Source organism: Euprymna scolopes, chromosome 33 (genome assembly GCF_053919585.1).
Source record: "Euprymna scolopes isolate OS-2025 chromosome 33, ASM5391958v1, whole genome shotgun sequence".
NCBI lineage: Eukaryota > Metazoa > Mollusca > Cephalopoda > Sepiida > Sepiolidae > Euprymna > Euprymna scolopes.
This window is the reverse complement of record NC_136514.1, coordinates 17,736,366-17,808,454: the sequence shown is the minus strand read 5'-3', so window position 1 is coordinate 17,808,454 and position 72,089 is coordinate 17,736,366. Positions and strand designations below refer to the sequence as shown.

At 34.1% G+C, this 72,089-nt stretch overlaps 1 protein-coding gene and 1 pseudogene across 1 annotated transcript; both read right to left on the bottom strand.

Annotated features, from left to right (window-relative positions):
• Positions 1–33,767: 33,767 nt before the first annotated feature.
• Positions 33,768–37,450, bottom strand: LOC145258004 (FMRFamide receptor-like). Its single transcript, XM_080115731.1, has one exon. The coding sequence runs from the start codon at positions 37,432–37,434 to the stop codon at positions 36,307–36,309; it is 1,128 nt and encodes a 375-aa protein (XP_079971857.1). The 5' UTR covers positions 37,435–37,450; the 3' UTR covers positions 33,768–36,306.
• A 5,772-nt stretch (positions 37,451–43,222) lies between these two features.
• Positions 43,223–43,339, bottom strand: LOC145258372 (5S ribosomal RNA; annotated as a pseudogene).
• Between the last annotated feature and the right edge of the window lie 28,750 nt (positions 43,340–72,089).

Sequence of the window (72,089 nt, the reverse complement as noted above, 5' to 3'; positions counted from 1 at the left end):
AACATTCTGTAGCCCCCATTTCAAGGCTAAGTTGATGCCCTTCATAACCGCATCCAGTTCCGCCACATTTATGTGAGCCACGTCCTCCTTCTTCCGCAACCAAGCAGCATCTTCTGCAGTAACACCACCTATATCCAAGGTGATCCCCACTGCTATACAGCTTGCATCACACCACACAACACCTTCTGCACTGTTGGGTACATGCCAAACACCTCTCACTGGATCCTCCCTCTTCACCTTTTCAATAATCTCTCTCATAATGTCCACAGTCTCTTTATCAACTCCATCCTCCCACTTCGCTCCACTAGCTAGCCTTTTGATATAACTACATGCAGTCCGTAGCCATCCTGCAATAGGGTAATGGCCCACCAGTCTTCCGCATATTGAGAAGAGTTCTCGCCTGCTCAAATTTTCTGACACCTCCGGGATCTCATTTCCCCTCCGGAACACTAACCGTCCTTTCTAGTCCTTTCTTAGTTGGAGCCCTAACACAGCTCCTCCCTCCAATGATTCCGGGCGTTTTGCAATTAGCCCAAAGCTGTTGAGGTTATTTACTACGTCCTCCGCAGTTGCTACCGTCTCATCCACCAAAATATCATCAATCTAGGAACTGGTGGTACTTCTGACTGCGTCCTCCTTGCTTAGCACCGTTTTGAGGATCGCTGCCATAATTTTTGGTGCAGAATTCAGGCCAAAACCCAACCTAGTCAGGCAGTACGTTCGGCCCTTGTACCTGACCAGCTGGTATTTCCAGAATTCCTGTGAAACGCGGATCTGTAGGTATGCAGATTTTAAATCCACAATCGTCGCAGCCTTCTGAATCTGCCTCCACTCTCGCATGGTCTCTCCGCACACGTCCATCACATCGCCTCCCGTGTGACACGCAACGTGTACGTTCAGCTCCCTGAAGTCCTATACTGGCCGAACTTTGTTTTGTGGGCTGAACAACCGCCATTAACGGCAGCACACCTTCCACCTTCTCCGTCCATGGTCTTAAAATCCCCTCTGAGATCCATCGGTCTACCTCCTTCTCGAATTCAACTCTTGTGCCACCTCACAACGTATGCTCGTAGCATTCTACTCTGTTGTTCAGTATGGGAGGTTCTCCCTTCCATGCCCACTTGACTGTCCATTTCTCACCATCAAAGTGTGCAGAGAAATCTTGGTCCTCTATCGTGCAACTTTTGTCTGACCCGGCCGTTCCCGTGACACCTTTTTCGAATTGCACACCTGCAGCCCCTTGATGTCCTCCAAATCTCACGGAGTTCCTATATACCGTAACGCCCCCTAGTCGAGTAATTGCGTCCATCCCTAGCACCACATCGACACCCGTGACAATTTTGTTAATAACAATCGCCTGGATTGTTAGTGACATCCCACGTACCATCAACCGAACAATACTTGTGCCATTGCACTTCACCTCTCTGCCGTCAACTGCCGTAATGCTGCTGGTTCCATTGCATGTGTCAACCATGTCTTTGGTGACAATTGTTGACGTACAGCCCGTGTCGACAAGGGTTTTTGCACTTCGTCCATTTAGGGTCACCTCTACTTGTGGTGACATACCCTGAAGCGCCTTTATCGAATAAGTGGGGTAGCCACCGGCGCAGTGGCTTCCCCCTGTTCGTTTCTGGGGACAGAATCTGCTGATGTGGCCGACTTCCTCACAGCGGTAACACGTGACTTCTGGTTTTGGCTCCCTGGATTCCCGCACCATATGGGGGCCTTGGCATCGGTAGCATCTGCCAGAGAACCTGGGTCTCTGCCACAGTCCTCTCTGCTTTTCGTCCTTCACAATTTCTTGCTGCAGTTTGCTTCGTTGAGCGACAGCTACGATTCCCTGCTCACTCTCTTTTTTCCTGGCCAGCACCCTAGCCAGTGTAATCAACTCCGCCACCTCCATAGTATTTACACCGGGTAGTTGCTGCAAAGCTATAGAAATATGGTCCGGGAAGCCATTGATAAAGGCCATCTTAACCATATGTCGACGGCCTCCTCCATTGAATCCTGCTAGTCCCGTCAACCTCCTGATATTGTTGGCGTAAACATCGACAGGCTCTCCGGTCCACACCATACGGCTTAGTTTGCCCTATGCCACAAACGGTCCTTCGATAAATGCTTCCCTCAACTTTTCCTCGATGGCGTCAACAGACAGTCGATCCTCCTCCCGCATCTCCAGATATAGGGCCAGAGCATCACCATCAAGATACAGCGGTATCAAGCTGGCTACATCCGCGATGTCCTGCAACTGAGCGACAAGTTTAACCTTAGTCAGCCAGGTTATAACATCTCCCTCTCCAGAGAACGTCTTAAGCATTTCACTGCTGATCCTCTTTGCTTCCATAGTTCCCGCCGAAATAGCTTGTAGTGAAGTAGAAGAAAAAAAAGAAATTAAAAAAATATATATAAGACACAGCTGTTCCTTCCAAAAGGTTGAGCTCTTCAACGTCCAAAAATAATTCACCGTCACAAAAAGAATTCACCGTCACTTCTTCCAACCGCCGTTTCACACTCTGCACTCTTCACCCTGCTTTAAAAAAAAAAAAGTACCATTTACATGCTGCCCATTTCTACACTTATGCAAATTGACTATCAAACAGAGCCATCTAGTTTTCCATTTCTCCAAACAGCCAATTCGCAAAGGGGGACAACTCAAACCACACAGAGCCATCTAGTTTTCTATTTCTCCAAACAGCCAATTTGCAAAGGGGGACAACTCAAACCACAAACTGAAAATAATCAGTAGTGTTCTTCTGAAGTATGAGTGATAACAATTCTCGTCAAATTTCCACCACGGTTTGTCTCTTTTGATAATTTTTGAAAAAACTTTTTTCATGATCGCAACAGCCGTTTACCATTTATTTCTTTCACAAACGATAACTGGATTCCTCTAGAACTTGACGTCCAACACTTTTACATCCTTTCCAGTGGAGGTCTTGTATGTGTTCTCTCTCCTCAGTCTTTTTTTTATGTTTTGTAGTTCCATAAGTTTTCTGTGGAGAAGAGCATTTATTTGCATTGGTGGAGATTTGCTTTTTACAAGCGTTTACATGCGAAACTATAAATATAGTAAAATCTACGTCGTAGAATGCAATTTATGCTTCGGGCCAAGTTGTCAGTGATGTTGCATCTGAGATCAGTTGAAGTTTAATGTCCTCAAACATGAAATTCTGATAGATCCGCTGACAAACTAAAAGTATCTTTCGAAATCCGAGCGGAAACAAATAAAATGGCGGATAAAAATTTGCTTATATATCTGATTGTAGTAAATGGCTTAAAGCAGGAGCACTATAAGTAAAATATATAGCAAATATTTGTTTGCTTAATGCATCGAGTCACTTCGCTCTGAGGAGAAATTTTTGTATTTTATCTAATGTACACATTCTCCACCTATTTTCCGAACTTATATATATATATATATATATATATATATATATGTGTGTGTGTATATATATATGTATATATATATGTATGTATATATATGTATATATATATATATATATATATATATATATATATATATATATAACTATGTAAAATATCACAGGGTGCTTAGGAAATTGTTGGCATAACATCGCGATTGTGTTCTATACGTGTTAATAATTGAACATGCCCTTATAAGTGGTGTAAACTCGACTGAAAACATGAAAATAAATAAGTACAACACAAAAGTAAAATAGAATATACGTATATATATATATATATATATATATATATATATATATATATATATATATATATATATATATATAGTAATTTATAAAATATATATATGGCGATTAAGCTACACTGAATATTCTGCGTTTCATCCACTATAGGATTGTCAGGCTTATGCGCGACTTTTGTGGTTGCTTCTTTTTATATATGTTGAGGATGTCTAGTTAGCCAATCAGCTTTCTAGTATCCACCGCGCCCCCTCCTATCAGCCAATGGGCATGCATTTTTTCGAACAAAGGATCTATTTTAGAACTAGCTTAGTGGTTTAAGTTAGATCTTTTCATTCCTTTTTTTATATATATAAATATACCTATGTGTACACACATACATACACATATATATACATATATATACATATATGTGTGATCGTTTATGTATATTTATATTTATTTAATTTATTCATTTGTTTGTTTTCTATTGTTATTGTTAGTTTTAAAGCTATTTTGTATTGCTATCCTAGAGTAAGTTTTATTTTGTGAACACAGTTGTTTGCTATTTCTCGTCTACAGTTTAATAGATTTTGAGGTTCTTTAAAGTACAGGATAGCAAATTTTTCATGGAGGCATAGTTTACATGGGTCGTCTAAATGTCTGCACGTGGTAGCTTGTCTCATTATTTTCCATTCGACTACAGGCGAATGTCCGCTTTCTTTGAGTTCCCAGTATTTATTCGCTAGTGTTGTTTTTATACGGTGTTTTTTATTTTTGAATGTACTTTTCTGGTCATAGTATCGGGTTTTGAAATCTAAGGAAGTCATACCTATGTAATATGTCTTGTTATTCGGGTTTTCTTTCGCAAATTTCTTTCGCAAATAACAATAACAATAGAAAACAAACAAATAAATAAATTAAATAAACATAAATATACATAAACGATCACACATATATGTATATATATATATATATGCATATATATGTGCATGTATGTGTGTACACATAGGTATATTTATATATATATATAAAGGAATGAAAAGATCTACCTTAAACCACTAACCTAGTTCTAAAACAGATCCTTTGTTCGATAAAATGCATGCCCATTGGCTGATAGGAGGGGGCGCGGTGGATACTAGAAAGCTGATTGGCTAACTAGAAATCCTCAACATATATAAAAACAAGAAGCAACCACAAAATTCGCGCATAAGCCTGACGAATCCTATAGTGGATGAAACGCAGAATAGTCAGTGTAGCTTAATCGTCATATATATTTTATAAATTACTAACTAGCTCTACCTACGTATTGAGCACTTTTGAAGTAAATACTAAAAGTTTACGCATAAATCTATACTTTCGTATATTAAATTTATGTGAGTAAATGAAGTAGTTATATATATATATATATATATATATATTGAGAGCAAGAAAGTACATACAATATTTAAATCGCCCATTTTTATTCAAATTAATCACTTGTCTGCTCTAATTAGGAACTCATCGCGGCGCACAGTGAGGAAGATTCATATGCCTCCTCACACTGACTTAATTCACAATCCATTGTGGTTTACATTGCACTGTAGAGAACGTACTGTTGATTTTATAGACTTATTTTTTATACCTAACTAGATTGGGTGCCCGGCGTTGTACGGGTGTTTGGAGGTGTGTGTTCAGCAAAAAGAAAAAAAAAAGAAAGAAAGTGGTAGTAGGCAGATAAACTCGAACTGGTACCGCGAAAGAGGAAAAGAACGTGAAAAAAAAAGACATGGCGTCTTTGCCGTTGCGTCTATCGCCAAACTAGAAGTGACGAAGGTTTAAATTAAGGCTATTCAATCGGAAAGAGGGGATGACTTTAAAAAATATCGGCGTAGAAAAGTGTCCAGTTAAGGATGAACAATTAATGTTTATAGCCAAATTTTCGATATTTGTCGTCCGAAGAGTCGAGCTGCAAAACGATACCGCTCCTGTGAAAATTCGTCGCCTCTGTTGAAAGTTTTAAGTAGACATACAAACAAACAAACACACACATATAATAATACATACATACATACATACATACATTTAAACAGACAGGTGATTTATATTATAGATGGCCTGAATTAAAGTTTAAAATGCACAAGTCAAGTGTCATACTTCAATTGTGCCCTAAACGGAAACATTTATTTCTAACGCGCCCCTGTTATATCAAAGATTCTACTGCTTATTTGTATACGCCTGACCTTATTGGCTGTGCGATGTAAATGGCTTGAATTTAAGTTTAAAATAAAAAAAGTCAAATACCATGGTTCAATTGTGCTTTACACAGAAATATTAATTTCGAACGGGACCTTGTCATATCAAAAAACCTGATGTTAATTTTAAATATCGAGCCTTCCAGCTTTTGTGGTAATAAAACTTCTCAAATGCACTTGTGATGTTAGGCTATATAAGGTGTTAACTTTGATCAAAATCGCTAATTCCTTTTTTCAGTTTTTTACAGTTCCTACACTGACATCAAACTGTCCACTTATTGTCTCTATAGACATACTTCGATGAAATTCTTTATTTGGCCAATCAACTCTGGTTTTCTGACTTTCTTACTCTTCCCACACCCCTCATCATCTTTAACAGACACCCTGCGTTCATTGAATCTATTATTCCGCTCAGAAACTGATGCTCAATTAATGCAAGATTGCCCAAAAGCAGTCTGAAGCATTACATACATTTCTTTGGCATTTTTCCAAGTTTAAAACAATGTTATTGTATATCGTTCTTTTAAAGGACCTCGCGTCCAGATTGCATTTTTGAAATTCACCAACTGTGGCAATCAGGCTTTAGTAGGATGTATTCTGATTCCTGCTATAATTGTGTCCTTGAACCTGAAATCATAAAAATTGTAAGTTATCTCAAGATTTATAACAACAACATATTGAATTTCCAAGAGTCTACGTGTAACGCCTCCTCGAGAAGGTGGTTAAGGACTCTTATTTCTCTGGATTCTCGGCACGTGTCGTCTAGACTCCTCGGAGGTTGTTACATAAATCTGGTATGCTGAAAGCGAATATCGAAGCGGGAGGCAGGAAGATAAACAAACAATTGTAGTCTATCTACAAAAGCTTAATTTTCACAAAATTATGTAAAAAATGTTTTTACAATTCTCATTCAGATTTTGTAAGTTCTTTTCAAAGTCTCAACTCCTTCACAGTCTCAACTCCTTTAAAGTCTCAACCCCTTCACAGACAACGACCGACGGATGAATGAGGTGGGGAGGGGTCACGTCTCTTCTCAGATTCAACAAGCAATCTGCTTTGAAACTCTCCACTCACTCTGAGACTCAACTCTGGCTAATTTTCGCACGACAGTCGTATATATAGTAAGGTATGTGCTGGGGGTGGAAATTCTCCCCAGCCAATAAGATTCCGCCACGAAATCTCCACGAAATCGAAAGCTTTTAGGGTTTTGCGTGGGTACAATTCCCACGCTGAAATCTAAAGTACTCATTCTCCCGGCCAGGTGTCAATTCTGACATCCGACCCTGAGTTCATTTAAGGCCAGACAAGGTTCTAAGTGAAATTTCCTCTTGTCAACTTTTAGCCGTAAAAATATATTTCTCTGGTTTTCAAACAATATCTATTTTGACATGAAATAAAAAATATATATTTATCTTCTCTATCTTAAATCCTTGGGTTATCTGGCGTCACCCGGGAATACAAAGCTACCTTAGTGTAGTTCTAACGCTCCTTAATGGGGGATTACGTTACATACGACAATTTAAAATGTCTGTTCAAAACAGTCTGAAAACTTATTTAATAACCTCGTTATACCTACATATGGTGCAACAAATTGTCATAAATACTTTCAAAGCTTACTACCTAGTTCTACTTACGTATCAGTAGAGATAGAAATAATAAAATTTAATGCATAAATATATGCGAACGTACACTGTTATTGTGTGTATTGTGATTAAATATTAAATCGTTTACTATTCTGTACTTTCAGAAAGAGATCGTTAACGAATCTGTACGTTGCATTACAATTTTGGGGTTTACGATGTCCCACTGCTATCCAAATGCACGACTCCAAATTCACCACTTTCTGAAAAACAAAAAAACAAAAAAAAAAAAAAAAAAAAACAAGAACAAAAAACACAAAAAACAAAACAAACAAAAAACAAACAAACAGGCTTTTTATTCAAACATCTCATTTTAATATAAAGCAACGAGAGAACGCGTTAATACACGAGATCCACCAGCATATGATTAGACACAGAAACCATTTTTGTTTCATTATTCTGTGAATGGACTCTACATGCTGCAAAAAATCAGAGGTTTGTACAGAATTTTAACTTATTATTTGCTCATGCTCGGCGATTAGGTGTTTTATCACGCATAGGTAAACACTATCACTATAGCAAGCACAAAGATAAAATAAACCTTGGTCTGATGATGTCATAACCACGAAAAGGAACCTTATAAAATGGCATCAAATTGATATAAAAGGCATAAGACTCAGAAGAAACATCTGGACGTCATGGTCAGCAAAAGTGTCATATACTAGCTAACATATTTCCATAATCATATTAGACCATCGAAGTTAAGCGACGTTTAGCCTGATCAGTACGCGGTGGGTGACCAATTTTGGAATACCAGATAGGTGACTAATATAGGACTACCACGTGCTGTACGTAGAAAGACGTCGGCACGTCCCTGCAACAGTTGCAAAAACCTAACGTCTTCATCTCCCCTAAGGGAGTATACATGCGACTGGAGACATGTTGTGAATTTAATACTACCATGAAGCTTCCTCCTTCAGAAGCCGGTTAAACCTGCATTAGGGGTAGTGTCAAAATTTAATTTAATTTCATCAAATATGGAGAACACGATTGGTATCTTACGAATATTAGCCCTTCTTATTACAAGTAACAAAAGAAAACAGGCCAACAAATATGATCAGCGCAAACAAAAAGTACGCATTGACCACAAAGGATATTAGACTAATATTAATAACAAGCAAGGCACGTTAACCGGCGTTGCCCCATGGATACATACCTCCCGCGTAAAAATTAAACTATGTTTGTTGTTGGTGCCCACTTCCCATGGCAAGAACGTTTTTCAGAATACGCTCCCCCCCATGGTAAGAACTGCTGTCGGAATAGAAATCTATCAACCTCTGCAAGTGAATTACAGTGCAAAATGCAGGTATTTACATCTTGAAAAGTAATGTCTGAGGCAAATATAAATGACCTTTATTAATTTTAATTATTACGGACTATTATTCTCATCTTTTCATAGTTGTTTCACGACGTTTCGGACAACTATTCCTCTGGCCTTCGTCAGGTGGTAACCGCGACCAGAAAGGAACTCTGAATCTACTGACTACATCCACTGCAATTACTGCCTTCCGTAATTGTTGCCGTCTCACCACGTTTTGGCCAAATAAGCCTCTGGCCGGCTTTGGGTAGGATTGAAACCGCTATATTCAGACAATTCTCACTTGGAATGGTAGAGATTCAACGTCTCTATCAACTGCGCCACGGGCCCCGAAGGGCGATCAATGTTGAATTTTTTGATCCAGCACTCTCCACCACCTTCGATAGCATTTGCAAATAAATTGGCGTTATCGCAATAACCTCTCAACATTGATTTCTCGCTGGCAGAGGCGATTGGTCTGTACTGAAATTTGAGTGGCACTAAGCCTCCCCAAGGTCCCAGTTCTCATATTATTATTGGCTCACATGGAGCTTTCACACAAGTCAACAAACGATCTGATTGGAAACCTGTGGTGTTCTCTGGAAGCTGAGTGACAACAAGTCTCCCCATACGTCTAGCTCTCTCCACCTCCGATAGCATTTGCAAATGAATTTGCATCATCGCAACAACCGCTTACCATTGATTTCTCGCTGGTAGTGGTCATTGGTTTATACTGGCATTTGAGTGGCACTCAGCCTCCCCAAGGTCCCAGTTCTCTTTGCCCTTGTCCAATGTCCAGCCGAGGTCTGGTTGACGCTCGCTCCTCGGTCTTTCAGTCCTTATTGACACTTCTCGGCCCTTTGATATCACTTTTTTATTGGGGGAAACGGTGATGAACAATGGGGGGATGCACGTTGGGGAGTGTAGAACTTGTAGATATGCAGTTTCGGTGTTCTTCATTCACTGTAACGCTTATTCGTTATATTGTCTTGTATTATTCTCCGTATTCAAGGGTTTTCCTTAATATTTCAGTCGTTTTCATTATCGTTAGTCGTACTTTTGCAGTTATTCCTCTGATTCCAATTTCTGAGATTCATTTTTCGTTTGTTTCGGAATTGTTCCTAGTGCTCCTACTATTATCGGTACTATTTTGATTTTCTTCATCATCCAATTCACTTTTGACTCTCTGGCTAGCTCTGTGTATTTGCTTCGTTTCTCCTTTTCTTTCATACTCACCCTGTGGTCAGCTGGGACAGGAAAATCTACGATTTGACAGGATTTTTCTTTCTTGTAAATTATTACGACATCTGGTCTTCTTGCTTGGATTGGTTTGTCCGTCTGTATGTCCATGTCTCATAGGATTTTGTGGTTCTCGTTTCGAGTGCTGTTGCGGGTTTATGCTTGTACCATTTGTCTGTTCGCTCAAAATGCAGTCGTTTGTACAATTACCAGTCTACCACCCTCCCCACTTGGTCATGCCTGTTTTTGTATTCCTTTTGGGCAAGTTTGCTGCATTCACTTACTATATGGTTTATCGTTTCGTCTCTTTGTCCACAGAGTCTGCATTTGCTGTTTTCTTGTGTTTTAGCGATCCTTGCTTTGATATGGTTGGTTCTTATCGAGTTACCTTGTGCTGCAGTTATTAGAGATTCAGTTTCTCGGTTTATGTGTCTTTTTCGCATCCTTGTCCAGGTGTTTTCGTTATTCTCATCTTTTGTCATTCTTATGAATCTTCCGTGGAGTTGTTTCTCTTCCCATTTCTCTTTTCTCGTTTTGTTATTTGTCTCTCTGTTTTCTGCTTTGTTGTTTCTTTCTGTGTCTCTCGCTGCCATGATTATCATTTCAGTGTTTTGCATTATGTATTTTTCTAGTTCTTTTTTCGTGTCCTTCACACAGTCAGTCTTCTATACAGATCAGTCCTCTCCCGCCGTCTTTCCTTTTTACGTAGAGTCTGTCAATATCGTCCTTTGGGTGTAGTGCATTATGCATGGTCATTATTTTCCTGGTTTTCTGGTCGAGAATATCTTACTAGTGATACTGCCCACGTATTTATACCTTTTATTAGGTTTCTGCTATATAATTTCGTTTCCAGGATTTTTCTTATTCTCCTGAGGTATTCCTTTCTAATTTTGTCTTTCATTTCTGTTGCTCTAATGGTGTCCGCTTCCAGAATTCCCAAGTATTTATAGTCGTCTTGTTCCCTTAGTGTCCTCATTTCTGTTTGGTTGGGTAGTTCCATGCCTTCTGTCGTTTCCAGTTTTCCCTTTCTTATAACTAGTTGTGCGAACTTTTCCATTCCAAATTCTATTTGGGTATATGGCTGAAGATCCTGGTAGTGTTAATTAGTGTCTCTAGCTCCTTTTCGGTCCTTGCAAAAAGTTTCAGATCGTCCATGTACATCAGGTGGTTCATTTTTTCCTCTGTATTGGAGAACTTGTATCCGGCTTGGTACTTTCTCAGAATACTGTTTAAGCGCATCATGGCTATGATGAACAGTAGTGGTGATAATGAGTCTCCTTGAAAGATGTCTCTTTGTATGTTAATTTCTGTTATGTGTTGTCCATCAGCTGTCAATCCCAGTCTCCATGTTTTCATTACATTTTCTATTACGTTGGTAATCCTGCTTGGTATTTTATACATTTTTAGGCATTCTATTATCTATGCTTGGGGGATACTGTCGTACGCTTTTTTTGTAGTCGATCCATGCCATGGCTAAATTCTTTCTCCTATTATTATTATTATTATTATTATTATTATTATTATTAGTGTGTTTGTTGTTGTTGTTTTTGTATATTTTATTATTTTATTTTACTATTCTTTTATTAGGATTTTGGTTATTAATAGTGATGGAAAAATAGAAAACTAATTTCGTGTCTGACTTTAATTAGATATTTTATTTGATCTAACTCTTGAATATAATAAATAGTAACCCCTGTAAACTAACATTTATTGTCTTAAAAATTATTATTTGTTATATTTTATTCTTACTCGTCTGTCATTCATGACTGGGTAAAAGCCTTAAGAAATTCACATTGGAAAATTGTACGTAACACAAATGATTCCGTTCGAAAACATTCGTTGATTTCTCTGATTTTGATACAAAGACAAAAATTATTAGGAAAATCATTATCGAAAAAAAAATTATAATCAAGCAAAAGAGAGCTTGGCGCTTCTACACTATTTGGACGAGATTCGTAGTTGATACGTGGAGTTTTCAGATAAAAACACTGGTTTCAACTGATTTTTTTTGTCAATTCTAACAAGTTACAAAGGTAGCTTCCAAATTATGTAGTCGGAATTACCTGAATATTACTGAATTATTACAAAAAAAAAAAAAAAATTAATCATGGTAGCAAGTGAAAAATTTCGCCATCTTGTTTAAATCGAAAGGGAAAATTATCTCCCCGTTGAACACTCCTGTATCTTACGATCGTTTTCATCAAATTCTAGTATTTGTTTTCTTTAATAAATAATTTTCTACCCGATCGATCTTAGTAATTTTTTGATGTAATCATCTTAAAATGCAAGGAATACGTAGATATTGTTTGCAGGTTAAATTCAGTATTACGATCTCCGCAATTTCGTCCGAATAGTGTATGTTTAACAAAGTTTAAATGACAAAATGTTGCCTAAATCCACGCACACGCACCCCCGCTCTCTCTCCTCTCTCTCTCTCTCTCTCTCTCTCTCTCTCTCTCTCTCTCTATATATATATATATATATATATATATATATATATATATATATATATATAACTACTTCATTTACTCACATAAAATTAATATATGGAAGTATAACTTTGTGCGTAAACTTCAAGTATTTACTTCAAAAGTGCTCAATACGTAGGTAGAGCTAGTAAATATTCCGCCTTTCATCCACTCTAGGACTCTTCAGGCTTATGCTCATATATATTTTATAACTTACTATCTATCTATCTATCTATCTATATATATATATATATATATATATAGAGAGAGAGAGAGAGAGAGAAAGAAAGAAAGAGAGAGAGAGAGACTAGCGTACGAGGAGGGGGCTTCCGGCTTCTTTGCCTGTTCGCAAAATACGCTTAAATATAATATTTTAGTTTGTCCAGGTTTCATATATATCATTATAGAGTCATGATTCTTAAAGAAAAAAAAAGTATTTGGGTGCAATCGAAAAGCTCGTGACGTTACCACTATACCAACTTGACACGCATATGGACGGATTAAAAATAAAAATTTTAAATAAACTAAGATGAATATACAAAATATCTTTAGATTTTTCAAGTTTGACCAATTTTTGACCCGATTAAAACTATTTTATCCAGCTATTTTTACCCATAAAAGAACGATTCGTAAAAAAATCAATCATTTGAGGCCCCTAACGCCGTTCTGCGCCATTTAGTTAGATAGAGTTTGAAAATATGAAGTCAGACAGACATATAGCCATTTATATATTACATTTTATTATAATAATTTTTCAAAACTTTGCTGCTAATCGACGTATAGAAAAATCCAAATTGGCATAGTTTTTACAACTAATGAAATAAACTGTCTCATTAGTGAGTGTGTATTCATTTTTTTATCTACAAGATATATGTAATGCGTAAATGGAACTTTTTAATCAAGTTGCCTGTGTATCTTGTCATCTATCTATATATATATATAAAAGTGAACGTGTCTGTGTGTGTGCGTACATTTCCCTACGCAATAACTCTGTCAATTTTTAGTCTACAGACTGGAAATTTGATATACAGGGTACTGAGATTTGGGAAAATCGATGTGATCGGTTTTTGGCCAGATATTTGGCGATTAAGGGGTCAAAGTTCAACAATTTGACCTTTGAGAACTCTACCAAACTTCTCCCACAATGTTGGGTCTACGCACTTGAAATTTTAGATATAGGTTCCTTCGACATGGATCTAACTTAATAACTTTATTTGAGCCTAAAATGATAAATTTTAAGGGGTCATAATAGGGGTCAAAGTTAAAAATTTGACCTCTGCGGTCTCTTCCAAATTACTCAAACAATGGTCTAAATATTTGAAATTTTACATGAAGCGTATTCAGAGATATGGTAAGATTTTTCATCAGTTTGGGTCGAAAATTTTTAGTTACCAATATATAAATGTATGTCTGTTTGCATGTCTGCCTTAAACTTTCAATAGAGGCGACGGATTTTACCAAGATCAGTATCGTTTTAAAGTTCGACCTTTCAGATGACAAATATCGAAAAATTGGCTAAAAACATTAATATCTTCCCCTTCAACTAGGCACTTTTCTACAGGGGGGGTCACTTTTTTCGCTGATATTTTTTAAAGTTATCCTCTCCTTTAGATTGTCTAGCCTTAATTTTAAAGAATGCCGCTTCCTGTTTGGCGGTGGTCGTAACAGCATAAACGTTATGTTTTACCCTGTTCTTTTTCTCCATTGTGGTACGGATTCGAGCCTGCCTTCCTACTACCACTTTTTTTTTGCTCAACATACACATCCAAACACCCGGACAACGCCGGGCTGAAATTCTCGTATATCTATAAAAGTGAACGTGTCTGTGTGTGTGTCCGTGTGTCTGTGTGTCTGTGTACATTTCCCTTCGCAATAATTCTGTCAATTTTCAGTCTACAGACTCGGTACTGAGATTTGGGAAAATCGATGTGATTGGGTTTCGGCCAGAAATTTCTCTGTTAAGGGGTCAAATTTCAATGATTTGACCTTTGAGAACTCTACGAAACTCCTCCGACAATTTTCGGTCTAAACACTTGAAATTTTAGATATAGCTTCCTTGAACAGGAATCTAACTTACTAACTTGATTTGAGCCCCACACAATTAATATTAAGGGGTCATAATAGGGGACAAAGTTTTAAAAAATTACCGTTTTTTTTTTGCCCAACATACACCTCCAAACACTCGGGCAACGCCGGGCATCCATTGCTAATATATTTCTAAAGAACAGCTGAATCTAAATATTCTGGGGGAAGTAACTCTATTTGGTACTTTTGCATAATTTGAACGAGATGTATCTCAGCGTCCGATCGGTTTTTCTCGGAACATGACGTAATGCGCTCGGGTAAGATTGTAATCTGACGTAAGACGTTGATCACCCAATCGATGCGCTGAAAACTAGCAGAAGAACTTTTCAAAACAAATTGGAAAAAGAAGAAAAAAAAAATCAAATGCAATAAGCAGAACACTTGTGAAATATCATTTTTGTAAACTGTCTATCCCCCCCCCCTAAAAAATGAATATTTCCTGTTTGGTGAAAGTTTTGATGACGCCTGAACTAACAGTATTATACTGTCGCGCGGAGAGGGGGGATAATTGCCCCCCAAAATAACAAACAAAACACCAAAAATAACTGCATTTCTTGTGGCAATATGTGTATCATCGCAAAGTAAAAATATGTGAAGGATGTCTGCAGGTGGCGCTGCAAACGCATGCAATGCATACAATGGACGTCCATACAGACAGGAACATTTTTCCAAAACTCAAAGCTGCAGCTCGCTAACGTCATCCGTTTTATTTATTTGTAGGCCTATGACATGGCAACCAGAAAAAAATATTATGCGAGAATGTTGAGTCGTGTCATAAAATACTGTTACTGACTAGAAGAACTTAGATATCCCTGGCAGATTTGTAGCCCGGGGCATACTGGTGAAATTGACGTATCAGTATTCAACCGTGTTGTTTTTTTTCCTTTGAAGATTGTAACGCTAAGTATAGCGCAGCCAAACCAGCTGCCAACATTACCCTGCTTTTTGTTGAAACCAACCGAGAGCTCTTTTTAGTATCCTCGTTGTTCCCGTGCAATTGTCTGGATCTCTTTTGCATTTAGTTCATCAGGAATATTAGTTAGGTAGGACTACAGATTTTTCTTCATAAGCCCTGTGGAACCTAGAATAACTGGTATGATTGATATCTAAATATACTGTCGAGAGACTACTAAAGCCACTTTGGGTGTTCAGCGGTTATTACCCATCGGAGAATGGGGGGGGTTTTCAAACAGGAACTCTGAAACCCTTCTTCCTATTATAAAACAATATATTCTGCCGGGGACTACGGACATGTCAGACTGCTGGAAAGCATATAGAAGAGTGGGAGGAGAAGGGTTTAACTATCAAACAATGAATCACAATTTTCACTTCGTCGACCCTGACACCAAGGCGACCATGAATCACGTGGAGCGGATGTGGAAGGAAGCTAAACAGTGTAGTAATGCGGGTCCTGCTGGGAGCTTCTCGACCTTTTTTTATGTGGAGACAAAAAATTGGGCATGACCCTTTGTCTCAATCCTAAACCACATTTTGGAAAGTTACCCGGATGGCGAATTTTCTTGCACATCCGCTGTCTCTTGTCACCCAGTTTGCCATCGTCTGATGCGACTATAGAAAAATTCATGTCAACATAACGGCGCTCCCCACAAAAAAAAAAAACGTTGTCCAATCAACGTACCGAAACAACTACTTTATTAATCCTTTTTTTTTTTTTTTTAAAAAAAGACAGTTTCTTTCTTTGTTAAATTGAAAACTTTTCCTGACAAAAATGTAAAAAAAAGTTCCACCTTACGGAAAAAAACCAACATAATATACCTTTTTCCTGAAAAAATTTTCTTTGAAAAAAAAATAAACAAAAAAAAACAATTTATTAATTATTTATAATTACAATTTACAATTTATTATTAATTTATTTATAATTTATTATTAATTTATTTATTAATTTATTTATAATTACAATTTACAATTTATTATTAATTTATTTATTAACAAACGATTTATTAATCTTTTTTTGGAAATAAAAAGTTTCTTTACTTGTTACAACAAAAACAACAACAAAAAAACTTTGCTTATCTGTTTTGTATTTAACTTTTTCCTTGCACAAAAAACAAACAAACAAAAAACAAACAAAAAAACAAATACTGTTAAAAAATTATTTATCACAAAAAAAAACTTGTTTCAGTAGGTCGTTATTTCTTGGTTTAATTTTGTTTTGTTTATTTATTCAGTTAAAATTATTATGTCTACATGTTTTTTGAGTAGCGTTTATTACGTTTTTATACCGTCATGTTCCGAGCAAAGCCGATCAGACGCTGAGTTACGTTTGGTTCAAATCATGCGCAAGTATTTTACCAAAGATGGAAGTGGTCACTGTGTCTTAGATTTTGTTTATAATTTAATCGATAACTAACGTGTGTTAATCTTGAAAAGTAGATATTTATTATTTTCGTCTTATTCTCGTAAGCGAGATGATAAATAAAGGTATCATTCATTTTTTTCTGCCAATTATCTGTTTAGTAAACTATGATTGTAGTTATATATCATATGTACTTAAGGAACAGTAAGTTATTTACAAAAATAACAATTTATTTGTTTATTGTACGTACCTCATATTTTATTAGTTTGTTTATTGTAGCTTTAGTTTCGTAATTAATGTTTTAAAATTCTTCGATTAACTTATAAATCTAATAAAATTTTAAGCTTATATTTTGTTGTAAACATTATAGGAAAATTATCTTCCGTTTTTTTTTTCATTTAGTTTTTACATTTAATCTACAATCTAAATGCGAAATCTTGGAAATATGTCTCCGATATTTTTAAAATCCAATGTGGCAACGTAATACATTTTCAAATGTGTGTTTGAACTCAATTATTTTTGGAAGTTGTGCATCACTAAACACTATAATAAGTGCTTTTATATTACTTTAAACTAATCTGGCTACCCGGCGCTGCCCGGCGTTTTCCGGGTGTTTGGAGGTGTGTGTTGAGCAAAAAAAAAAAAAGAGGGGATGACCTTAAAAAATATCGGCGGAAAAAGCGATCTCTTCCGGTAGAAAAGTGCCCGGTTGAGGGTGAAGAAATTAATGTTTTTAGACAATCTTTCGATATTTGTCGTCGGAAAGGCCGAGTTTCAAAACGATACCGATTTCATGAAAATCCGTCGCCTCTGTCGAAAGTTTTAGGGAGACATACATACATACATACATACATATATTTAAACAGACAGGTGAAATTTATATTATAGACTAGCCTGAGTGCCCGGCGTTGTCCGGGTGTTTGGAGGTCTGTGTTGAGCAAAAAAGTGGTATTAGGCAGGCAGGCTCGATCTCGTACTACTATGGAGGAAAAGAACCTAAAAAAACCCTGACATCTTTGCTGTTGCGTCTATCGCCAAACCGGAAGTGGCGAAAGTTAAAATTAAGGCTTGTCAATCGAAAAGACAGCATTACGTTAAAAAATATAGGCGAAAAAAGCGACCACTCCCTGTAGAAAGATACCCAGCTGCTTTTAGCCAATTTTTCGATATTTGTCGTCCGAAGGGTCCAGCTTCCAAATGGTACCGATTTCGTGAAAATCCGTTGCTTCTGTAGAATACTTTAGGCATACATACATACATATTTACATTTAAACAGACAGGCGAAATTTATGTTATAGATGTTTTTGTAGACGTTACACATCTTCACCAACGTTTGTCTTTTTCTTGTATTCTTTTTAATTCTGTATATTATATTGAAAATAGAGTTCTTGTATAATTTTTAATTTTCATTTCAAATGATATATTTTCAAATAAGTTTCCGTGATAATACCTTTATTTTATATATCATTTAAACGCCATTTTTCGCTCCGTCTAATCGTTTTAATTACAATCGTTTTAAAACAATTATGCTTTCTTTTCAAAGCGTTGAATACAAGATGGAAAAAAGTAAATCCGCACAATTTTCTTATTTCTATTCAAGCTAGGCCGAAAAGCTGCTGAAACAGCTCGCGATATCAACGAAGCATTTGACCCAGGAATCACTAGTGAACGCACAACACAATGGTAGTTTAAGAAATTTTGTGATAGTTACAAAAGTTTTGAAGATGATGAGTGTAGTGGTCGGTCAGCGGATGGTGACAACGATCAATTAAGAGCCGAAGTCGAAACCAATCCACGCACCACTATCCAAGAACTTGCTTCTGAATAAGACGTTTACACGACGATTTCCTACGATATAACGAGATTAGAAAGACAAAAAAAAAAAAAAAATGATAAATTGATGCATCATTAACTGAACGACAATCAAAAGAAACACCGTTATGAAATGTCATCTTCCATTCTTTTACGCAACAAGAACGACCCGTATTTCGACCAGGTTCTGACTTGCGATAAAAAGTTAGTTCTGTACGACAACCGGCGACGCTCAGCTCAGTGGCTAGACGCTGACGAAGGCCCACGACACTTCCCGAGACCAGAGTTGCACCAAAAGAAGTTCATGCTACGAAACTCTGCTTCATCCACTATACTCTCCAGATACTTACCGACTACCACTTTTTCAAGCATATCGACAACTGTCTGCGTTTTTGAGCCGCGGTAGATTCATCTGAATTAAATAATTAAAAAGCGCAAGAAGTTTTTTTGTCAACCAGAAAGAAAGAAAAAAACAACACTTTTTGAAAAACATGCATTTATATCTGAGGTGTTGTTTAATGGTTTTTCAAATTCCAAATATCTATGAGCGTGAAGTAGCTACAGTTTTAGTTTCGGTATGATAACAAATGATTATATATATATATATATATATATATATATATATATATATATATATATAATTTGTTATGGGACGAATACAATATTTTTCTCGATTCCGATATATTTACTGATTCCGTTCTAAATTACCGATTTCGATACAGTTACCGATTTCGATTCCGATTCTTTATAAATCTCTTAGTATATAACTGTAAAAGCACATGTTAAAGAGGCATGAATTTTCTTTTCTCAAACCTAAAACACATTTGTGAGATGGGGTTATCTAAAGATTTTTGTATTACTGGAATGTTAAATCAATAAACAATATTATTTTATCACTACCAGGGGTGGAAAAAAAAAGTTAAAACAAAATCAAACAAAAAAGATAATTAAAGAAATCGTTTTTGGCCTCGGAAAATAGGCACACAGTTTTCCGATTTCGATACTGATTCCGATACCCCCCAAAGTTCCATTTTTCCGATTCCCGATTCCGACTGATCGTCCCAACACAATATTTATATATATATATATATATGTGTATGTGTATATATATATGTGTGTGTGTATATATATATATATGTGTGTGTGTATATATATGTGTGTGTATATATATATATATATATGCGTGTATATATATATATATATATGTGTATATATATATGTATATATATGTATATATATATATATATATACATATATATATATATATACGGATACTTATATAAATAGGAAACAAACAAAAAACAAACAGGGGTTCTTGCAATACAAATTTTATTCATTCGACCACAGACAATGACGTCGATATATATATATATATATGTATGTATTTTTTTTTCAATATTTCTCTTTATTAAATACAAAACACAAAACCAATATGGTATTAACAGTGACCCACACTAATATAAATTCAGCAGTGTGGAAAGTTCTTTTTGTTAGTCCGTCCCGGAAATGAGACACCAGATTCTAACAACCGTACGCACATGCGATTTTGGATTTTCCTTACCTTGAAAACAAATGTCTGAATAACTAAATAATAAATACATGTAAAATTAAACTTTTGAGAAAAAATAACAAGTATAATAATATCGTAATTAGCAATGAAGTCAGGCCATTAACTTGAGAAACTCATTTAAATAGCAATAAAATAAACAAATATATCAGAAACAAATTCAAGCAGATTTTTTTTTTTGTGTAAATCTGCAGCGCGGCATAGGTTCACCTCCAGGAAAATAGATCGGGCATGCGCGAGAGGTGACAGTTTTTTTACGAGCGAACCAGACAGGGCAAGGGAGGTAACCCCTATTGTCTTCATGAATGGGTAATTGTGACAATCACAGACAAACATTTTCGCTAGGTGCCATTTTGATTAATATTTAGCTGTGTACATTTTGCTATGTTTAGCTGAGTTAGAATTGGTTTTAGACAAGCTTTACATAAATGGAAGCTTATATCTCGTATTGTCAGCTAACACAGTGCCTCATTGAACCGTTTTACATACTTTTTGTTTTTGGTTCGAAAAATATGTGGCGACAATACTTTGTCTTAACAATCAAGCATTTTCCTGGGCCCAACTCGCCACTCATTTCCAACGTTGCAAATTGCAATAAACAATAATATATTATTCAAGTTTGGCTGAGAAGGTTGAGCCACCCAATAATGTTCAATAACCAAAAGCACAAATTTTGTTTCAGCATCGATTTTTAAACGTTTGATTACCGGTTTTATCGGTTACTAGAAGGTCGCTCAGCGTTGCCCGGTCGTAAAATACGCATAAATATTATATTTTAATTCATACAGAAACTGAGACATGTGCATGCGAGTATCATGTTTTTTCTTTTAAACAGTTCAGTTCTTGTAAGTAAAAACAAAACAAAAAAAAAATACTCGAGCTGAGATCGAAACCAAAACCTAAAGACACGGAGTCAAGTACGATACTCATTAGGCCAGCTTGACACGTCTATAAAAAGTGTTTTCAAACATACCCTTTATTAACATTAGGAATCTGTCATTTAAAGGATTCATGCATGCGCATTCGTGAAACAGTTTACAAAAAAATAAAAATCCGACGACCGCCACGTACTAATTTTTCCATTTTTACCCCTTAGTAGCTCTTAAAAACCGATTAAAAAGCTTTACACATATCTGAATATCCTATATACCAAATTCCAAGTCAGTAGATCAAAAGTTCGTTGAGTATATAGGCTGAGAATTGTCCTCACACGCACACACATTCTCACTTTTATAGATATATAAATGATAAATTAAAGATTTTATGGAGAAAGATCCAATATTTCAACACATATTTTTTAAATGGTACAATAGTCTTTGTGTAATAACATCTCTGCACAATATATTTGCATTAAAATATTCGATTGTTATTTATTTTATATACGGCATAATAACGGTGACACACCAGTTTTTTCCAGATCATCGAAGTTAAGCAACAATGAGCCTCGCCAGTACCAGAGAGGTAACTATTTGGGGGTACTAGACGCTGTATGTGCTCTCCCCTAGCATTGTTTCCAGTTGTCCTGATTTTATTATATACTTGCACCTGGAATTAAAACAGTGCCGAATCAGGAGATATGTGGTTTGAGATTGCGCAACTCTTGCCACAAGTTCGTAATTTTCTCAATAACTATGCATTGGAATATTTTTACATTTTGCACAAACATTAAACATCATATGAGTTAAAAAGTACCAGAATAGATTTTCCGGGAACACTCCGGTTGCCTCCCTAGGGGTGCTTTTCGAGTTAAAATGGCTAAAATTGACACTTTTTGCTTATTAAAAAAATTTATGCCTTGGATTTTTACAAAACTTTCTGAAAAGTTGTAACTAACTGATTTCTATATAATTTTGTTTGTCTATACTTTGCAATAACTCCTGGGTGTGCCCCAGGGGCTCTTTTCGAGCTAATAAAAACACTCCATTTTTGGAACTATTTTACCATATTTGTCCAAAATATTCTGTGTATGTCTATTTAGCAGTTTTGCATGGTGCTGAATGTTAAGGCTTGGGGACATGGGGGGTACAAATGATGGACTTAGTCATTTCGTTTTTGCATGACGCAGAACTCAAATCAACATTAAGGTCTAAAACTGCATCGTTTGTTCATTTTCACCAAGATTTGACGTCTCCTAGGGAATTTTGGGGCTAAATGGAGGGGGGGGGGTCTTGAACTTAGTCATTTTTTTATGCCTCCTTCACTGTGCACTCACGGGGGACCATGTATGCTTCACTTGTTCATACTGACACTTATACGCATTGGAGTCATGTGACATGTACAAGCTTGTATCTGGCTGTAGTTCAAAGACAGTATTTCCTTATATTTTGTTTCGAATTTGTTTCTTTGGCCGGTTGCGCGTCAGTTAACTTATCTTGTTATAAGTACTCGTCAGTTATAATTTGCTTGATGGAGTCAGCCAATAGGTCACATTTACAGGTTTGTAAAAGATCAAGTATCAGGAAACGTAGTTTATTTTGTAAATTAAAAGTAACTTCGCTAACTGACTATTTTTTTCTCTCTTCTTTTCAAACTCGAGATTTCTTCGAGGTCATTTAACAAAAAATATTTAAATATATCTCCAAAGTTTACAAAACAAAACGTTTCGTAAACTTTTAATAATCATATTCGAGGCTCACTCTCAAAATAAGGATTCTTATGTTTTTTTTTTTAACTTAAAAAACTAAAACGTTGCCGAAATACAAAGATGAGAGTGATACCATTAAAACGAGCGACTTTTTTGTACTCCAGAATTTATATTTTCACATACTCTTTTCTCAATGAACTTTTGCCAGTAATGAACGATGGCTGTATATGGGCAACCGGAGTGCACTTTGTCATAATAGGATCTTTCCGAAAGTAAAGCCTTTTATCTTTTAATTGAAAAATGTTGCAGTGCTACGAAGACGGAAGTATTACCATTAAACTAGCGACCTTTTGTGCTCTAAAATTTTTTTTTTTACATAGTCACCATGATTTTCAATGCAATTTTTCCAGGAATTCAATGACCTATCTCTTCCCTTGACGCATGTCTATGACAGCGGTTTCTTTTCATGGTTTCAACTTATCAATATCTGCAACATAGAGAAGAAGCTTTCAGGTGATAAAGGCATCAGTTCAGTCATTATGACAATGCAATTTGTAATACTCTCTGATCCATTCTGGCGAAATTAAAATAAGAAGCATTACTTTAGGAACGCTTCTCGTATTTATAATTTTCCGAGTGTTACCTTTATCTAGTTTTATTCATATCACAACGTTTTAACCGATATGTTTTTCTCGTACCAATTTTCTTAACGCTTCAGTTTCAAATTTTCTTAACGCTTCAGCTTCAAATTTTCTTAACGCTTCAGCTTCAAATTTTCTTAACGCTTCAGCTTCAAATTTTCTTAACGCTTCAGCTTCAAATTTTCTTAACGCTTCAGCTTCAAATTTTCTTAATGCTTAAACTTCAAATTTTCTTAACGCTTCAGCTTCAAATTTTCTTAAAGCTTCAGCTTCAAATTTTCTTAATGCTTAAACTTCAAATTTTCTTAAAGCTTCAGCTTCAAATTTTCTTAACGCTTCAGCTTCAAATTTTCTTAACGCTTCAGCTTCAAATTTTCTTAACGCTTCACCTTCAAATTTTCTTAACGCTTCACCTTCAAATTTTCTTAACGCTTCAACTTCAAATTTTCTTAACGCTTCAGCTTCAAATTTTATTAACGCTTAAACTTCAAATTTTCTTAACGCTTCAGCTTCAAATTTTCTTAACGCTTCAGCTTCAAATTTTCTTAACGCTTCAGCTTCAAATTTTCTTAACGCTTACACTTCAAATTTAAAATCAAACTTTTATGACACTACTTTTTTTCGCATTCTTTCAATTCCTATTTCAAACAACCTTCCCACCTTTGCTGAAAATTGAACTCTGAATAGCAAGGTAACCCATGTCTTTCTGGAGTAAGCCAGTTTACATTTTTAAGCTTCACTTTCATTAAGAGCTTTCATAAAATGTTTATTGTTACAATTGCCATGTTCGAAGCAGTGACGCAGTGAATGTTGATTCTACGTATCTACTTCGATTGGACAAATAATCAAATCAAATGTTTATTTCAACCAATCACAGTGCAAGAAATGTTTACGCCTGAAATCTTGCTCGTAATAAAAAAAAACCCAAACGCAGAATTTTCTCCATTTATCCATTTCTTCGCTTAGAGGAAAACACATGTGCAAACGTTACAATTCGGTATGGTACCGTTTTGAGGGCTCAAATGTTCTTGGAAATGAGTACATAGCCGACGGAAATTGACAAACTTCTGAACGCCCAGCGAACCACGAAACTCAGCTCACATATCGCACGCGCATACAAATTTCACGCATAGGATCTCACTGCCAAACTCTTGCTGACACACACAAACATCAAACAAAGCACACATGCCTATTTCTTTTATAGATATGTGAATGTACATGACGTAAACATAACAGCTCTTTTTTTTAGTAGATCGTTCTTGTGAATCTCTGGAATTTGTAGTCAATGTGCTTTTCGTCGCTTCAGTTGTCAATAGAAATTGCTTGTTTTGTATGGATACATGGTTTTTACAAAGAAATAACACATTTTAAAGGCCGGAAAGCTACTCGTGGACAAAACAGTCAGTGAGTGCGCGGTGTTCTCTATGACAACAATTTTGTGGTCGTTAATGGCGGAAATTGGGTCGAATTTGATTATTTAAGTGGGCGGCTCAACAAGAACGTATTTAAATTAGATTTGAAGACAACAATGTTGTAGTTATCTGGAAAGCAGACCCGCGGAACAGAATCATTCTTTGATTTAATATTGGCTGTCACTCTCCAGTCCTGCTGTGTAAACGTGAACTGTTTTGTTTAGCTCTTTTTATTTTCTCAATAATTATCATCGTCTTTTATTCTAACTTCATTCCACATCCGACGATGGTCATCCTTAGTTGTATATAAATGATACACTATACCGGACTTAACATAAAAGAAAATGAGGAGACCATTGGAAATTGGCAATAGATAAAAATATTCCTCATCTAATAAATACAGAAACGAATAATTGTCTGGTTGCGCGTGATAACTGTTTCGTTAAGGTCGTTATTTTGGAATTTGAAATAAATACTGACATTTGTGCGTGGTAAAAATGGCGACAGCATATTTAATCATTGTAAGAAGTATGTAATTGTCAGAAATACAAGAAAATCTTATAATTTCTCTACTGATACCTCCATGTTCAGCTTTTTGGTGTCCAATATTTCAATCTTTTGATAGGTCTTGATATTAACACAAATATTCTTTTAAAATGCCAAGAAATCCATTGATATTTTGGACGCCGTATGCTTAAAAATGGAATTGAGGATTTAGGCAGTCTGAATAAAAATAAAATTTTGAAGAACTGTGTTTGTAGATTTTCTTGTAGTTAATGTTAGGTTTTAAATCCAGTCGTCATAAGAACTTCCATGAGAGCATAAGCAACAAAACACAAAAACGGATTTTAAAATTTATATTTTCTTTTATTTAATCTTCCAGAAGCTTTCTGTTGAGGATTCACTTAGAGGACGTATGATCAGTTAGTGACCCATTTAGTGTCTTTGCGTATCATTGGTTGTGCAATAGAGTTCATTGGTCATGTTTCAAAAGCCCACCTCGCCGGTGTATGTGCGCATGTGTATTTGTGGTTGTCGTATCAAAACCGTGTGTGTGGGGTTTCGGTTGGTGGTTTCTACCGCAAAGAAAACCAAAACTTCACTTTCTGCCTCTTCCAGTCTGTTTACCTATTTTATTCCAGGCATTTCGCAATCATTTTTTTTTGTTTTCAGCTAATGATTTTTTTTTGTAAATTTTAACGGCAAGAAGACAATATCTTTGCAGCAACTTAAAGTTATTTACAAAAATATTTAACAAGCCGGCAATTTCAGTGTCTTCATAATACACTTCTCACCTCGTCTTGTTCAAATTCCTTAAACATCCAATCTCTATTTTGCATTTAAAATTACGACTGTAACGTGACAAAATTATATTTTCAAAAGCGATGTGTTAAAATTCTATATTTATTGGGAGGTGGCGGTGGTGAAGTGGTTAACGACACAGACTGACAGCCTGAGTGTTCTAAATTCAAATCCATTTCTTTCTACAAAAATCACTTACACTTAGGATGTTTTTAACCTTCACGTGGTCCCTCCTGTGAAAGAATTCTGCCAATTATAATATAGAAGATACTAATGCCAACAATAGAATCTTCTGATTCACACGATTATGATGATTATAACTATTGCATTGAAAACTTTATCCCTCTTTTTCGACGATAAAGTAAGTAACGTCCGAACCTTAACCTTAAAATTCGAATCACCTGCATTAAATCATTAGATATTTGCTGGGCAACACGAGGAAAACAATATTCAAAGTACTCACAAAAACGAATAAAGGCTACCTTTGCATTTACCGATCCGCGTTTTTCACGAGATTTCTCGGGTGTGATCGGCCGCTGACATTAATAACTGGAAGCGTGCGATCGCGAAACGTTAAACCGATACCAGAAAATTATAATTATAAACAGGAAAAAATAGAAACACGAGAAATAAAATTACAAACATGTATCTAACCCAATCATAAGCTTAATCGTAACCTGCGGGATTGAAATAATTTTTATTTCTTTCAATTTACAAAAAAGTAGCCTTCATAGATTCGTACCAGCTAAAAACAGCTGTTCATTAAAAGTTGAGGAACACTTGACCGACAGTTTCCGGTTATTTCCGTCAGCTGCCGAGCGAACCCGAGTCACTTCCGTGGAAATCGTAATATTGCCATGACTAAACATAACATGCGCAAATACATGCGCATTATTTACATTAAATCGCCTTTTCGTATTCCTTTTGTCTGTTAGTATATTTCTGCATATGTACTTCATATAACATGTACAGCGCTTATGAATAAATACCTTTATTCTAATAAAATAGGGGAACGCAATGTTGTATCTCAATGCATGTTTTACAAATATTTTAATGGAATGATGAACTTGGCGCACTTGTGCTCTGTCCTAAAACCAGCTTAGCAATAAAATTCATCAGTTTTCTTAAAGATTCAGGTAAAATATTTTCCCATGTTTTTTCCACGTAAGGAAACTGGACTTCACACTGTTCATTGTTAAAGTGTTTTTATTCCATACGTCTGACGAAAGTCTGCTCTTGTGAAATTTTTCAAACGGCATAATATTTGAATTTGTCTGAATAGTCTTGAAACAATTATAACGAACGATGAAATACACTAAATGTTGCTATCAATTTATTCCTTGATGTCTAGATTTTGTTAAAACAATATATAAATGGTCAATTATGAAATATAATAATTTTGTAGCTTCAAGTTTAAGTCATCTCATTTGGACTTAAAACTTATTGGTATATGAACGATTACCGAATTTTCAACTATATAAAACCCAGTAAAATTCGGAATACTATATATATATATATATATATATATATATATATGTGTGTGTGTGTGTGTGTGTGTGTGTGTGTGTGTGTGTGTGTGTGTGTGTGTATGTATGTATATACATAAACTAAGGCTGTAAATTAAAAATTCTCAATGAAATTTAGTGTTCGATAGAATACTCAAAATATTTTATTAAGAAATTCTTAATTCGTGAAGTTTCAAAGAATGCTGTACTTCTCTTCAGTGGAGAGAAATTTTATTATCTTTCTTCTCTGAAAAGAAGAATAGGATAGTATTTATTAAGAAAACTTTCTTTGAGTATTCTGTCGAACAATAAATTTTCTTGTAAATTTAAAATTTACAGTATTGATTTCGTTTCGTTATGACAAACTCTACTTCCAATTGTGATTGTATTGAGCAATTTTATTTGGTTGAGAATACTACATAAATGTAAATATTTATGTAAGGTTTAAGTTTTTGTCTGGTAAACTTTTCATTTCTATTGCCTGAATTATATATATATATATATATATATATATATATACATATATGCATATATATAATATATATATAATATATATAGCATGTGCATATATAAATGAATTTATATATTAATAAATGAATTTATATATATATATATATATATATATATATATATATATATATATAGTCATCCACATTCCTGTTTCGCTGTATCACGGCTCATCAATGCGGTTAGACAAGCAACTACCTCAAGCTACGATCTAAACCCGACCGCCCGTACGATAGTCAATGCGTTGAACAATTTAGCCAATTAGCAGCTGCTGTACGGACAGTGAATTATCGATGTTTTGACATCGTTCGAATAACTAACATCGATTTGTTTACACACACACACACACACACACACACACACACACACACACACACACACACACATATATATATATAGTAATTTATAAAATATATATGACGATTAAGCTACACTGAATATTCTGCGTTTCATCCACTATAGGATTCGTCAGGCTTATGCGCGAATTCTATGGTTGCTTCTTGTTTTTATATATGCTGAGGATTTTTAGTTAGCCAATCAGCTTTCTAGTATCCGCCGCGCCCCCTCCTATCGGCCAATGGGTATGCATTTTATCGAACAAAGGATCTGTTTTAGAACTAGGTTAGTGGTTTAAGGTAGACGTTTTCCTCCCTTTTTTTAAAAAAAAATTTTTTTTTAATATATATAAATATACATCTGTGTACACACATACATGCACATATACATACACACACACACACATATATATATATGTGTGCGTGATCGTTTATGTATATTCATGTTTATTTAATTTATTTATTTGTTTGTTTGTTTTCTATTGTTATTGTTAGTTTTAAAGTTATTTTGTATCGCTTTCCTAGAGTAAGTTTTATATTGTGAGTTTATATATATATATATATATATATATATATATATATATATATATATATGTATGTGTGTGTCATTAAATTCAAATTGTATACGACATAATAACGTTTTACACAGCAGCTCCCCTTAGATCACGTTAATCGGCATTGTATCATGTCAGTATTATGATGGGTTCCCATTTAGAAAATACAGGTGCTGTATGTGCTCTCCGCTCTTCTCGGCATTGTTTCTAATCGTCCTAAACTTTTCGTTGCCACAGAGATAAAGCAGTGCCGAATCAGAAACATGTTAGCTGATTGCGCAACTGTTGCTTCACAATTACACGTTCGGTCACGCCCACAAGGGGTATCCATTGTCTTTCGAGTCTAAACGGAGGCGGTCGTTTGTTAAATTAAGAATATCTTTTGTTTTCAAAGTTTTAAATCTTACTTATTTTAAAGCATGCTAATTTGGTATCATTTTGCAATCTATTTTTTCCTAATAAATATTTAGTCAATTTTAGTTAAGTCCTAATAATGTTAGTTAATTGTAGTTAATTTTAATTAATTGTATTTAATTTTACTTAGTTTCTGTCAATTTTCAGACCAATAAATAAAACGCCAAATAAGAACATTTTCGAATTCTCTTTTTTAGCTTTTATTCTTTATTTGCATTTTAAAAAATATACTTTATTTTTTTACCTGTGTGAAAGTGAATTACTGTTAACGTTTATATCATTAAAATAAAATGTTAACTAAATCAACATCTTCTTGTTTGTCTTTCATCTTATTTAATCTTTTTTTTCTACCAACAAAGTATGCCAGATCTTGTTTAACATTGAAAGGAAGTTGTGAATAAACAAGCTTGGATACTTCATTATTCCTTTTTATATAGAAATCTGTTTATTAAAGGCGTAAAGCCACTTGATGTAATGAGCTTACGATGAGCTAAGCTGCTGGGGTAGGAAGCACTATTACAATGACTTAATGAAGATCACTTTGTTGTAATTTATTTATTTGTTGTTATACACAGAAGAGATGTTGCGAGTTTGTCTCTGTTGTATCGTTACTTTCATGGAAAGTGTTTGACTGAGCTTAAGTCTATGGCCCCCCCTCGCCAAACTTTCACAAGAAACACTCGTCTAGCTGAAAACACTATCAATAATCCCCCCTCACTCTTTATCTGTGCCTAAACCTAAACGTAGATTCCATGAACAAAGCTTCTTTCTTAGAACTGCACGCCTGTGGAATTGTCTTCCGTTTTCCTGCTTTCCGGCTGACTACAATATGGTTGTTTTCAAGTCTAACGTAAATAAGTTCTTGATGAGCCGTTCCATATAAGTTATCAAATTAACCGAATTTTCATTACTAATGATTACTATATTGTCCAATTTCTACTGTACACTCTTTAACCCTTATCCTTGAGTGGCCTCTTGGCCTTGATAATGTGATGATTCCTTTGAAAAAAAAAATTTCTTATAAAACGTTTAAAAATAAAAATTTAAAAAATAATAAAAAAAAAACGGGTAAAACTAAGTGACAGACATGATGCATTAATTGGAAGGACATCTTCAGGAATTTCGACGTTATTTGCTCATTCCGTAATATACAAGTCTCATGCCAACGAGGGAAATAAAGTGTTCCGATGTCCAGGAAATGGGAATCATTAAAGAATTATCCGTTGATGCAAGCTTTATAGATGACACACAAAAATCGGATTAATTTCCGTAAATTGTTTCCGAGGACAATATTCCAAGACATATTTCCCAAAGGAGTGACGCTCTAATCTACGAATTACGCGTAACAGCAAATTTGTATCTGGTGATCACCACCCTTAAAAAGTCAAAATCTTATTAATAAGAGATTGTGATCCATGATTGTCTGTCTTAACAGAGGGTGTATGTCTCTCAGTTGATTAAACGCGCGGCCACATACCAACCTGGAGATTTTCATGTCCCTGCGTGGTAGACATAGTGCTAGCAATTAAAAATGGTCGCACTGTCTGTAAGGACCAGTTTCCTTGTTGATATACTCAGTTGATCAGGCGAGAACTAGCGAGAGCATTGCTATTAAGTATTACGATAGCATGCATAAGCCTGATAACTTGTGATATAACAGCTCCCAATTTTAATTGTACGACCTAAATCAGTAAAATCATTTTATTGCGATCAGTGGTATTGATATTTGTAAAAGATATATTTAATTGCAAGGCCAGAGGAAAATCTGCTGGTGTAAAACGTTCCAGACATCCCTTTCAAACACTGGCCATATATGAACAATCCAGTTGTACTCAAATATTAGGGCTGCAAATGAATAAGGTATATATCGTTTATATTGTTCCGAAGTAGATGGATGCTTCGGAAATAGATTCAACAGTATCATTACCACGAAAAATTAAGTGTGTGCCAACCACAAGGAAAAACTGTAGCAGTGTTTTTTTTAATTTATTTATGCTTCTGTATCATTTTATTTACTTGGCATCCTTGACGCATTATCATTACCTTGTGCCTTACAATCAGCAAGCGAAGTGACATGACGTTCTAATGTTTCAGTAACAATTTAACCAATTTTAGATCCTGTTTGTTTGCTTGTTTGTTTGTTTTTTGTTGTATTTTGCTGCTTATTTTTTTCTGCCAACAAATTATTTTCTGCCAACAAATTATTTTCTGCCAACAAAGTATTTTCTGCCAACAAATTATTTTCTGCAAACAAATTATTTTCTGCCAACAAAGTATTTTCTACCAAAAAAGTATTACAACGTTGGAAAAATGTATTTAACAAACAAGATTGAATACATTGTTTATTATTCTTTGTTTTGCAGAAACCTGTCCAGACAAGGCGGGAAGCCACTTGATGTAAGGAGCTAGCAAGAACGAAAGATGATTATCGCAAAGACAAAAGATGCCTATTGACCTTAGTCTTCAAAAGACCAAGGTTGTCTGTAGCAGGAAAACAATCAACTAGAAGAGAGTTCCACACGCCTGAGGTTCTTGAAAAGAAACAAAACTACTGGGATAGGAAGCGTTGCTACAGTAAAATATGAAAATAGAGAATTGACGTTATATCTTATTAAACATTTAAAAATATAATTTTAAATAATAATAAAAAATAGGGGTAACTAAATTACCGACTTGATGCATAAAATTTGAAGGAAATCTTCAGAAATTCCGACGTTATTTTCTCGTCCAGTGATATACAGTTGTCATGCCAAGTATTTAATAAAGTGTTCCGACATTCATGAAATGAGAATCGTTAAAGGATTATCCATTGATGTAAGCTTTACAAATGGCTAATAAAATCGGATTAATTTTCATAAATTGCTTCCGAAGACAATATTCCAAGACATATTTCCCAAATGAGTGACGCTCTAATCTACGAATTAAACGTAACAACAAATTTGCACCTGGTGATCACCACCCCTACATCATCATCATCATCATCATCATCATCATCATCATCATCATCATCATCATCATCATCATCATCATCATCATCATCATCATCATCATCATCATCATCATCATCATCATCATCATCATCATCATCATCATCATCATCATCATCATCATCATCATCATCATCATCATCATCATCATCAAAGATAAATAATAAAAGATAAATAATAATAATAATAAAAGATAAATAATAATAATAATAATAATATAATAATAATAAAAGATAAATAATAATAATAATAATAATAATAATAATATTAAAATAATAATAATAATACCAATAATAATAATAATAATAATAATAATAATAATAATAATAATAATATAATAATAATAATAAAAGATAAATAATAATAATAATAATAATAATAATAATAATAATCATAATCATAATAATAATAATAATAAAAAAGTCACCCATAAAATCATTAATATAATTCAAATCCCTGCTCTGCAATCTAACCTATTTGTTATGCATAAATTCAGTTGTTACCCGACTAACAGGCATGGGAAAAACAGAAAAGGTTAAAAAATATTGGGACACTTACGTTTCTGAATGTTTGTAATCAAAATTAGTTATTTGTATTATTTGGATTTCATTGAACTACTGTTCTTATATTGAGTATCATTTTCACAACGTTTCCGTCGATGTTACCAGGCGTACTCGGGAATATTTCTGTCGAACTTGAAAATTCCTGAATTCGACTGAAATATTGCTAAGTTCGACAAGATACACCTGAAGAAGGTTGGAGGTTACATCAACCGAAATGTTGTGAAAATGATACTGAAAATGAGAACAGTAGTTCCATGAATCCATATATATATAATTATATATATATATATATATATATATATATATATATATGATAAAAATTACAATTAAATTTACCAAAATGATCCAAGATGGTAAAATAAAAGTATATTATAAATATTAAAGAATTAATATTTATACAGTAATCTCAACCAGATGCAAAAGCTCGATAAAACCAAGTAGGAGATAGAGCTTACATACATATATATACATATATATATATATATATATATATATATATATATATATATATATACATACATTTACATATATATACATACATACTACATATATATACATACCTACATACATACATGTATATATATATATATATATATATATATATATATATATATATATATATATATATATATAAACCACCGGAAGTGGTTTTGCCTGATAAATACGAGAAATCGCCTTACCCGTATCCCTATCTATTCATTAGCAGGTCCACCCTTAGCGAGATAGACATAAACCTTGATAGATCATTTTTTAAAATTTCGTAACATCATTCCAGTATCATCGACAAGTAGACAAATAACATTTTTCAATTGTCCTTTGCTTAGACATATCTACAGTGTTAGCTGTTATTAAATGGTGATAGTTGGGCATATATAATTAGAGAAGAAACACGGTAAATCTAGGATAGTTTAGATAGAGCATTTAATCCTAATGTGTTTTTTTTTTTTTTTTTTTTTTTTTACAAAGGCATCACCACATTATCAAGGCCCAGAGGCCACTCAAGGATAAGGGTTAAAGATTGTACAGTAGAAATTGGTCAATATAGTAATCATTAGTAATGAAAATTTGGTAAATTTAATAACTTATATGGAACGGCTCATCAAGAACTTATTTACTTTAGACTTGAACACAACCATATTGTAGTCAGCCGGCAAGCAGGAAAACGGAAGACAATTCCACAGGCGTGCAGTTCTAAGAAAGAATGTTTAATATATAATGTGTTTTTTGTGCTTGCTTGTTTTTTTTTTCATTATTTGTTATCGAGTGGAAAGTATTATGTATTTTTCTGTACGTTGTTTTTTAAAAAATTTTATTTACCTATTTGTTTTCTGGTTTACAGATATTCGCATGTTTTAACTAACAGTGCAATCTTTACATTAATTAACACCGGTTACTATCAAGGCGTTTCCAAACCGGAAGTTGTTTGGATCTGTAAATATGTAAATACGCAAAATAACCAATTCTAAGTAAAAACTCAGCCGGCAACTTCATTAGATCGAATTCTAACAATGTCTGAAATAGATTCAAAGAGTAAACACATCTCATCTCTTTACAAAATGAATCTGTTCAACAAAAATGTATACAATCTCCAAAGGTGATCGCGTATAACTAAATATTTAAAACAAATCGTTCGTATAGAGATTAGTATAGTAAATTTTATCGAACAAATACTGGACAACAATTGTATTTAAACCTTACTTTAAAAGTGCTTGAGATGATTTAAATTTTGGCGAGACTGTTGCGTTATGGTTATACTAATCTAATTAACCTAAAACAAGTCAGAGTGCAACTTGGTCGTAAAGGGCTACTATTTGAGACTAAATATACAAGTATACTATGCAGACAATTGAGCAGCGAGATGTTTGTTCACATTACACTTGAACTTCAGCATGTCGGTACAGTCAAGGAAGCAGGAAACCGGGAGGGAATTCCAAAGTCTAGCAGTTCGACGAAAGAAACCATTTGAGTAGAAGGCTTTCCGACATCTAAGGGTCGCTACAGTGTAGTGTTGGGATTTCGTCTTTTTTTCCAGATTAGTTGGCGTATTCATGTTGAAAAGGTACAAGTGCTTCGAATTCATTAGAACTATTAAAATTCTCGTAAAACAAGACATTACTTAAGTTTAGAATTAGTTCAGAATTATGGAGTATAATTGAGACATGTACAATCCTTGTGAGTTTTTGTAGATCGATTCTAGCAATAAACAAAAATGAATATGTGGAGAAGGGAAGGTATGCAGGCGAAATAGCGTGTATAAAATCTATGAGTATAAAATAGCGATGGAATAAAAAGGAAGCGAAAACAGAAGTTGTGCTCGTATACAGAGGAAATATTCCGCACTTGATCTCAACGAGAAAGAGTTGACACGAAGCCCTTACAGTAGATAACAACGAACAATTTAACGAAAACATTGCGACATAAAATTCAGTAAACAATGGGGATTCTTTTTGTGTCTTTGAGTCTTGAATTGTAAACCAATCTACAAGGAAAAGATGTTTTCGGGAATGTTTTGCGATGTTTTCTGAGGAAGAATGTATAAGTCTTCTTTTTGTCATATGAAACGTGACATCTTTACTGAAGATGTTGGACAATCCCGCACATGAATTAAGTATGTTAGTACGCTTGTATATTTCCTGTCAATAAATGTCGTTGTATAAAAAAATGAATTTGTATACTTTATGTATCGTTTATGAATATTGTAGAAATCTATAATTTTGCTGTTAAGTTCAGTTTTGCTTATATTCTAAGGTTTCCTTTCTGGTTAGGTTAAATACGATTGTTTTAGGTGAAGATATATTAACATTAATACGTCTTTATTAGCCATTTTTAAAACTATAGATATTTATTAATTAACATATATTATATTAACATTAACTCGTCTTTATTATCCATTTTTAAAACTATAGATATTTATTAATTAACATATATTATATTAACATTAATACGTCTTTATTATCCATTTTTAAAACCATAGATATTTATTAAGTAACATATATTAACATTAACTCGTCTTTATTATCCATTTTAAAAATTATAGATATTTATTAATTAACATATATTATATTAACATTAATACGTCTTTATTATCCATTTTTAAAACTATATATATTTATTGGGATTTCAACCAATGAACGTCTTAAAATATGCGATTAGCGCAAACATTTTTCATTTCTTTCCTGTATTTATTTTAAATTTCTTTTTACACCGATGTGCTCTCCATTTCCTGGTTGCCTTTAACATGATACAATTTTGTCGTGCTGTCTCGTATATGGCAGACAAGTGTAGCCGATTCGGGTCGGAATTGATACCGCACAGTCGACCGCTTGAGGCGGCCGCAGAATACTTTACAAAACACGCGTCGAAATTTCTTACCAAAGAGGCAATAAAGTACAAAATTGCAGGCCGAGTTAAAAATGACCATTAGGTTACTGATCGTCGTGAATTTTATATAGGTGGCGTTACATCTCTGCTGATAGCTGTTTAGGGCCGTCCACAGGATGTTGTCTGCGATGGATGGAAGTTGACACACGAGGAAGACAACCACGACTGATATGAGCATTACGGTCATATTGTTTTCCTTGACAGCCGACGAGCTCATCTGGAGCCGAGAAGCCCTCGACGTGCGAATTGCGTTGATCAAGCAGGTGTTCAGATAAGCAAGCAGCGTGAAGGGCAAAAAGAACATGATGAGAAGGTTTAGATATATAAAGTATACCTCTTTGTAAATTTTATTCTCTCCAAGCTCTGTGGCCCGGTAGATTGGCTGAGTCTTGTTACCCTGTTCGTCCCATTCAAGCACCGTTTCGTACTCGAACATGCGAGGGACGTTGTAAATCACAGAGCCGAGAAAAATACAGAAGACGGCCCTTTTCGATCGCGAAGTTGTGCAGATGTTGGCTGCCTGTAACGGACGGCAAACGGCGACGTATCTCTCGACGGTGAAACCGACGGTCGTGTAGATGGTCCCCGTCTGAGCAATTAAAGCAATCGGATACGCGATCGGTTGGATGTAGTTATATACGAAGAAATACATATCCAAAAAATAAGCGTCGACGTCCAGAGTGGGTATGGCGAAGTTGACGATCATTGAAAGGAGGACGATGTTGTCGTAGACAGCGAGGGAAATTAGGTAAATGGCCGTGGAAGATCTCATCCGCGGTTGGCTGAGTACTGTTATAGCGAGAATATTGAGCAAGATGCCAGACACGGCGATTATGTTCGATGTGATCCCCCAAGTGTAGTACTGGAAAGGGCCTAGGTCTGCGCTGAGGTTCATGCATCCTTCAAAGGCGGAAGAGTTCGTCGCGTTGTTGTCTGTGTCGTTCATGGTGAAGCGACAGGAGTGTCCGTTCTTTCTATGGTATACGCATCACCTGTAAAACATGAACAAGAAAAAAAATCAATGAAAAAAAATAAAACTTCAGATTCAAATACTAGTATACATAGACGGTATTAATTATAATTGAATTTAGTTTTACAGGTACGAAAACAAAAGGAAACACACAGTAAGAACATAAAGGAGTTGCGAGATTCTATGCCTCCATCTAGAAACATAAAGGGTAATTCTGTCAAAATGTTAAAATTAACCGTAGGTTATGATCGGAGGTCCAGGCCATGTCAGATTCGGGGCCATCATGGATCTAATATGTGCCAAGTTGCGAGTCTGTACAAATAAACAGAACCGAAGTAATAACTTTTATCCGTAGGATCTACCTTTGACCAATATATATATATATATATATATATATATATATATATATATATATATATATATATATTGTTTTAACAAAAACTAAGACTTCAAAGAATGGGTTGATAGCAACGAATAGAGTAGTATTCTTTAAAATGCTGGTTTTTGTTAAAAAATATATGAATGCTCAATTATGAAATATAATTTTGTAGCTTACAGTTTAAGTCATCACTCTTTGGCTTAAAAATTTATTGGTATATGGACGATTACTGAATTATATAATCCCAGTAAAATTCGGAATACTAAAAATAAGACTATATATATATATATATATATATATATATATATATATATATATATATATATATAGATAGATAGATAGATAGATAGATAAAAAGCATGATTTTTATAGGGCAATATTTTACATTTCACGAGCCAAGGGAGATAATAAAATATTAGCGAATCATTTGTTCTGACTTATATATAGATATTGCTTAGTGGTAGAGCATTCGACTACAGATTTAATTCTCCCCTGTTAGAGCCGCGTGTACCTCACCGTTTCATTTAAATTGTTACGATAAAAGAAGAGGTACCATTTAAAATCGCCGCAAATCATTTCTTCGTCTGCATATTTTAAGACTAAACATTAATCAGAAGTGACTTTTCTCGGCTAGAGAAAATATCAGCTGACGTGATATTGTAAACAAACACAGACGAAATTTGATGAACGACATTATCATTATTATTTTTTTTTTGCATATTAGTCCGCCCGGCAAATTATGCCTCGTAATATTTAATAATCAGTAGAAAATTGATTCTATAACAATACATACGCAATCTGCATAAATTAAAATAGCATGTTTAAGAGTATTGTACCATCGGGCAACGCCGGGCTGTCAGCAAGTAAACTAAAAAGAAACCAATGAATAAGACATATACACACGCGTTATGCTTATAATGAGGCACATGAGTGTATAACGAGAGCTGTGTTTAAAGGGGGGGGAGTTTAATAAGATTTAAAGAGCTGAAGTGAAACCAAACAAATCAAATAGTCCACGAGTCTTTGAGACGGAGATTTTCTGTCTTGAGTTGCTAGACTTCAAATCGGAAAGACGTGTCTAAACTGCTAATCTCAATGAGATCAATCGCGCATAATGTAATTAAATGTAGCAGGGCCCGCAACTCGGACATCTTTCTGTCCTTCCCCCAAACACAAATAATTCGTGTCTCAAATGTTTTCTGCAGAGGTGCTTTTCCGTGTACTCACATTTTATAAAAAACTAAATCTCGGCGTTTGAATGGGTTTATCGGTAGTAAACTAGCATCCAATTTCTGATTGATTCATAATGATGTATGGACGCAAGTAAAAACCTCGGATCAGTCGTCGTGCAATAGAAAGCGCACATTATTCTTACAACAAAATAAAAGCATGTGATAATCACGAAGGTGAAACTCACATTATCATTATTATATATTTTCTGTTAACCTAACAAAAGTCTTCTTGATCAGACAAGTCAGCAAGCGAACATGGACCAATTATTGACTTAGTTTTTTACTAAGTAAAAGAGCTGATACCAGGTCTCATGCTGTGAAACAGTTTTAACCATTTTTTTTTATTAAAAAGGTGTTGTAAACCTTTTGTACTGAGGTATTACTTTAGTCTATAATGATTTCTCTTAAAGGGAGATAATTCTGAAGATAAATACTTATCATCGCAACCAGATAAAATGATAAAACTTCGTTATCTATATCTTTGCTTGATCAAGATTTATTTGCAAATGGGTTTCGTCAAACTACTATGTTTTGCATGGTTTCGATTTATTTTAAATCTTACATCTCGCACTTTAAGTAGAACTTAATCGACCACTAAACATCGTTTATCTTATGCTAGCATTTCAGCCCGGCGTTGCCCGGGTGTTTGAAGGTGTATGTTAAGCAAAAAAATAAACAAACAAACAAACAAAAAAGAAAAGCGATCAACTTTTTTCACTTTGACCCTTATTATGATCCCTTAACATTTATTGGTTCGGGCTCAAATCAAGGTATTAAGTTAGATCTATGTCCAAGGAACCTATATCTAAAATTTCAAGTGTTTAGACCCCAAATTGTCGGAGGAGCTTGGTAGAGTTCTCAAAGGCTGAACTGTGAACCCTTAACAGCCAAATTTCTGCCCAAAAACCGATCACATAGATTTTCCCAAAGTTCAGTACTCTGTATATCAAATTTCGAGTCTGTAGACTAAAAATCGACAGAGCTATTGCGTAGGAAAATGTACACAGACAGACAGACAACACGCAGACAGACACACAGACACGTTCACTTTTATAGATATACTAGCATTACAGCCCGGCGTTGCCCGGGTGTTTGGAGGTGTATGCTGAGCAAAAAAAAAAAGTCAATTTTTTAAACTTTGACCCCTATTTTGACCCCTTAAAGTTTATTGTTTTGGGCTCAAATCAAGTTATTAAGTTAGATCCATGCCCCAAAAACCTATATCTAAAATTTCAAGTGTTTAGTTGTAGAGTTCTCAAAGGTCAAATCGTTGAACTTTGACCACTTAACAGCCAAATTTCTGGCCGAAAACCGATCACTTCGATTTTCCCAAATCTCAGTACCCTGTATAGCAAATTTCGAGTCTGTAGACTATTAATTGAGAGAGTTATTGCGTAGGGAAATGTACACAGACAGACAGACAGGCAGATACGTTCACTTTTAGAGATATATAGATAGATGTAAACGAAAGATGTAAAAACAATTTAGAAACAGTACGTTAACTTTATTCTAATTAAGTAGTTCATGCTAAATCCTTGAGCAGCGTTGTTATAGCAATTTCATATGTTAATTTTTATTTTCACGTAGATTTTGCTGCGTTATATCTAGTCATAAAATATTTGAAAAAGTTCGTGAAAATAATCTCTTAAAAATCGAATGTAGAAATCGAAACAAAAAAGTATAACATAGTGCACATGAGCGTGTGGGAAAATATCAGCAGCAGCAAAGGATGGCTTGCTTGTCAAGAGATTAGCTGCAACAGTAGTAGCCGAAAAATAAAGCCCATACGAAAACATGGAAGTGTACACGAGAAGAAAAAAGGTGAAAAAGCGAAAAATGCACCACGTTGTTGGTTGAGAGAAACAAAGTCGACGTCGAAGAAAATGGACGTGTAAAGTCGAAGACGAGAAATGGCTGGTTACGGCCGGTGTGAGGTTGTTGAAAAGTGTACACTGGGCGAGATGGACGATGGCAAGAGACTTTTAAGTGATGTTTGAGACGGGAAAGTAACCGTAATAAATGTTTTATGTTAAAAAAAAAAACATAAAAGGTGCGACCCGGATTATTTATTTGTGTTTGATTCGTTTGTTGGTTCCTGCAACATTACAAACTGATTTTTCATGTATCTTACACTTAACACACTCTGTTTTATAGATACAGCTAATTCCGCTACTCATCCGTTAATCTCATAGTGTTCTCTGTTCAACCTGCTGATCTCAGTTCCTGAGCGGCAAAACCACCTTCGAACAACTTCTACTTTATAATTATTTTTAAAAATTACATTTTCACCCCAAACAAGGCACATTGCCACTTGGGTGAAGGGGCTACTATCAGGGGCAACAGCTCCTAGGGTACTATGTAGGGAGTTGGGCAGCAAGATGTCGGTTCACGTTACACTTGAACTTCTGCATGTCAGTACAGTTGCGGAAGCAGGGACCTGGAATGGAATTCCAAAGTCAAGCGGTTCTGGGAAAGAAACTACTGGAATAAAAGGATCTTTTACATCTAGGGATCTCTACTGTGTGGGGTGGAATTTAGCTGCCTGTCGGGTTTGTCGAGGGTGTTCACGGCATGGGCACATCAGTGCTTGTAGTTCGTCAGAGAATTCGCCATTAAAATACTTGTAGAGCAGGAAGAGGGACGCACCATTTCGTCGATGGGACAGGGGCTGAAGCTTAGATCACAGTTCAGGACGTATCAGATTTGCCCCTCTCTTTTGAACATTGTCTAGGAGCGAGAGACCAGTAGCCGATGTACCAGCTTAAATATGACAACAATACTCCATACATGGGCGAATGGTGGCCTTGTAGAGGTACAGGATACTTTCGGGTGTTAGTAGTTTTCTAGCACGGTAGAGAGAGCCCACCTTATTCGCAGCGGTCCTGGCAATGCTTTTAATGTAATTGTTCCAACTCATGTTTCCTGTGAACGTTAGACCAATGAGTTTGAAAGATGTACTTTCAGATAAAAAGTAATTGGCCATTGCTATTGGTGGTAGAGAAATAGTGGATTACGACTGCATATATTATCTTACGATCTGAAAACTTTAACATCTGTTGTTTGTCTCAAAGTGACTGATAAGCGGAAATGACCCGTGCTCTCAGCTATTCATAACTAAATATCTTAATTCCGATCGCCTTTCCTTTTTGGTAAATCATTTCCTCACATTGTCCGAAGTCTTAAGTTCTTGAAGGGAGAGCCAATGATATCACATTGTGATTCAAAACTGATCACGGGGCTCCAAATCCACTATTTAAGGTATCTATTTACTTTTCTTAAACAGTTGCAATGTTTTCCATATAGATAACAAACACAACCAAATCGTTATGTACACATGCGATTCGTCTTTAATGCTTCTTATTATGGATCAGAGAGGATTGAAAATTGCATTGTTATGATGACTGAACTTATGCATTCATGACCTGGAAAGTTTCATTTCCGTGGCATATATTGCCGATGAGAGAATCTAAAAAAGCAAACCTGTCTTGGACGTGCGTAAAAAGCAGTTATGCGTCATTGGATTGCTGGCAAAAGTGCATTGAGAATTGTGGTGACTATGTAGAAAAATAAGTTCTGGAGGAACAAAAAGTGGCTGGTTTTGATGATACTACTCTCGTACCGGTAGGTTTTCAACTTTTTTATTTAAAAATTAGGAAGCTTTACTTTTATATAACCCGAGTATGACAAAGCGCGCTACAGACGCCCATACACAACAATCGTTCATCATTGGCAAAAGTGTATTGATAATGGTGGTGACTATGTAGAAAAATAAATTTTGGGCATATAAAGGTCACTCGTTTTTATTGTACCATTTCTGTCTAGGTAGCTCTTCAACTTTTTGAGTTAAAAAATTGGAGGTTTTACTTTTTGAACGAGCCTCAAATTTAAACCGGAAGTTTCACTTCAATTCACTTATTCCGATCATGTATCACAGCCACGCATATTCTATTTGTCTGTACAAAACATATTAAAGAACGGCTTCCTTCAGTCCTGACAGACTATGGATACCCAAAGTAAGGGTGTCTGCGCGTGAAATTTTTGTGGCAAGAGTTGCGCAATCACCAACCACACATTTTCCAATTCGACATTGTTAAATACCAGTGGCAAGTGGAGGTTCGGGACGACTGGAAACAATGCCGAGATAAGCGGAAAGCACATACAGCGCCTAGAATTCCCAAATGGTCACTCATCTGGTACTAGCTAAGCTCAACGTTGCTTAACTTCGGTGATCTGACGGGAACCGGTATGTCAACGTGATTATGCCGTACAAAACACTCTAATATCTGAAAAAAAAAACAAAAATAAAAAACAAAACAAAACACATGCGCCAAACATAATCGCGCGGTTTAATCACAACAAAACGTATGTCGATAGTTATCTTGATATACCAGTTGAATTAATTCGTAATATTGTTTGTATGTGTAGTTTTATCTTTCATTCTTAATAATTAATTTTTCCATTTTTTATAGCACATTGGCTTTACGGGTAGGTTTAGTGTTGCATCGTTTAGTGAACTATTGTATATGACCAAAATCTTTACATTTCAGTTTTGCCCTTTTTGATCCGAGGCATCAAAATGTTACAACGTTATTATAAATAGCTGGCAGAGAGATTTAACATTATTTGTGACTAAATCAGATTTTTCTCTCTGACTTTGAAATTTATGCCTTCGTATATTCCAGTGCTTCCATCGTAAAATATGAATTATTTCAGAAAAAAAAGTTATACTTTTTGATCAGGATATCGGGTAACTAAAAATTAATTTACGCTAAAGTAAAATAAAGAATTAATAAAACTGGGTCCATCAATTGGTGTAAATACTGAACTTTAAGTGCATGAATTGAAATCGATTTAAATCAATAATCGGCTACGAAGTACGCGATAAGTACACGGGGGAAATTAGATTGTGTTTTTATTGATTTTATGTTCAGGCTACTGTTCGATACCTATTTTCGTCGTTGTCAGAGTTTGGATGACTAAACTAGTCCAATCTAAATTTAGTTGTACGACATGAGGGTCTCTGTTACTATAAACACAACCGTATATATCTACATACGTATATAGTGAGAGACGACGCGAGAAATCGAATTCTATATTTGAAGTTGTCAGTTTTCGAAGTCCGTGATTATTTTGGTCTCTTCAATATCAACTAATGCCATCGCCAATGTTAAACACATTTTACATCCTAATACAAATACATACCATTATTTAATCGCCAATATTTTCGTGTTCTTTTATCCAAATCCGTATACGTTTCATACGGAATGCTCGGACATAACAACTTACTGAGCAAACCAAGCATAGAGCTGAATGCAATTTGGACACCTCTGATAGAGAGAGAAAACCTTGAATAACAACATAGGTTTAACATTAACAAAAACCAACTAAGAATTGTCCTAGTGACATATGGTCGAGTGGTCCTAGACTTTGTATAAAAGTTTACAGTTACCCAAGGGTGCTGAGGCCGGGGTCAAAACGTTCGAAACGTTGTGACGATAACAATCAAGATGAGGAAGTCAGTCCGAAAATCTCAATCAATGAAAACACCTCATCTAAAAAATACAGACAATTACTATCAAGCGCCTTGTTCGAAACGAACGTAATTCTTCCATCAAGAGAATTGATGTAGGCAAGTTGAAGGTTAAGGAGATAATGCACTCATTTCAGAAGGCTACTGATGAAAAGCTGTCCTCTATTGTATGTGGGAATGACATTGAGGCATCTTGGAGAGAGTTTAAAACTGCAGGGTATGACTCTGCTAAAGAGTCATTAGGATATGTTCAAAGGAAAAACCAAGATTGGTTTGATGAAAATGATCCAACAATCGTCCCACTGCTCAATAACATGCATCAAACCCATCAAGTATGGATTACTGACAAAAATTCTTCAGTGAAACACAAGGTTTTCAGAATGGCCAAAAGGTTGGCACAATCTCGGCTCCAGAAAATTAAACAAAACTGGTGGGAGCAGAAAGCTGAGGCCTTACAAGATGCGGCGGATATGTGTAATTTTAAATCATTCTATCAAAACCTCAAGGGGAATTTTGGTCCCATTTTAAGGGGGGCATCTCCAATATTTTCGTCGAATGGCATTCTCCTCACTGATAAGAAAGAAATTACTAGGCGCTGGGCTGAACACTTTTCAAATGTTTTAAACAGAGAATCGACAGTGGATCGAGGAGTGATTGATGATATTCCTCAAAGGCCAAACATCGAGGCGCTTTCTGATACTCAATCCATGTCGGAGATTGAATGTACTGTAAAGCAACTTTCAAATGGTAAGACTCCAGGTGATGACGGCATACCTGCAGAAGTATACAAATGTGGAAGCAAACCGTTAATCAGGAAACTAAGTGCCCTGTTTTCATTAATATGGGAACTTGGTATCGTGCCACAACAGTTCAAAGACACGTCAATTATTCACCTGTTTAAGCACAAAGGAAATACGTGTGAATGTGATACCCATAGAGGAATTTCTCTTTTGTCTGTTGCTGGTAAGATTCTAGCTCGTGTAATCCTAAACAGACTCAATGGTTCAATCTGTAAAACTGCGCTCCCAGAAACCCAGTGTGGTTTTAGGGCAGGAAGAGGTACTTCGGCAACTACAGGAGAAAGCGAGGGAGCAATATAAGGACTTTTTTTGTCACATTCGTTGACCTCACAAAGGCATTAGATACCAGACGCCCTGTGGACTGTTTTGAGGAGGCTTGGTACTCCAGACAAGATGTCTCCTTTCACTGGGGAATGGTGGCGACAGTACGATCTGGCTGTGAACAAAGTGAACCATTTGAAGTGTCAAATGGAACTAAGCAAGGATGTGTCCTTGCTCCGATCCTATTTGCTCTTTTCTTTTAGGTGATGCTTGAGACAGCTTTCAGGAACACCTCAGGAGGCATAGATGTTGAATATCGATCAAGTGGAGGATTATTTAACCAGGAACGGTTAAAGGCCAAAACCAAGACTTCTGTGCAGACTGTTCTTGAGCTCCTTTATGCTGATGACTGTGCTCTTGTCACCCATAGTCTTAATGACATGCAGAACATCCTCAATAGCTTTTCTGGTGCATGTAAGGTCTTCAGTCTTACAATTAGCATAAAAAAGACTGAAATTATTCACCAGCCAAAACCAAACGCTACGTCCTATTCACAACCAGTGGTATATGTTGATGGTGAAGCTTTGAAAACTGTATCTTCTTTTACATACCTCGGCTCTGTTGTGTCTGATTATGCTAAATTTGAAAAAGACATCCAATGTAGAATTAATAAAGCTAGTGAGGTATTTGGTAGGTTGCGACAAAGACTCTGGAACAGCCACGATGTGTCTTTAAAAGTAAAGGTGGCAGTCTACAAATCTGTTATCTGCTTACTCTTCTGTATGGTGCCGAAACGTGGACCTTGTACCGCAAGCATATAAATCAGCTTGACTCCTTCCATATGAGATACCTGCGTTTTATTTGCAATGTTGGGTGGGAGGATCGTGTTCCGAATAGTGAATTACTGGAGAGATGTGAAATCACTGGTATTGCATCATTTTTTTATCAGGATACAAATGCGGTGGTCGGATCATCTTGTGAGAATGGATGACTCAAGAGTTCTTAAGCAACATTTTTATGGGCAACTGACAAATCCTTGCCGTCCAATATAGCGTCCTCTGCTTCGTTACAAAGATAAACAAAAGACAACCCGAAACGTTGTGGAATTTCTCTGAGTTCCTGGGAGAGTGCAGCAGGAAATTGTAGAGAATGGAGGAAGAGGTGATTCCTGGGGACCAAAGAATTTGAACATAACTGCCTTTGTCATAGGGGCGCCCTTAGTGCAAATATGGAGGCAAAACACAAGAACCCCCCCTAAAAATGAATATGTATGTTACTGTGGGTTCAGAGCGCGCAGCAAATCAGGGTTATATGTTAACTCGAGAACGACGTCTACAGGATTGCAATTATGCATGTGGTGTCACAGAGCTTAGAAGCTGCTGAAGATTGCATACTGAACCCTCATTCATCGTCTTCGATGAGAGAATCTACCATATATATATATATATATATATATATATATATATATATATACATATATATATATATATAGGCACAGTGGCTTTCTTTTTGGCGTCGAGAGCTTCTAGGTCGCCAGAGGAAGTTTCTTTGACTGAAACAGATGACTATTTGTAGCGACCATATGTAACTGTTTACCCTCAAATAATAATAATAATAATAATAATAATATATATATATATATATATATATATATATATATCATAAATTAAAAAGTTACATTATATGACGTGAAATGGTTCAGTTTCAAATCTATCATTTTAATATATATATATATATGTGTGTGTGTGTGTGTATCTGTGTGTGGATATATATACGTATATATACATGCACATGTAACTATATACAGATATATATATGTATATACATGCCTGTATATATATATATATATATATATATATATATATATATATATATATATATATATATATATATATATACATCTATAATATAAAGCTGAACGTCTGTGTGTGTGTACGTGTGTGTGTGTGTGTGTGTGTCTGGTCACGAATAGGCTCCTATATGGTTGACTATTTAAAAAAAAACTGATTACATATAATGATAGAAGATGTATCGAGGATCAGGAATGGGTATGTTTGATCTGGCAGAACGGTGGTTCATAAAAATTGTGGGATTTGCGTTAGCGCCTGGCCCCCAAAGTGTGGAAATAAAAATGAAAAAAAAAAAACGTTCACAATGCTTTTGATAAAGATGTACATGACAATACTTTGATAAGTATGTTTCAACTTAAATAGGGATGGTATAATAAAATTGTGGAGTTTGCATTCGCGCATGTACTCCATGAAAATATGGCACACACTTAAACAAAGACTTTTCATATCAATTTGCATAAGTATACTTTAATAATTATGTTTCAGTTTGAAGAAATATGGTATAATAAAATTACTGGGTATTCGTTCACGCCTGACCTCCATAGAATGTGAATATTTAACAAAGTTTAACAAGGTTTTTTAAAATGGGTGAGGGTCCACAATAACATCTTAACTTTAATCTTAATTCACGTTAGCTTTTATTTATTTTTTTTTTGAGTTGAATAATATTGTGTCGAATAAATTCACCTCATAAATTCACGTTTTTTTAAACATTTACATAACCTTTTTATTTTTATTTATATATCTGTTTAAGCCTTTTTTTGTCAGTGTACTAGAAGGAATTCAGTTGATTACAACCCTTTCTGCGTGTTCTTTACATTACAATAGTACAACCCTGAATCTGACGGCGCAATACTACACCGTTCAATACTGTAAAACTTAAACGAAGCTGTTCTGCTTGAAAAGGACGCCATTTTCTTCTTATTCATACTCATATCGATTCTTTGCTTTAAAAAACTAAAGTAATTACGTGTTTACTTTTTTAATATCCCATATTGCTGTTTCAGATTATTTTACTAAAGTAAGTAAAGCTTCATTATTTTTCAAAACTGTTTTTGTTTCTTTGTTTTTAAATATTTCGTCGATATTATTTAGTAAGAGGGTTTATCAGAAAAGCGAACAAACGACTACCCGAAAAATAAATATACAAGAAATAAATGTTACCATAGTCAGTAAAAGTTCAGTTCATGCTTTTTTTTTGTTTTGAAATAGTTTTTAATGATCTTTACTTGAAATAATTTCAGCGAACCGAAATTAAAACGAAATTTGAGGCGATAACTACTTAAATTTTATATAAACTACACATGCCATATCGAATATTCTTCAAGCACAAAATAACGGAAAACATTAAAATATGTTTATAAATATTCCTTACGTTGACGGAACTCTCTTAAATTGTTAACACAGAATTCTCATGTGCCCCTCCTTCAAATTGAAAACGGGGCTCTCCATTTCAAAGTCGCTGCCATTTAGATTCTTTTTTAAACAGGTTAAAAAATGTTTTACAAACTACTCAAAAATACAAACCAATGAACTTTTCTACCATAAAAGTAACTTTTATTAACTATGGTAACATTTATTTCTTGTATATTTATATTATCATATATATAACATTTTCTCTTTGAAAGGAAACATCATTTTGTTGGTCACTCTTGGCTATGAATGGAAACAAAGTTGATATTAAAAATATATTTTCGCGAAAATTATCTGTACTTTCATCATATTTTGCTTAGGGTAAATTTTTGAGTATCAAAACCTATCTCTTTACAAACCCCTCCTTTTCATAACCTATAATACTTTCCTCAATCACAGTCCATTTTCTGTAGGTTGTTTTTAAACCCAGCCAACGACGGCCACTCCTGCTAGTATATATATATATATATATATATATATATATATATATATATATATATATATATACAAATCCGTATTCCTATTAATTCAAAAGGATGTCATGGCACCATAGTATATGAGATTATGCAGGACGTACGAAACGCCAGATTGTCTGATATATATATATATATGTTGAAATTAGACCATTCAGAAAACTATCAATCAGTTTCTTTGAGAATCATCGTCTAAAAATACCTGTGGCATAATATGCGGTGGAACCAAGTTTTAAACAATTATTACAGTTTATAGATCACCTTCTCAATTTTCGTTCAGTAAAACAAAAATTATGATGAATTTTCTGCTGTTCAAAATCGTAAAAATATGTAAGGAGGTGAGCGACGCTTTTTATGACTGGTTTCCATAGCAACCACGTCGCTTCAGTGACTACTGTTGCTACTAATTCACTGTTGTCTCGAAAAGAGAAGTAACAAATGAAACAGAGAGAATGAAAGCATGAAATGAAGATAATAGGGTGGATTTTATTGAAAGCAGACGAATGCCGTACATTGTTAATACGTATGTGTTTAAAGTAGCAAAAAATAAGACTGAAATTAAATAAAGAACAAGTGTATTTATTGGAAACCTGGGAATATCATGGATTACAATAGAAAAATACGAGCATAAAAGTAATATGGTTAAGCTTAAACATAGAAAAGAAAGAACTACTTGTTAAGACTAGAAAGGAAATAAACCCATAAAATATTGCAATATTCAGAACTTTATAAAATTCAATTCATAATATTATCTAATCAATTCTGAATGCTGCAATATTTTAAGTTATAAATTTATCAGATTTTTTAAACTAGAATAGCTTGTCCTTTTCTTTTCTGTAAGTTACTTGATCGGTGATAAGATTCGGTAACCGAAATATGTGAAACTAAGCAGATAAATCGGTAATAAAATATGTATATGTTTGCTCTGCAATAGTATTGAACACTTTCTTCAGGTTTTTACTAATTACCATTTTTACTATATATATATATATATATATATATATATATATATACATATATAACTACTTCATTTATCCACATAAATTTAATATACGAAAGTATAGATTTATGCGTAAACTTTAAGTATTTACTTCAAAAGTGCTCAATACGTAGGTAGAGCTAGTTAGTAATTTATAAAATATATATGGCGATTAAGCTACACTGAATATTCTTCGTTTCATCCACTATAGGATTCGTCAGGCTTATGCGCGAATTCTGTGTTTGTTTCTTGTTTTTATATATGTTGAGAATTTTATATATATACGTGTGTGTGTGTGTATGTATATGTGCATTTATGTGTGTACACATAGGTATATTTATATATATATATATATATAAAATAAAATTAAAAAAAAGGAGAAAAACGTCTACCTTAAACCACTAACCTAGTTCTAAAACAGATCCTTTGTTCGATAAAATGCATGCCCATTGGCTGATAGGAAGGGGCGCGGTGGATACTAGAAAGTTGATTGGCTAACTAAAAATCATCAACATATATAAAAACAAGAAACAACCACAGAATTCGCGCATAAGCCTGACGAATCCTGTAGTGGATGAAATGCCGAATATTAATCGCCATAAATATTTTATAAATTACTATATATATATATATATATATATATATATATATATAGTAAAAATGGTAATTAGTAAAAACCTGAAGAAAGTTCTCAATACTATTGCAGAGCAAACATATACATATTTTAAGACTAAAAAAAAATGACTGAGTATTATCAGCTAAAACTGAAAGCAAAATATGTCGCGCTTGAGGAACGTTCCCTATCGTTGTAGGTATCGTCAGATAGATAAGTATGATTTAAAATTAGATCACTTTAATAAACGAATACGTTTACACATGCGTAAAAGTAATAAAGTATTAGAAATATTTCGCCAAGTTAAAAAAAAATATTTTTGCATTTAAACTTGCTGATATATTTCTGTGCGCCATATTCATCCACCAAAACAAAGATTTTATTCGGGAAAAACCAGGCTTGGTGTAATATTATTTATTCCAGTTCATTCCAGTGTTATGTGACCAGAAGTTTAAAAGTTTATCGGTTAAATATTTTCACACAGACACAAACATATATGCATCTACTGCATATTTATATGAATTAACATGGTTCGTGATATCGGCGTTTCCTATGAGAAATATAAAAGAACGATTTAACACTATGTCTATGTTTCACTTTTTAATGAATTGATCTGTTGGCTAAACCGCAAAAAAAAAGATTTAAATCTTCTTTTTTGGTGATAGCACGAATCACACTCTGCACTAACAGCGTAAATAAATGTTTTATAGCTTGTTATATTTAGTTTAGAATTACTGAGAAACTGAGTTTCTTTATTTATTTATATACAACATAGCAATGACTAAGAATACATTGCCCGAAAGTACTTCCTTTAAACTCCTCGGCCTAACGTTTACAGAGAACATGAACTGGGATATATACATTGAGAGCATTGCCAAGGCTGCTGCAAAGAAGGTGGGCTCTTTCTACCGTACCAGAAAATTACTTACGCCTGAAAGTATCCTGTACCTCTATAAGGCCACCATTCGCCCATGTATGGAGTATTGCTGTTACATTTGGGCTGGTGCATCTGCTGCTTGTCTCTCACTCCTGGACAGGGTTCAAAAAGAGAGTAGCCAACCTGACTGGTCCTGAACTGTTATCTAAGCTTCAGCCTCTGTCCCATCGACGAAAAGTTGCACCCCCCTGCCTGTTCTATAAGTACTTTAATGGTGGCTGCTCTGACGAACTACAAGCACTTGTACCTCCTCGACGTGACTACCCCCGACGGACCCGACCAGAAGCTAAGTCCCACCCCTTTACAGTAGAGATCCCTAGGGGTAATAAAGCCTTTTACTCTAATAGTTTCTTCCCCAGAACTGCAAGTCTTTGGAACTCCCTTCCGGGATACTGCTTTCCCAACTGTACTGATATGCAGAAGTTTAAGTGTAATGCGAACAAATATATTTCTACTCATCTCCCTTCATAATGCCGCCGCAAATTGTCCCCGATAGTAGCCCCCTACTTCAAAGTGGCACTTGCCTTGTTTGGGGTGAAGATTGAATTAAAAAAAATACAGTAGAACCCCGGGATACGACATTAAAACTTAGTAACAGTATACAGTAAAGTATAGAATACACATGTATATAATCAAATAACAATTATAAATAACACCCTAAGGCGGGGCAAATACCACACCCAGTGACCGGAAAAACATCATAACCTGAAAAAACCGTAGGACCACCGTATCCCGGGTTTCTACTAAAGTTGCTGCTTCACCACATCTCAGCCAACTCATCCTCTGGCCTTCTTCATGTAAAACAACAACAATGAAATAAGGATAACAATCCGTTAATAAATACACGCATTATTCATCTCAAAGGATTCCAATAAAAAATAGCATACAGCATAACCCGGATATAAGATACCCGAATATAAGTAAAACCGTATATAAGAGAGATCCTCTCTGGGGCCCATGATAGGAGCTTGTGTTAATGTACAGCGTAACCCGGATATAAGAACCCCGGATATGAGTGTAACCGAATATAAGAGAGATATAGGAACCGAAGGTCTCTAATATCCGGGTTACACTGTAATAAAAATCTGGACTGTCTCGAAAGTAATGGGACTGATAGTTCGTGAGATGATTAATGAAATGGAGTACCTGGAAGAGACACATTTCTGGCAAGAATACTCATTTCGTACAACATACATGCTCATAAAGTTAGAATCTTTAAAAGATCTCTCGGTTTCATTTCAATTCATTTCAGGTGGCGGAAGTTATCTAATTTGTTATTTGCTTTCCCGCTTTCCCATTTGAAATGGTTTTGTCTGAGGCTGGTGACTAAAAAGGCATTTTTTGTACTCGGTAGTCTGATAGATTTATATTTATGTACAAATAAATACACATTCACCTTTATTATAGAGTGGAAGTAGAAGTCAGTGTTCCTAATAATGTTAGATTAAACAGATCTGAGAGGGGCAAGATGTCAAAATACGGAAGTCTTATGTACGACATGAAAAGAAACTGGAATCTTGGGAAGATTTCTATCATTCCAGTATTTACAGAAGCAACTGGAATCAGAATTTCAAAGAACACTGGTAAATATACGCGGTGAATCAGATAGACAACAGATTAAAACAATTTCACTACAAGGGACGGTTAGAGTCTTAAACAGATATTTTGGTTCGAATGTATGAGATAGCGTATACATGCCTGTCATTGATAGGATGCCCCATCCCCAGCTAAAACAAAATAATGAGAACATTGAAAAAAAACAACAAACAAAAAAAAAAACAAACAAAAAAAAACAACAAACAAATAAACAAAACAAACAACAACAAATAAACAAAAAACAGCAAAAAATATAACAAAAAACAAAAAAAAACCAACAAAAAAACAAAAATCAACAACATAATTTACTGCTAGACAGTTCGCAAGGTGATTAACTGCGACGGGATAGGAATGCTGAGTTTCTTCACTGTATCATCAGTAATTACTGTATTCCATAGTTGTTGTCAACTTTCAACGTTTAGCTGGCGAAAACGTGGTGCAACAACAAAAACAACAAATTCAGTTCAGCACCATGCAAAACTGCTAAATAGACATACACAGAAAATTTTGGACAAATATGGTAAAATAGTCTAAAAAATGAAGTGTTTTTATTAGCCCTAAAAGAGCCCCTGGGACACACCCAGAAATTATCGTGAAATATAGACACGCAAAATTATACAGAAATCAGTTAGAACATTTTTTTTAATAAGCACAAAAGTGTTAATTTTAGCCATTTTAACCCGGAAGGACCCCCTAGGAGAGGGGGGGGGGGAGTTTTCCCGAAAAATCCGTTGTTACTTTTTTTTTTTTACTCATATCATGTTTAATGTTTGTGCAAAATGTCAAAAAATTTCAGTGCGTAGTTATTGAGAAAGTACGAACAGACGACGGAAGAACGGACGAACGGACAAGGGTGAGTTTCAGATCTACCCTCATTTTGTCGGGGGACCAATAAATGTTAAAGAAAAGTTCAGTATATAAAAGTAAAAAGAAAAGTAGATGACATATAATTAAGTAATTGATAGCTTATAAAAATCTGTTCTTAATTCTGAAAATAAACGAACAAGCTGCCTGAGTGTACAAATGCAGGAATTATAGTAATGTATTGTTTTATTATTTTAAAATAACTATGAAGGAATGTTTATTAACATTTTTATTACCATATGAGGCATCCGTGCATCTCACTGCCTAAAAAAAAAAAAAAAAATGAGTTACGCAAATGACGTGAGTATGCAAAGTAACTACTGAAGTATATTTTTGTCGTTTTTATGTTTTCCTCGTTATGTTAAATATTTGGCACGTGACTTCCGGAAAATTGGCATTCGATGGGTTGCACACACAAATATTGATGCTCTTGAGGAATGCGAGGCTTTCCACCATTGCCCATTGGAATGCATAATTTGACCAGAAATATTGGTCAAAGGATTAGAACAATAGACAATAGGAAATATTAAACATTCCATGTTAAAAGAATGTTTATATAGATCGATAACAACAAAACAGAGTGAGAACAAGCTGACACAGTTTCTTAAATGCCAAACATTCAGACCCCCGCCACGCGCCTTTACTGAAGTCAAACACCCATCATTTAACTGTAAATCGAAAACGGTTATCGGTGTGAATTAAAACAAAATGTTATTTTTATAGATCAGCCGTGTTGTGTTTTATTCGCTGGCAATGTGTATATATCGTTGTCCAGTGACAAAAGTCGACTTATAAATTATATAGACTGAAAAGTACATTGAAGGATCGGCCGCAACGAATACTTAACAGTTAGTTCACTGTTAGAGTATGGTAGTTGGTCCCTTTCCATATGGATATCTAATATGTGATATCCAGCATATGGAGTAATTAAAAAAACTTGACTACTCGAATGGTGGAAGGTTTATCAGATCTGCATTATCATAGCCGACTCTAAAAAAAAACAAACCTTTTCTTCCTTGAACGCCAACGATTACGCAGCGGTCTGATTCTGGACTACAATCTCCTCAATGTGCATTATGATTCACCTAAAACCTATTATTTCATCCTGCATCAGAAAGAGGATTAGATGAAAACTACATGAAACTTTTTTACCACCGATTTCGATTGTATCTCAATCGGTATCTTTTAGGTTTTGCAATATTGAAGTAATACATTCACCAAACACGCTACACTTTCAGGTTAATTTAGACCGGTACTGGACTAGGGTGTTCTCTACTTTGTAAATTCCTAATACCCTTTCCTGGTATTGAAGCATGATTGTTTCATTTTTTACCTAACAAATTGGATTAACCTGTATTTGGAGTAATATTTTGTGTTATTCTGTTTACATATATATCGAAATATGCATATTAATATATGTTTATTAATGTATATGATATCCACAGCATAAAGTAATGATATTATTTCTATCGAATGTGACAGTGCTCACAAATTATGCCACCTATGGTGATTGGTCGTTCGAGAGGAGATACAGTTTATGGAGTGAAATTGGTGCTGATTTCTGCTTGGAAAACGAATTTGGGAGAGTCAGAAAAATCGGAATGAATGTAATAATTTTCTGCAAGAAGTAAACCTGCCAAACGTTTTCCTTTAAACACACTGTTCGAGGTTGTGATTGTGTTGAACAAGAAAATATGGACGTAAGAAGTTTTCAGTAACCTGCCTATAATTGCAGAATCGTAGTATGAAAAGGCAAGTTCATTTTATTACATGTAAAGAAGAATATAACTTCGGGCAAATGCTGATAAAAAGATATTTAACTATTGGCGGTTTTTAAGAAGTGAATTGATTTTGTCGACTTCCTACCGTAACGTTATCTAAAATAGTTATTAAAATCTCCATTTTCGAACTATTAGCATGCTATTTGATCACGTGGTTTCCCTTGTTTACCATGATTATCAGATATGATAATATGGTATAATTGTTACATCTAAGTCTAGTATCTGACATTCAAAGATTGGGGTCATGGATATGACCCTAAACTATATCCGATGATGAGGCCCCAGCTTGCAGGCTTTTGGGAGTGTGGAGACACCCTTTAATTGCCATTGCTCCCAGGTCCACTCTGATCCGGAATGGTAGTGCCTGTTAGGGTCCTAACTATGGGTTAAATAGAAACCGACTTGAAAACAACAAATATATTCTATTAAAAATTTTTCCTTCAAAATCATTGGATTCGGCATTAAATAACCTGAAAAGGGTTGATATGTCGTAGAACAAAAACAACCAACCAACCAATCAGATTAGAGTTCGCCAATCCTTCAATAATAAACAAGATATAATATACACTGCGTATTGCATATCATATTTATAAAATATGGCAACTTACTTTTAACTAGTTGCGTATTTCAATATCTAGCATTTCTCATTCCATCACAAAACTCGGTGTAATTAAGCCTTAGAATCTCCATTTTCAAACTGATAGCAATGCCCTGTGATCAAGTGATTCTTGCTCGCTTCTGAAATGATCAACATTATCACGTTTGATCTCTCATTATTGTAACGGCTAAACGCGATCTCTGAGCTCCGCGCTGAAATAAGCTTCTGCAGAAACTTTGTAGGTGATACCTATTTCGCGTCTTTGCAACCCCTTTCTCACAGAAGAGACGCTGCGAGCCTATCTCTGCTATATCTTTATTTTTGTAGCGAGTGCTTGTCTGAGTTTTAATTTAGGCTCCCTCCTTGCCAAACATTCACACACAAAAAAAAACCACACACACACTAGACTACAATTATTATAAACGTTTTATCTTTGTTGAAATTTAAACGCAGATTTCATGAATAAAACTTCTTTCCTAGAACTGTCCGCCCGTGGAACACTGTTCGATTGTGTTACTTCCCGGTCGACTAGAATATAATAGCCTTCAAGTAAAACGTAAACAAGTTCTTGTTGAGCCGTCCTCTTAAATAATCAAAATTTTTCCTAATCTATACAATTAAGATTACTACACTACCATCTTACATTCATTAAACCTTATCCTCAAGTATCCTTTGGGCCTTGATAAGTGGTGACTACCTTGTAATAAATGTATTTCAGTTTAAATGAACAGCTTTTTTCTCGAAGTGGCCCATCTTCTTTGATAAATTGACTTGCAATCCATACCGGAAATAGAGCACTTACAGGAAAGGGTGGAATACTGTTGCCATATCTGGGCAGGAGCTGCTAAAAACAGCCTATCCTGCCTTGACAGAGTACAAAATAGACTTCGTGGCTTAGTGGGGGATGCCCTTTTCTCTTACCTGCAACCTCTCTCCCACAGAAGAGACGTTGCGAGCCTGTCCTTGTTTTATCGTTATTTCCATGGCAGATGCTCGTCTGAACTCCAATCTCTGGTCCCCCCTCGCCAATCTTTCACGAAAAACACCCGTCTAGCTGAATCCACTGTGAAAAATTTCCCCCACTCTATATCTGTGCCTAAATCAAAACGCGGATTCCATGAACAAAGCTTCTGTCTTAGAACTGCACGCCTGTGGAACTCTGTTCCGTCTGCCTGCTTCCCTCCGGACTACAACTTGGATGTCTTCAAGTCCAATGTTAACAAATTCCTAATGAACCGCCCCCTTAAGTAAACACTTCAGCAAATCTCCTCACTGACTTAATGTACTTGCAATAACCCTTATCCCTGAGTGGCTTCCGGGCCTTGATAAGTGGTGATCACTGTGTAAAAAAAAAAAAAAAAAAGGAAAAATGTTGCCAAGGTTGCTAGAAAAAATTGTTAGGATCATTTTACCGCATCGGAAGATATCTTGTGGTTTTCGTTTGACGCCAAATCCATTAGAATATATAGGACAGTTGTTGAGATTTGTTTTTTTTTATTGACTGCGGTATAGATTTGTAGTGTTCACTTTTATGAGGTTCACTCTCCCAGGCTTCACCTTCTCATTTTCAGAAGGTTTAAGTATATTGTAATCGCTTGAGGCTTCCCTACCAGGGAATGCTAACAGGGTTGCCCAATAATTTTTTCGCTGGCAAGATTGCTCTTTCTTTAAGATGCGTGCTTTTTTTTGTTTAAAATCCCTGTTTCCGACTCTTTTTTGATATCCCACCGTAGTGGGGGGGGGATAAATAATTCTCACTTCTGACGCAATCCTCTATCTGTATAAAATCAGATAAAATACTGCTATCATATCCGAGGAGGTGCCACCCAGGGCACCTTTTCTTTCTTCACAAAGTTTTAAATGTAGTGAGGTACTATCTTATTTCTTCACAGCAGTAATGTTTATCACTGTCAAAACCTTCTTTATGATTATTTCCATGGTAGGTTTTCAACTAAGCCTCCGTTTCTGGCCCCTCTCCTGTAACAAATCACAAGTCTATCCACAACGTCAATAAATTACTTTCCTCTCTTCACCTGTATTAATAAAAGCAAATGGATCTTTTATGAAAAATGCATATTTTAAAGAACTTCCGATCTGCAGAATACAATAATACAAGGCTGCCTTCCAGGCGACATCAGCATAATAGTTTTCAAGTCCAATGTAAACAAATACTTGGTGAGTCGTCCTCATGAATAATCAAATTTTTCCTATTTCATATATCGTTTACAATCCTCTCATGGTGTTGTTCGTCCTCCAACTGTCCATCTTAACATTACCTTATAGTGGTTTTGATAAATATTGACTGATCACTAAAGATTTAAAACATTATATATATATATATATATATATATATATATATATATATATATATATATATATATATATATATATACGTATATGTTTATTCATAGAAACATTATAATATGTAATTTATCCAGGTTACACCGGCATATTGAAAATTGTGATGTTGCTGTAAAGGTTTATTAGTACAAAAAGAGATTACGGTTGACGTATGCAAAAAAAACTCTGCAGTTAAGGTCGACGATAGCACCTGAAATAAGCCATTTAGTTCGCGTGAAAGAAAACGTGGAAAGAGAGAGAGAGAGAGAGAGTATGAAAGAAAGAGAGGAAGGTATCTAATCTCTCGCATGGAAGTCAGTCTGGTTTCCGATTTTGGGCGGAACAGACGCGTCGAGATTGGCGCATAAATGCGTCAAAAAACGAAACGCAAACAATGCGACAAGTTCCTCAGTTCACTCGTAGACGAGATAAAGTGATATTTACCAGAAAATCGGAATAGTGTTTTTGTTTTAAATGTTCTTTAGAGCTCATTGATCAATGACGGGAGGAATAGATTTCAGAAGACTAAGATAATAAAAAAAGGTGAATTTTATTGCGTATATATGCAAACACACTAGATGTATCACGATTACATACACAGATACAGACAAAGAGACACACGCAACAGACAAAATCCTCCCCACTACACTAAAATTAATAGCTACAGATGTGCATACATATTTTATGGCGATCTTTTATCTCAGATCCAACGTCTTCAGGCAAACAAAGGAAGTATAACCCCGATAGACTTGGTCCAAGTAAACTTAGAATAAAAAAAGCGTTTTTTTCTCCAGCTTTTATTAGATAGAAAATAAAAGTAACAACGAATCTTCTATAAAGGGGAATGAAAAAAGGAAGAAAAGGGTTGAAGTATGTGGTAAAGGAGAGGGGGGAATAAAGGGGTTTCTCAAGTTCATCGTTCAAACAGGCGTATAGGGTTGGTGTATCGAGATTCGTTTTTATTAACCGTTCGACGTAGCAGCTTAATTGACATATATACATTATTAAACTCAAAGAACAAATATATATATATATATATATATATATATATATATATATATATATATATATAATTGGTTGAGAGATTTCAACGAGAGAAAAATGTATATTGAAATAAGAAAGGTAATCAACAATTGGTATGCATTTTTTAACATTATTTTATTATTCCGTGTTTTGATTTTTTATTTAAAAAGGTATCATATTTAGATCATTGTAATAATGTTTTTAAATAATGTTATGATACCTTTTTAAATGAAAAATCAAAACACGGAATAATAAAATAATATTAAAAAATACACACCAATTGTTGGTGACCTTTCTTATATATATATATATATATATATATATATATATATATATATATATATATATATTGGGTAATGAACTTTGTACAACGCTTCCAAGTAATATGTGTCCTCCCCGCCATAATGATAAGTGAAGTATATGTTCCTCTCTGTATAAGAACTGTTGTTGCATATATCTCCCAGTCCGAATTAATATGAAACCCCAAGAAGCATCCCAGTCAGATATAAATGTCTTCTCTCCCTCATCATCACTATCGTAATGTCTGTATTATGAGTCCCGTTATATATGTGCCCAATATGAATTCTCGTCACCTTTAAATATGAACATGTACTACACACACACACACACACACACACACACACACACACACACACACACACACACACACACACACACACATATATAAGTTGAGGTTGCTATTTTTCAAAAGTATAGTAACCAATGATATATATATATATATATATATATATATATATATATATATATATATATAACTACTTCATTTACTCACATAAAATTAATATACGAAAGTATAAATTCATGCGTAAACTAAAAAATTTTTTTTATTCAATTTTCACCCCAAACAAGGCACAGTGCCACTTTGAAGCAGGGGGCTACTAATAGGGACTTAATTAGCGGGGTCATTATTAAGGGAGATGAGTAGAAAGATGTTTGTTAACATTACACTTGAACTTCTGCATATCAGTGCAGTTGGGAAAGTAGAATCCCGGAAGGGAGTTCCAAAGACCCGCAGTTCTGGGGAAGAAACTATTGGAGTAAAAGGTTTTCTTGCACCTAGGGATCTCTACTGTAAAGGGATGAGACTTAGTAGCTTGTCGGGTTGGTCGGGGGTAGTCACGTCGGGGAGGTACAAGTGTTTGCAGTTCGTCAGAGCATTTACCATTAAAGTATTTGTAGAACAGGCAGAGGGATGCAACATCTCGTCGATGGGACAGAGGCTGAAGCCTAGATGACAGTTCAGGACCTATCAGGTTGGCGACTCTCTTTTGAACCCTGTCCAGGAGCGAGAGACAAGCAGCAGATGCACCAGCCCAGATGTGACAACAGTGCTCCATACATGGGCGAATGGTGGCCTTATAGAGGTATAGGATACTGTCAGGCGTAAGTACTTTTCTAGAACGGTAGAGGGAGCCAACCTTCCTTGCAGCAGCCTTGGCAATGCTCTCAATGTATATATTCCAGTTCATATTCCCTTTATTTCATATTTCATAGTTCATATTTACTTCAAAAGTGCTCAATACGTAGGTGGAACTAGTTAGTAAGTTATAAAATATATATGGCGATTAAGCTGCGCTGAATATTCCGCGTTTCATCCACTCTAGGACTCTACAGGCTTATGCTCATAAGCCTGAAGAGTCCTAGAGTGGATGAAACGCGGAATATTCAGTGTAGCTTAATTAATCGCCATATATATTTTATAACTTACTATATATATATATATATATATATATATATATATATATATATATATAACGTGTGTGTGTGTGTGTGTCTGTGTGTGCACATTTTCCAACGCAATAACTCTGTCAATTTTCAGTCTACAGACTCGAAATTTGATATACAGGGTACTGATATTTGGATAAACCTTTGTGATCCGTTTTCGGCCAGAAATTTGGTTGTTAAGAAGTAAAAGTTCAACGATTTGACCTTCGAGAACTCTACCAAAGTCCTCCAACAATTTTGAGTCAAAGCACTTGAATTTTAGATATAGGTTCCTTGGACAGAGATCTAACTTAATAACTTGATTTGAGCCCCAAACAATAAATATTAAGGGGTCATAATAAGGGTCAAATTAAAAAAACATTGCCCGTTTTTTTTTGCTCAACATACACGTCCAAACACCCGGGCAACACCGGGCTGAAATGCTAATATATATATATATATATATATATATATATATATATATATATATATATATATATATATTTAATTAATGTAAAATCTGACATATCTTAATATATCTGCACGGTCAGCACTTTCTCACATGTATAAATGCAGACGACAATGTTAAAATCTACAGCATATACTGAGGTGTGTGTATAAATAACGACATTGTAAACACGCCCTGTTCATTAATCGAGCATTCTTTAATAAGCACAAAAGATTTACATGTGAGAAACTATACAACTATACATATAGATCACAATTTTTGTCAAAATGTACCTATTTACTATGCCTCCCCACGGGACAGAGTTAGACACTAGGGTCGTTTTTTAACGTGGAGAAAAGGTACAAAAATAAAAATTGTCTCAGTCGTGAAGGATTTCTCCTCCACCGAAAGAGAACAAGAAATAGAAGTGCAGCATCTGAAGAACAGATGGTATTTATTTGCTCCCCCACCGAGCAAATTAGGCACAAGGCCGATTTTTAATGTGAGGAGTTAAGGGGAAATGGGGACCAACTCCCCGGGGAGTAAGGGAGCTGGATAGTGACAATTGGTATGAAGGGTTGCCCCTACATTGACCAAGGTCTTATATGTGGGGTCGCCCCCACATATGGTCTTTGCTTGAAGTATCTGCCGGAACAGATGGTATTTATTTGCTCCCCCACTGAGCAAATTAGGCACAAGGCCGTTTTTAATGTGAGGTAAAAACCAGCTCCCCTAAAAGTAGGCAAAAGGGGGCACTCTGGTTACCAAAAATAATAATTGTCCCAGTATAGAGGGTTTCCCCTCCATTGACTGGTACAAATTATCTTAAGTGCAGCATCTGCCGGAACAGATGGTATTTATTTGCTCCCCCACTGAGCAAATTAGGCACAAGGCCGTTTTTAATGTGAGGTAAAAACCAGCTCCCCTAAAAGTAGGCAAAAGGGGGCACTCTGGTTACCAAAAATAATAATTGTCCCAGTATAGAGGGTTTCCCCTCCATTGACTGGTACAAATTATCTTAAGTGCAGCATCTGCCGGAAAGATACTACACTTTGATCTTGTCCTGAAGGCCAAGAAGTATAAGTAGACTTGATTCAAAATGTTTCTCATGTGTTATGAATACCCCAGTATCAAATATCATGTGAAATTTACTTTATGATTGAAAACTAAGGAGGAGAGATATAAGAAATATTTTTTTGTTATTATAGATCATTTACAACCATGGCAGCAAGTTTTAGTCTCCCTTTCTATCACGGGCAGAAGTTCTGTATATATATATACATATAGACAAATAGATAGATAGATAGATATAGATAAATATATATATATATATATATATATATATATACACATATATATATATATATATATATATATATATATATATATATATATATATATAGATGCCATAACAACTCTCTATTTACAAAAAATTCCCCAACTGATGTATACCCTTATTAAATAAATTAATACATCTATACATATATATTACTATATAATTTTTATACCTGTATTTTCTCCCGTTACTGATTCCTATATAAGCTCACAAAATTTTGTTGAGCTTTATTTTATCCCGATAACCCCCCCTTAACGAATTAGGTCTATTTTTTTCCTTTAACTCATCCATATATATATATATATATATCATGTGTTTATGTATATGCATATATATATAGGTATATATATACATATATATATCATGTGTTTATGCATATGTATATATATATATATATATGTACACACAAACAAACTTATATATATATATATATATTATATATATATATATATATATACAATCGTACGCATGGTCAGCATTGATGACTGATTAGCATATATATAGGAGAAAGGTTCTATTATAACGTTGAATAGGCAATCATAGAGATAATTTAAGAGAAAAAAATGAAACCAAGATGTTACATAAGCAAAAAAAGGCAAAGAAGAAAAACAAAGAGGCACAATTTATTTGATAAGTGAATGAACATGAACGACACTTGGGCCAAATTGTTTCGATAACATGAAACATTTAAACCAGATTAGATAGAAAACAAATCAAATATATAATAAGGTTCATAATTTTACATGAATATAAATGTGAACATTAAGGAAGCGTATTTTTATGTCATTTTTATAGCGTGTATATATATATATATGTATATATTAAGTAATGTGATAATAAATAATAATAAATCTCTATTAATGGCACGAAAATTAACTAATATTACTCAAGACGAAATTAAACTAATACTTATAGCTAGACAGTCTTTAATAACATTTGATAATAAATATTGGACCAGGAAAAATACCCCTACCACTTCAACATTTTAATGGGATCGACGGACTCGACTCAGGTCACTGATCTAGTTGGCCTTTTCCTTTTAAATGAAATACATTGTATACTCCATAAACAATTCAAACTTGAAGGAGGGCTATATAGAGATGATGCACTTTTCATAACGAATTCTACTAATAAAAATTATGAAAAAGCAATTAAAGCTCTACATAAATTATTTAAAAATTATGGACTTAGTATAAAAATCGACCCTAATAAAAAAATTGTTAATTTCTTAGACATAACCTTAAATCTTGCAAATTCTACCTTTGGACCATACCATAAACCTAACCAATCACTTCTATATGTCCACAATCAATCAAACCACCCTAAATCAATATTAAAATCATTAGTTCCCAATATCGCTTTAAGAATTTCTAGACTGTCTTCTACTAAATCAATATTTACCAAAAATGAAAAATACTATAATAAAGCCCTTAAAAACTCTGGATATAATTCACAAATTAAATTCATAAATGAAAATGATAGAAACATAAACTGCATTAAAAATAAACCTATTAAGAGCGTAATAACATATAATATGGCAATGTCTTCCCGTATACGAGTTAAGAAAAATAACCAAGAGACAAAAAAAGATAAAACCAAACTACAAATATTAGATAATAATACAAATAAACAGCAAACTAAAACCTGTAAACGTAAGAATAGACACAAGGAGATCCTATGGTTCAACCCCCCGTATTCCAAAAACCTAGAAACAAACATAGCCAGAGGATTTTTTAAAATATTAGATAAGAACTTTAAAGCCCCCCATAGATATAATAAAATTTTTAATAAGAACACAATTAAAGTCGCTTACTCTACTATGCCTAACCTTCATCAGAAAATAATTAGCTCTAATAATAAGAAAATTAATAAACTACAAAATACAACTATACAAAATACATCGGACTGTAATTGTAGAAGAAAAAATAAATGTCCCCTACAAGGCTCATGTAAAATTAAAAATATTATCTATAGCTGCACAGTATCAAAAACTCCAAATCTACAAGAACCTATTAACAGCCATAACTCAACTACCAGATTAAATAATAACACCAACTTAAATCAATCTGCCGATCAATTACTAATCAACCCACCACATAATAATCCAACAATAGACCTAACGGAAAATAATCACAATAATCAAGAGGTAATATATATTGGTTCCACATCTGGCCTAATAAAACATAGAATTTCAACGCACAAACATTTTTTTAAAAATAACTCTCTATCAAACCAAACTACTCTATCCAACTATATTTGGCAACTAAAAAATAGCAACATTTCTTTCAACTTAAAATGGCAAATAATTGAGACTTGCAAATCATATAAACCAGGAGATAAATTTTGTGCACTATGTACAAAAGAGACCCCAAAAATTTTAAAATATGAAGATATAAAAAGTACAACCAAACTAATAAATTCAAGACACGAGCTTCTGACATGTAATCATAAACGTTGGTTTAAATTTAATAAATATAAACCACCTTAAATCATTAAAAATTACTCATGAGTAAAAATAGATTACAATTATTTATTTATTTATTTTTTTTAAATAAATTAAGTTAGACCAATTACCTCTCTTAGACTCGTAAAACAAATAATAAATAAAGTCAAGAACACATGACAATTATCTCCCCTAAAAACTTGTAAAATAAATATTCTCTCTATATATATAAACTGTAGCGTCTTTAAATCAAAAATAAGCTAACGGAAACAATTTATTGCACGAGCGTCGCCCTTTTAAAATTCATCATTCAATAAAATAAAAAGCTATAGCAAACATCTAAATGACTACTTTAACCACAGTTCCTGATTTCAAAAAAGAAAAACTAAAAGGTAACTATCTCTATATATTTTTAAATCAAATTTATTATGTAAATTCAAAAATATATATTTTTTCTACTCATTTCTATCTCTAACCCATATTAATTTTCTTATAAATTTTAAATCCAAACCTTTTATTTCAATTTTTTCAGATTCATCTGCCTTACTTTTAATGCTAGGTTTATTTATGGTGTCTTTTAAATTCAATAAAAATCCTCCTAAATTTGCTGATGAGGAGACAGTGCTTACCAAAAAAACTATATATAATTGTTCTACATAACTTCATGTATACCACAATAAAAAGCACGGATTTCCGAAACGATCGTACAGATAATTGATTTTGTTGTTGTTCCTTCTTATGAAACTGATTTTTAATTTAATTAAAATTTGATTTTTAAATTTTAAAAATGTTTTTAAATTTTTAAATTATAAATCACATTACTTAATATTGAATTAGCTCTAGGACATTTAACTATCGAGCTTATTATATATCTAAATTACAACGAGCACTTTCTATTTCCTGTATTTTAATTAAACTAGTAATTTCACTGTTACATTAAAATACACTTAGCTCTTTAGACTATTGTTCTAATCTCCTTTAAACTATATATATATATATATATATATATATATATATATATATATATATATATATAAATATTTGGATTTTACTATATATTTTTACTATATATATATATATATGTTTCATGGTAGACAACTGATGATCTCTTAAATAGCATTATGACTAATGTGAATTCGAGAAATCAAGTTGATGCGTCGATTGCAGCTGATTAAATAAATTATTGACTTAGTAGTTTTCCAACAGGCGCTAAAATATAAGGACAATTTCTTTTATATAGTTTTAAAGGTTTAAAAACTTCCAAGACTATATATATATATATATATATATATATATATATATATACGCTCGCACACACACATATATATAAGTGAGAATGTGTGTGAGAACATTTCTCAACCTATATACTCAACGAATTTTTGTATCTACGTATTTGTTATATAGTCTATTCAAACGTGTGAAAAACTTTATTAAATCGGTTTTCATCCGGAAATAATGCTGCCAAAAGGGTCAAAATTGAAAAATTGGTACTTGGAAGTAATCATATTTTTATCTATTTGTAAACTGAGCGTATATATATATATATATATATATATATATATATATATATATATATATATATATATATATATATATATATATATCTTTGGTCATTATAAACATTTTAAAAGTCGGATTATGTAGGTTAAAGTTAATATATTTTTTCCATCCGGGAATTTAAACTGCATTCTTTATTTTTATTTTTGCATTTTTTTATTCAAAGCTTCTTTAGACTATATATATACATATATATATATATATATATATATATATATATATATATATATATATATATATATATATATATCCGTTTAGATACACAGTTGTATAGACAACGCCTATACAACATACATATACATTAACACCTGATATATATATATATATATATATATATATATATATATATATAGATATATATACATGCTATTCAAACGCAACTGCGATCAGGAGTCACGCATTTACCCATAAACAGGAAATAAGTGAATTGTTAATGTTTGCGTATGTGTTTAAATCACCGGTTTCCAAAGAAGTAATATGACATTGTTTAGCAAATAGACATTTAGTTCCTGATTTACAAATAAGATAAAAAAAGAGTATGGCTGTCAATTACGCAAAATATTTTGATGACATAAAAATGGCGGCTGTGTGCAAATCGACGAGTCTATTTTTATACAATTATTCTCCGATGAATGAGCTTTTCTTCCCGCCTTGTACATCAAAGATGGCATTCAACCTATTTTAAAAGCAGGACAAAGGTGGAAATAAATCAGTTTACCAGAAGGAAGATTTTTCGGCAGGGCACTAGAGTATATATATATATATATATATATATATATATATATATATATATATATATATATATATATATATACCAGCAAAAGTACCCGTCGTTGATTGGGTTCAAAAACAACCTATAGAAAATGGACTCTGATTTATGAAAGTATGATAGGTTATGAAAAGGAAGGGTTGTAAAGAGATAGCTTCGAATTTGGGGATATCAAAACCAAAGCAAAATATGATGAAAGTAAAAATAAAATAGATAAACCCCATAATTTATTATACCATACCTGTTCACACTAAAACACTTATCACAATATTCTGTGAATCTATATTAAAAACCTTGTTAAACTTTGAGACATATTTCCATTCTATCGAGGTCAGGTGCGAACAAACACCCAATAATTTTATTATACCATATTTCTTCAAACTGAAACATAATTATCAAAGTATACTTACGCCGATGGATATGAAAAGTCTTAATTAAAGTTTGTGCCTATTTCCATTCTATGGAGGCCAGGGGCGGACGCAGACCCCACAATTTTATTATATCATCCCTATTTAAGTTAAAACATACTTATCAAAATATTCTTATGTACATCTATATCAAAAACACTTATAAACGTTTTTTTTTAATTTTCAAATTTTTTATGTCCATACTTTGTGGACCAGGCGCGAACGCTGACCCCACAATTTTAATGAATCACCGTTCTGCCAGATCAAACATACCCATTCCTGTGTCTCGATACATCTACTATCATTATATGTAATCAGTTTTTTAAAATAGTCAACCATATAGGAGCCTATTCGTGACCACACATACACACACACATACACACACACACACACACAAACACACACACAGACAGACATTCAGCTTTATATGAATATGATTTCATGCACAATATTTCAAAATGTTTGGTGCTTTTACGAAATGAACCGAATGCGTTTTTTAACGGAACATTGTCGTTAGAATTTTACAAAACGTGATTTTGTTATGAAAGGAAATATCATGATTTCACTTTATTTCCGCTAGAACAATAAAGTTTAATGCAAGCAAATACTAACCAAACATAACTTGAATGTAGATCCCTGCTACTTTACACTACATTCCCACCGAAACATTGTACATAACATTGGTGTTATAAAATCAAACAAATAACCAAAAAGTCTTCATGTCATAAAGATATCATATATTAAGAGTACATGAATTCTATAAAATCCTACATCAGCAAAAGCTTTTGTAAACAAACATGTCCGAGACATTTATTCGCTTACAAGCATCTTACAACACAAATAACAAAAATGACAACAAAAATCGATCAAAACTTCGACATTATTTCATTGAAGAAAGTTAATATCCAATAAATATCTCGGCCCATTCGTCCACAAAAACGTTCAGTAATGTTGGTTATGTAAAACTGCTCTTCTCTGAATTATTTTCGATAAGTTTTGTTTGCCTCTAAATAAAAACTCGAACTAATCAGAGATGTTTAAAATCTCTCTATTCGAAAACTTTGTAAAAACAACACTTGAAACAAATTTCAACGTATTTTACGTACTCTTTACTTTGAAGAGAAAAGAAAGCTTATGATTAATTTTATTAAAATTGGAAATGAATATATTCAATGAATATACGTTAAAATGTTCATATTCACATATTGTTATGCATTTTTAACAAGCGAGGAGCGGATTGCCTAGTCGTCAAACGATCGTACATATTTTACGTACTCTTTACTTTGAATAGAAAAAAGGCTCGTTATTATTTTTATTAAAATTAAAAATACATATATTCAATAAATATACATTAACATGTTCATAATCATATTCATTCATTTTTCTTCACGTATTTTGTACGGTTTGCCTAGTCTTTCTCTCTACCTGTAACTTAAGTCTTTAAATATCATAGTAAGGGAAATTAATAAAAAGGATATTGAGTTTGATATCCGAAGTGAAAATCCTTGGTAGCAGTGGGGTAATCGGATCCAATCTGTATTTCGAATAATCCATGGCACAAGGAAACAATCCGAAGTAGGCAAAATTCCCTGGTTTCTTCTTTGTTTAGATAATGGGTCCGGTAAATAAATTAATATATAAGTCCAGTGAAGCTGTTTTTTAATAAACATATAATTCTTTACATATTTAATATTTTATATATAATATTTTTATATAATTACATATAATTATATTAAATTATATTAATTATAATTATTATGCAATTTGGATATCGAAATCAATATCCTTTTCATGAATTTCCCTTACTCTATGATATTATAAAACTTTAAAAACATTTAATTATAATTTTCTATGTTTATACTTTTTAACAAATCAGGTGTAAACCATTATAATTTGCTAAGATTTCTCCTCTGAAGAGATGATAAACATTGAAAACCTATAAGTTAAGGGTATGTACTAATTGATATGTATTCTTTGTCTTACATATAATAATAAAATTTTCTTGATTTGAAATTTAACCATTTAACGTCATAAATTTTAAATTATTGAATTACTAAAATTTGATATATATATATATATATATATATATATATATATATAATACGTATTATATACGTTTGAAGCCAAAACAACACATTATTACAAAATAAATAAACATTCATTTTGTTTGAAGATAGCAAAAAGAAAAAAAAAGAAGAAAGACATACTGAAGATGAAGTATATCTTCGAAATATATTTATAAATTTCAATATAAATTTCAACAAAAATAAATGTCTGTTTATTTTGTAATAATGCGTTGTTTTGGCTTCAAACGTATATAATACGTATTTTACTTTATTCAAATTCAACCAACGCTTCTTAGGAACAAAAATCTTAACATATATATATATATATATATATATATATATATATATATATATATATATATATATATAGTAAGTTATAAAATATATTTAGCGATTAAGCTACACTGAATATTCCGCGTTTCATCCACTCTAGGACTCTTCAGGTTTATGTGCGAATTTTGTGGTTGTTTGTCGTTTTTATATACGCTGGTTGAGTTTGAAGTAAATACTTAAAGTTTACGCATAAATTTATACTTTCGTATATTAATTTTATGTGAGTAAATTAAGTAGTTATATATATATATATATATTCTACTTCAACATTTAGACAATTTTTGTCCTTTCATTTATACTTGTAACAGAGTGAGAAAGAAAAATAAAGAAAAAGTAAAATTAAGGGAAGAGAATGATAGGGATAGGGTGAGAGGGATAGAGTGAGAGGGATAGGGTGAGAGGGATAGAGTGAGAGGGATAGAGTGAGAGGGATAAAGTGAGAGGGATAGGGTGAGAGGGATAGAGTGAGAGGGATAGAGTGAAAAGAGTAGAGTGAGAGGGATAGCATGAAAGGGGTAGAATGAGAGGGATAGAGTGAGTGGGATAGAGTGAGAAACGCGTGGTAGATACAGTATATTATGAGAGTTTGCGTCAAGGAAGACACAACGAATGGGAAGGAAGAAAATGAGATGCACGCACACTTAGAAGAAGTCAATGGTACAAATGTACCCTTCGATTTATTATAACAATTAAAATTATTTTTAAAAAAACTTCACTCCAAAACGGAGAAATATTTCTAAATGCGTTTTTTATCATTAAATATAGATATCTTGGAAACAAACCCACAGAGAAACAAACATTGACTAATTTAGCTGATAATGGAGATATATGTCAAGCTTTGTTTAACAAGTCGATATGTTTTATTCAGGAGGGGAAAA

Excerpts from the sequence above, each read along its gene's own strand:
- LOC145258004 (XM_080115731.1), bottom strand. The coding sequence starts at position 37,434 with ATGAACGACACAGACAACAACGCGACGAACTCTTCCGCCTTTGAAGGA.